Raw genomic sequence first — 72,089 nt, 5'->3', positions numbered from 1 at the left:
TGTCAAGCAGTATGTTGGCATTACCGAAAATAATCTCCATCCAGTCTAATAGACTCTCTCCGAGAAGTTAAAAATGGTTAAGGATTTTAATAATTATGTCATGACTGCCTTTGTGAATTAATACATATCCAGCTAATTAGCATTATTAATTTACAACCAGGCTGCTCAGATCCCCAGCTCTAAGTAGACTGAAACTTTTTAATAAGACTGGAATATAGTACTTCATTTATGTAGTTGGGCAGCTTTGGGGACTTGATTCCTCAGCATAGATTACATTCCAACAGAATCGGCTATAAATGTTTAAGTCTAAGTCACCAGCCACCCTGTTCAAGAAATGCTTGGCTAAGGTCCACTGAGAGCAAAGTAACTCTCCCTTAGGGATATGGGTCTGTTGTTTTCTTATTAGCGCTGCTCCGCTCCCCATGTTAGTATTGACGTCTGAGATGGTGCACACCTCCCAGTGACACATGCAGGTTGATGGGACTCACCTCCCAGTGAGTCCCTGATGCTTACAAGGCAGAATCGATGCTGGGAACTCAGACCCGGACTGGTCGTGAGAAGCAGGGGGAATCCTGTCTGTCATTCTTCCCCAGTCACTGTTCCTTTTTTGGGGGGGGGGGTCACCAGACTCCATAAGTGGACACGGACTGGGTCAATCAATCCAATTTTCCCCTCGATTTTAAAATCCCTGAGACATAAATAGGCTGAATGGTTGCAGTCTTGAAAAGGAGAATGTAAGCACTCCATGTAAGTCAGATGGAGGATGTTAGATTAAACGGTTATGAAAAATATGTTTTTTTTTTCTCTGCAGGACCGTAAGCTCATAGCTCACAGCAAGGAACCTGATAAATGATTAAACCTGAAGAGGCCGATGCCTTTCTCATCCCCACCATGAAAAGGCTTGATGTATTTGTAGACTTGGACAAAAGTCTTTTCAGAGCTCTAGTATGTTAGAGGGCCGTCTGCATAACATAAGCCTCCAGGTCATGGAGTCACTCTCAGCGCTGAATGAAAGGCAGGTTAAATTGCACGTTTCTATAGCAATTAATACTTGGTGTTTTGTGTTCTCTTTTAGTCTGACATCGCTGTGAATGCATTAAGATTGTCAGAGGAGCCCATCCTCATGTAGAACATGGGTAAAAATAAGTTGTCTGCCGGTGAGAAATTGAAAGGGTACGGAATCAATATCAGCGTGGCAGACGTCCAGCATTAACACGCCTAGAGACTGCAGGAAGCAGACGCACCTGCCTGCAGCATGTCTGGGGTCAAGTCGGCTTAGGTGCCACTTATTTAAAAGCATCACTGCAGAGCTGCAGGGTAGAAACAGAACCTAATCATCAGGGCTTAAGCAAAGAGAAAAAAAAACATTTCTAGTCTGAAATTGCGTTTTATTTTCGATATTATGTTCTTGTTTACTGCTGATATGATCAACTAAATCCTTCAAAGGGATGAAGTTTCTAAGGGTATGGCATCCTAATCCAAGCCAAAATCCTGTGCATCAAAGACATCTATCTATCTATCTATCTATCTATCTATCTATCTATCTATCTATCTATCTATCTATCTATCTATCTATCTATCTATCTATCTATCTATCTATCTATCTGTCCGTCCGTCCGTCCGTCCGTCCGTCCGTCCTATTCTGGAACTGAAAGTCGTGTTCATTTGATTTTAATGTGGCGACTCGGTGACCTTCCTCCTGTGCCGACCCTGTTAAAAAAAACATGACCAAGCAACGTGGACAAGTGACAGTCGGAGTGTGATGCTGGTCAGGAGGCCCAGAAGACATTTTCCGCAGCTCAAATACGAGATGATGCAGCACTTCTCATCTGGGAAGTCAGATTAGTTTCTCATGAAAGTATTTATGACCTCTGTTATTAGGCGAGCGGGGGAAATTAATTGCTGGGGCGAGCTTGCCGCAAAGCCCAGTTACGCGCACGGTTTGCTCCGTGCGAAAAGGGAATATTTAATGAATTGTAAGAACCACAAACCTCATAGTCAACAGCGTAATGGATGTTGGTGTGGGGGGGGGGGGGGGGTAAGCAGTGCGTGACCAGAGATTTGGGGAATGCAAGGCCAGTTTCTGACTCCAAGAACTGCCAGAAACTAAAAAAAAAGGACAGCAAGCATACAGGCCCAATATAACTTAATCCCACTAAAAAGAGAGACTGCCAGATCTGTGACATAATGGCACAGAAAAACATATTACCAGCCATAACAGTTTTCTATCAGGGTTAAGACTGTTCTGGTGTCAGTGAGAAATGTGCAAAATGGATCCTTTAAGGCAAATTCATTAAGCCAGGTGTCAAAATATATAAATGATTAAATTTCCCAGGTTTCCAAATCAACATTGAGATAGTGTCTTTTGCAAAACATAGCCAATTTAGAACATCTATTAGTAATTGTGCAAATGGATAGCAGAGCCTGAAAAGGGCGTGTCTAGGAGTTCTGGAATGCCTTTCTGGCACTCTGGACATGTAGCATAACTGTTGATTTGCTTGTTTCACTGAGAGCATAACGCCAGAGTATGGATGTGTTAGAGGCCTGCATTAAATCAAAACCAAAATCAAAACAGAAAGGATTCCTGTTTGTTTAGCTGTATAACCGTAAATCTTTGACAAAATGAGGTTTCAGGAAGACGTAAACCTAGACGGTGCTTGTTGTGCTGATTGTATATGTCATGCTAGACCACGATCTAGAAACAGCAGGGTTGTCGACTTGCGTAAGAATCTGTAAAATCCCATATTTACGATGTAATATCGCTGGGCTCTAGGTTGCTTCTCTTGATTTGATTACGAAAAAAAAACACCTACTGGAATAGATCCAACTGAGAAATTCAAAATTGTTATACTGCCTGAATTTTGATTAAAATCTTAAAGCACTATTGACTCATCACCCGTTTAACTGAAGCTAGCTTTTCTTACAGGAGGAAGAAGTTTGTTATAATTTCTTCTTGTTATACCAGCAAAAGTTTGACTACCAGTGAGTGTTTTAAGCATACTGACACCCACATCAGTACTCAGTGTTTCTAATTTTGACTAATGAAACAAAGCTTCCGCATCTATAATTATTGTCCCTTAGCAAGCGTGTCTGATGGCCGGGCTTTTGGTCCGTCCTCTGCAGTCCTGCTCTCTGCAGGAGGGGAAAGACATTAGATTGGTAGATCATTTGACACTAATCTTCCTTCTTAATATTTTCTCTACTGCACTGGTAATATTTTCTTGTTTTTTTTTAAGCTATTTCAGTGCAGCAGACGGAGGTAAATTTTAGTAAAATTGAAAGTACAGATGACCAACCTTTTCCAACCTTTTGTAAAACACTGAGGCAGTATAAAAGATATACATAAAAAAAACTGTCAAAATCCAAACTCATTGTTTAGATGTTTCAGACCTTGGATGTTGAAAATGTACTGGGTCCCCCAGCAGGAGTCAGGGAGTTGGCTTCTGCGTCAGCGTGGGAGAGATGGAGTATGAAGGTTGGCTACAGAGCGGTTGGGTGTGGGGGGACATGAAGAGAGATTCTGACATGGAGAGAAAGACAAACCTGCTCCTCCTTCGACTCTCAAAGCCGCATCCCGCGTGCTCCGGGTCAGAGTTCAGGATAGGAGAGATATAGTTCCTGCCTGCCTACGCTGGGGCACTTTTAATAAGTGTGAAGGTTCCCACAAATCCTATAAATCATAATAAATGCATTTCATCAACAGCAACAGGGAAACGGGTGGTACGCTGTCCTTATTAGTTTCGGAGAGGCAAGGAAGCGAAAGAGCTCAGAAGTAATTATTTCAACCTGGTCTCGGGTTGATTATTTCATAGTTCAAAGCACCGATGAGGTGTGAGCAGATGTTGTTCACTACAGCATCTTCTGCCAGCCGCTTACTTGGCCCTGGAGGCAGAATTGGACGTGCTGCCGGAGGACATTTTCCCTTCCCCACACACACACACACACACACACACACACACACACACACTCTGAACCATCACATACCTGAAACGTAATGGTTTAATAAAACTTGCTGGAACATTCCAAAACAAGCAGAAAGTAGAACCCTAACTGTCAGTTAGCCAGCATTTCATTTGCCTTCTTCAGCTTACAGTGTGACTTACTCTGTAAGCTAACTGGACATACTCTGCAAGCTTCATACTTTATTAACCAGTTTGGTGAAGCAAATCGGAGGACAGGACAAACCTCAGTCTCAGATTCGGCCGTTTCCTGTTTCCTCTTTTGAAACTGTCAAGATCAAGAAACACGACAGTTCTGTCAGACAGATTTAAGCTGATTTGAAAGGTGCCCAACAGAAGTTTACAGGTTTAAAATTAAGCTGTCATTGGACACAGCTGCAAGTTGTTTTAAAATCGCAAATCACCGATCCCCGCCAAAAGTCAGAGAACTGTTAAATGAAAAAAGATACTTATTTTCACTGCTCAGTTAGAATTTCAGAGGGAGTTTTCGTATAAGTCTACCCCAATCAAAATTCCTTGCAAATATCAGCAAATATGTTTTTCTTGTTGGATTGCAAGTTATTCCTTGTGCTTCACAGCTGTAGCCTGAATTCCTGAACCCTTTGATAAATGCATCAACACATTAAAATCAATTAGCTAAACTCCTCTGGATGACCCAGTCTTGCTCATGCTGTATACAAAATGCCTGAAGTGCACAAAATACTCATTGTTAGTTAAGGCCAAATTTACACTATTTCAGGCCTAAGGAAGAGGACCCCCAGGGGACAGATGGAGCTGTTCATGGTGTATCCATCAAAGCTTGATGAACGTTCTCAGACAAGGCGCTCTACTGTTGTACTGTCATCAGCTTCACTTAATCTTCGAGAGCTGAAATGCTAGTTCTGCAGGCTTCCTCCATTTTGGATGCAGTAATACGGGACTGCAATTGCAACACAATGTGAAGTAGGCCGTACATATGTATGCATGCATGTATGCATATAACACACATATATGTATACAGACAGTATATATATATATATATATATATATATATATATATATATATATATATATATATGCTATACACACACACACACACATATAGAACTTGGAAAAGCAAAACACGCAAAAGGGTTTTAAGTTTGACGTAATGAAATCACAATTACAAACGAACCTACAAACGTGTGTCAAATTAATCTGAATGCCAATGAGCTTTGGAAAGACCCGAAGAGTCGTGTCTGAATTTCCAGTGTATCTGTCACAAAAACTGCTAAATCATTTAATGTGTCAGTCACAAAGATTGCAACAGTATATCCCAAATGGGGGGGGGGGGGGGGGGGGGATTTTAATGGCGGAGGGGAACACTGGTCACAGGTCAAAGCACACTAACATAGACAGACACTTGCTAAACACCACAGAGATGTCGCCTCAAAACTGAACTGAATCAGCACTTCTGTGAGTCAGTCTCAACAAGAGCTGCACTTCGTAAGCGTCATAAAGCCGGGATTTATGACTGGGCTGCAGTTTGGATACCTCTTATAATCAAAGCCAGGGCACAAAGATGCATAACCTAGTGTAAGTCGTACAAAACCATTACCCTTGAGTAATAGAAAGAGCAATATGGTAATATGGGTCATCTTTCACTCTTTTTTCTGAATTTGGGTGGCTTTACTTTTGAGGAAAGCCAGTGGATGCTGTCAATCCGCAATGTGTTTTAGGACCCCGTCATGTAGGAATCATCAGGGACAATTTATTGCTCAGCTTGGTCGTATAACAGCCAAGGATTATGAGCTCATTTTACAAGACCAGGTGCACCTTACTATACTAGCGTCGTTCTTTCAAAATGATAACACCCCCCGATACACCCTACTAAACAAATTCAAGAGGACGTCCATGGATGCCGGTATAAAGTCCGACGCCTCCCGTGGTGTCCCAGATCTCAAGATCTAAGAATCGATGGATCACCGTATGCGATCTTTTGGAAAGCAGACCATAGTCCTCCTCCTTCGACCCACAGACAATCGGAAGTTTTTCTTCATGAAGAAAAGTTTAATAGCTTAATATCCCACTACTTACAGTTCAAGTCTTACATGCCAAATTCTTTCCATGCGAAATATCCTTGATAGTCCTTCTTAGGTGTTTCATAATATATTTTAACAGTTTTACCCCCCCCTCCATCTTTCTTGTCATTCCTAAAGTACACTTTGGGCAATTTAAAGACACCAATATTATAACTTAGAGACACAGATTTTTCGGCTACGCGAGGAAACCAGAGAACAAGGAGTAAATTCAGGGGAAAAAGAGGAAGATGTAAGAAGGGTACACACACAGAGCCAGATTCAAACCCTTACAATTCTTCTCATAGGATTTATCATAACAAATATGAAATGCAACATAAACATAATTGTGGAGGTGAAAAATGTAACCGTCTCAAGCAAATGACAAAGTCATGTAGAGCGTTTCAACTATCCATTATTTCTTCAGATTACCAGCACATTTCTTTGTGTTTGCTGCGGGAACAAACACATCTGCTTCTTAATTAACGTGTGATCGCTTGATTACACTAATTTACAGCTATGTGAAAACAGGCTGATGAACACAAATGTGAAATCCCCCTCAAATATCATTTTTTTTCTGAAACTTGATATCTATTTAAATGAAGGTACGATTCTGAATAACATCCACAGGAATTGAACGGGAGATTAAATATTGATGTGCATCCTCAAATTAGTGTGACAAAGGATGAACATGCTGACTGTAGATTCATTTGACTTTGCGATATTTGTTTACTTGAATGTAGTCAGCGACAGGACATGAGCCTTAATTCATACGTGACCTTATTAAATTGTGATAACATGCTGCATTGATCAAAATAAGCTGGGTCAGTCATTAGATGTTTAAAAAAGTCATCCTTCCCAGGGTCAGCAATCAGGCTCCCAGGATCCTCTTTGTTCAGTGAGATGTTCCTCTGCAGCAGAGCCCAAGTGGCCTCTGTGAGGGTGCGACAGTGGAAATTCACAGCCTGACGTCATCTCTCACCAGACAATTTCACGGCATCTTCCACCGGGTGTTTAGTTAACAGAACGTCGACCCCACATCACGTGACTTGAGAATTATTCAGCTCTGTCATGGTTGCTGCTGCTTTTACTGTAGAGAGGATCGTGAATAGCGAATTTGCATCTTGAAATTGCTGATGGCGCGTGATTGAGCGTGGGACTCTCTGCCCGATGCCTGCCAGACGTGCCATCCTGAGTGTTCATCTTCCCTTTCCTATATAACCTCTAGGCCCGCCTCCCACGACAAGCCATTAGGAGACTGATGTAAGGTTGGATGGATGGAGATAATAATGGAATCTATTATAAAATGCATGTGCGGTCTCTAGGCGCAGTGCCTGTGCATGTTATCGCAGAGATATTTGCTTAAGGTTTCTTTCGGTTCATATGCTGCTAGTGCGCTCTGTGTTACGGTAGGTAGTGTTGTGGCCCCAAGCAAGTGTTGAGAGGCTGGTGTCGGCTTTGTGCCAGAGCTCAGGAGCTCGCCCGCCTCCCCCCCCCCCCCACCCAAATCTGAGTAGGTTTCCTCCAGCTACTCTGGTTTCCTTCCATACACTGGGCAGGTCAGGTGAATTGCTTTCAATGTGTGACTCTGTTTGTGTGTGTGTGTTTGTATGTGGATTATGTTTATATTAAAAGTACCCCACAATGTGATAAAAACTTGTTATTTTGATGTTGTGGGAACCATTTGCAGGTCTCCACAAAGATCTGTGAATGCAATGAAAAAACTAAAAATGCCAAAAGCCTTTTGTCTGGTTACTTACGGTTAAGGTTAGAGCTGGGTAGGGCTTAAGGTCATCATGTTGTGTGTGTCCAGGTATACCATACCTGTTTGGGACCAAATGTCCCCACAACGTGATGAAAACCCATTTTTTTTGCCTTATGGGGACTGGTTTCCTGAAAAAACTCTTGTATTTTGCTTGATTACTTAAGGTTATGGTTAGGGCTGGGTGGGGGTGAAGGTTGTCATAGTTAGCATTAGCATTTTTCCTATAGAAATGAAAGAACGGTCCCCAAAATGATATGATTATACGACTGTGTGGTGTGTGTGTTTGAATTATCCATAATGAGCTGGCATTCTGTCCAAAGTGATGAACCTATCCTATTCTCCATGTATTCTCCCTGTGAGCCTATGACCAAACTGGATATCACTGGGTATGTGTATACACACATAGATACACGCACACACACACAAATCTTTGTGGGGACTCTCCATTTCTACGGGGAAAACTCCAATCCAACATGACGACCTTAACCCCTACCCAGCGCTAACCTTACCCATAAGTAACCAAATAAAATATGAGACTTTTGGGATTTTCAGTTTATTTATTGCAGAATAAAACTGAGGTGAACTTTGTGGAGAAACACACACACACGCACACACTTATATATCCACCTTTTGGTAGACATTAACAGTCTGGCTCACATCATCCACTACATATCTTAAGTGAATCACCAAATGGCTGAACCATTTAGATATGTCAAAATAGTAAGTTTAGCAAATAGAAACATAAACCTAGGAATTAAAAAAACGGTCTGTAATTATTATAGAAATCATATGTTTTTTTTTTTTTTTCGTTTGTTTCTGGGTAGTGGGTAACCAACTAGTCAACCTGGTTAGTCCCTCTGATGGGTTATATGTAGATACTGCAGGTTGTCTGGGGGAAATTTCCAGAAAGCCTGGGGTACTAACATCCAGTCCTGTCACATCAGCAGCTACATTCCTCTGAGGTCAGACTCCGGCTTGGCGAGATCCCCCCCCTCCCCTATCCCCTCCATTCCCCCCATCCTCCTTGACATTCCCAGCCCATCAGCTCCCCCGACTCTCCCGATCTTTGACCCCGATACCACCACTTTTCCAGATTTAGTGTCTGGCTGGATTCAGCTTTAATGGCTGGATTTGGAGTAAAAAGCTATTTTATAGGTGATATTTACGATCCCCGGCACTAAAACAAACAAAAAAAAGTGCGCAGTTCGAGATTAGGTTAAAAGATACGTGTTCAGTGTCCACTTTGAAAGCAACTTTTAAAGGACAATTAAATTTTATGCATCTAAAAGAAGATCGATATCCAGGTATAAACAAGGTGCAATGAATCTTTAAGTGCCACTAATATCAATTCAAAGGTTGACCTCGACTGAGACAGAGACAGGGATTATATATGGCAGTCGTTAAAACTTTAAAGTCTTAATGAATTAATTACATATATGGTGTTACTTAAATAGTTTCAGTGGTGTTATCTGCTCCCAGTGACATGTCCCCTGGTGTTCAGGCAGACTAAGCCGATCGATACTATACACCTCAGTAAGATGCACTGCAGAATTAACGCAGAGTAAGCAGCAGATGCAGGGGGACGTTAGTCTGTATTTCAGAAGGATATCTGCCTCTTACTACAGTGCCGTCTAAGGGACTTGATTAGAATGCATCTCACTTTTATACATGGCACTGATTCGGAAAACTGCGTCCATCTCTCTGTGCATTATCTCGGCATATCGGGATTTTTGGCATTTTCTGCTCTTGCAGGCTTAACGTCATCCACAATATGACCCCGAAGGACACTAGGACAGGGCAAGCTTTCCCCCTGAATGAAAGCTGGCCATTACAGGTCCCAAATGTAGTACTTTTAGCAAGAATCCGCCATTTAATTAAAAAAAAAGAAAAGAAAAAACTTGCTACAGTAAGTTGTCAGTTGCTAAGTTGTCAGTTGCTAAGTTGTCAGTTGCCATTGTTTCCCGCAATATGGATGCCGTCGCAGAGCCGCAGTTTTCCTTCTCTGCAGATATCAAAAGCTTCTTTTTCGCCCTTTTTAGTTTTTGCTGCATGTCTTTGCAGCTACCATCATCCTTTCATCTGTGCAGTCAGGAATGAATGATAGGATCAGAACGGACAAAAGATCTCTGACCAGCTGCAAGCTGCACCTAGTCAGTCACGACAACGTGGCAGCGTTTGCAGATTTTCCTGCTTTGTCTAGATTGTGTCAATCATTCATTTACTTTTAGGCTATATTTGTACAATTCCTTGTCTCCTTGTTCTAACAGACTTTTTCCAACGGCTTTGTAGTGTTTCCAAAGTGCTGTCAAAAAATTACCACTGCAAAGATGTTTTTAGTGTTTTGCCTAATGTAATTAAGGAATAATGCTGAATAATATCTAGAAAATCACGAGAAGACTTTAAACCAGAACAGCTCAGCACAGCACGTCAAACAGAGCCGCCAAGTCAACGTTGTGACAAACTGACAGTGTGATAACATCTGTAAAAAAAATAAAAAGTTTTATGTTTAACAACACAGAAAAAGGGAATTCCAAAACAATACCAGTGCGATTGTAGGAACGGGTTCTCAACGGCCTTTTAAGTGCCGCACATTGACCCAATCAGGACTACCTACATCATGGGTAATTAGTGGAAATTAGTCCTGTTGTAAAAATGAGGAACACCCAGGAGAGACATCTGTATCACTCTGCCTTCTGACTTGAAATCATGTTTATTCGCGGTATCATTTTTGTTTCTTCTTCTTGTTTTTCCCAGAATGCAACTGGAACTCTTTTTCTTTCTTTCGGCTAAGCCTTCAGACGCAAAGGATCAGTAGGGAAATTTGATAGAACACGGGCCCCGGAGCAAGGGCCTCAGTGCTGAGAGTGGCTCCCAGAGGGGCCCGGTAATTGGGCCTGGCGAACAGGTCGGCAGCCAGACACAGCAGGTCCCTTGTTCCCGCCGCAACGCGGCCCATTGTCTGTGCAACAGAGAAGGACGATTTTATTCAGGAAGTGGGGCCGGGGTGGAGGGGGAGGCCGGGGGGGCGACAGGCCTTTAATTGTGGCCAGGGTAATTGAATATAATGCAGAGTAATTGCAGGTATGCCCTCGTTGGGGATGGAGGTGGGCCACGACACAATGGCTAAGTGTCCTGCTGAAAGAATTGCATTTGTCCAATTGAGGAAACGGTCTTTCAGGATATCAGTGCCAATGAGAACAATATATACCTCCTAGTTCACCGTATACCTATGGGACAGCTATCAATGATGGTACCTTTAGAGACATATTTAAGGCTGAGATGACTTTCTAAATACCAGGAAACTGAAGGGCAAATTTCCAAAACGCACAGTATGCAAGACACATTATCTAAAAAAAAAAAATTATGTGGACAGTTGAATTTCTCTAAGTTTTGCAAGCTTACTAAAAGTGCTTATTTGGACTACATGAAGTTTGGGTTAGATTTGGTTCCGGATACGGTAACATATGATGAGGGAACCTGACTTTAGGACTCATCTCAGAAACGACAAAAAAATGGACTTTTGGAAAATAAGCTACTTGAACTCAACACCAAATCAATTTCCCCCAAATTGACACCAAAGACCTGAATTAACTATAACTATAATGTTAACTAAATGGGTCATTGTGACAACAGCCAACACATTTTTAAACAGAGGATAATAGAACCTTTATAGATTGTTTGTATATGTCTGCCTCTTTGTTCTCATTCACCATCCTCCAGCGCAGATTAGTGATTGACTTGCTTGCTGTAGAAGAAAGAATGAATTCTTCACCAAGGCATATTCCAGCATTCATGGATGTAGTGGGCGGGGTCAGGGATAAGGGGCTGGTGGGTGTTTTGTAACCGGAGGGCATTTTTATATGTCATTTATTTTTCTGGTCTTAAAAGAACCGCAGAGGAATCTGGCGCGGAACAAAAGCCCAAATGTCTCGCCACAAACGTGTCGGTGATGAAGGGTCATGCAGGTAGGCCAGGGCGGAGAAGGATGGACCAGAAGCTGTAGCTGTAACGTTGCACGGCACGCTCTGAAATGTCACACCATATGTTTGTACCCTTAGCTCTCACAGGTAATAATAATAAGTTCCATATCAGAAAGCATGCGACTCTTGACCTTAAGGCCACACAGCGCAAGCAAATTGATTCAAGCCTGTTTCTTTGGCTTTTACTGTATTACACACCATATTTCAGGCAACACAGCTGAATAAATAAGTGTTTACGTGGCATTTGACAGATTGCTGTATACTGTGTTAGATTACATTCAATCACACCTGGCCCTTTGCAGTGTAATACACAAGCAAGGCCAATTGCTACAAATCACCAAACTAAATAATGGCTGCTGCATTATCCCCGCATTGCGGAAAAATCACCTGCCCCCTTGTTTGATTTTCAGCATTTTTACGCTGGATTTGGTCAGATGCTTTGTGGATTGCAGTATCTCAAAAGTAGCTGAGAACAAAAAAAAAAAGCATACGCTCAATATATATTGCTTTTGGCCTCGTTTTTGGTATTCAGCATGAACGTACAAAACACCTCCACCCAATTAAAGGGACGATCGGCTGTTTTAATAGTTAGGTTAACAATCAGGCCTGATTTTGGCCGCCCCTTTAAAAAAATAAAATCTATAAAACTCTGACCTATATCGGTGGGAAGGTGCCAGTAGCAGCTGGACCGAAAACTGCATCATGCTTCAGTTAAATAAACAAACAAATAAACAGACACTGGGTAGAAAGTTTGTTGATGTTCATCCATCTGGGAAGCGTTACCAAGCCGTTTCTAAAGTTCTGAGGGCAGCGGTAAATCTGTCCAGGAGTGGCAGAGACTGGCGTTCTAGACCATCCAGGAGGCTTAAAATCCGGGAACAAACCAGGAGCTCACAGGCTTCTGTGCCTCTACAGAGGTCAGTACAGTATTTATGACTCACACGTCAGAAAACCCTGAGCTAGAACAAATTACTCAGCAGAGTAATAAGACCAAAACCCACTGCTTTCTAAGAATATAAATGCTGGCCATCTGTAATGTCCCCCAGAACAATACTCTATACACAGATTCACCAGAAGTGGGACTTCTGGACTGAGCTAAACCCTGTTATGTCTGATGAAAACCAAAGTCACATCAAGCAGTATGAATATACCATTGGCCGCTTAGGTCAGAGTGGGGGTGGCAGAGGTTTGTGATGCTTAAATGCTGCAGGACTTGGACGTCTCCTAAATCGCTGCTGGGGCAATGAATGCGACTCCGCAGCTGAGAATTCCGCAGTCGGATATCAGGCGTCCTGTCTACCGAAGCGACACTAAGCTATGCGCCAGGACATAATCCAGGCCCAAGCTGAGTCTGCATCAGAAATGTTGAGGAACAAAGGAAATTCAAGTCCGGGACTGGCTTAGTCTTCCTGTAGCGCTGAGCGAGGTGCTGGAGATCTAGAGCAAGTCGTTCATACTCACAAACCCACAAGTGCCAATCAGTTCTGCATGAAGAACTGTGAGAAAATTCCTCCGCCAAGCTCTGACAGGATAATCTATAACTACAGGATACGTTGGATGTCAGACATTGGCAGGAAAGGGGGCTACACGATTCACTTCGGCAGGGACGGATCGGGACACGGGGCGGGGAGAATGGGCCAGGGGATGTGGAGCTTTTAATTATCAGGGAGTTCCACAAATGCAGGGGTGAAAAATGAACCAAAGATTCTGCTTTGGGATTTGAGGAAGACACAAAATGGAGGGGGTGGGTTTTGGGGAAAGTGTAACTTATCCTGGACCATTGGATTGTGGGAGCCGCTATATACTGTAGATATTTGTTATTAATTTCAAAGGAAATTGCAGGTTTACAGTAGCACAATATACACATTTAGACATGAATAAGCAGTAAGAATAAGTAATTGATAACAACAAACAGAAATAGTATAAAGCAGGGGGTATCAAACTCCACTATCTGGGGGGCCGGGGCCCTGCGCAGTTTTGGGTGTCCCCTCATTTATCACACCTGATGCTAATTACCACACAGCTCTTGGGCTGAATCATTTGTGGTGAAACAGGGAAAGAACTAAGCTACACAGGACTCCGCCCCCCCAGGACTGGAGCTGGACTCAGGCAAAGTAGAATATTATTAAAGACAGTACTGGTCAAGGACCATGTGGCACCCATAGCAGGCTTGACCACCAGCACCCCCACCCCCTGTCTGAGATAAAGTGAAATAGTCTGGCTAAGTAGGCGTTTCCTCAGAAGATAGTGCCCTAGGAGGCCGCCTATGTCACTTGCTAGGTTGACCGGCAATGGATCAAGGGTAATAGGGGAATGAAAGCTGGTCATATATTTTCCCCTCCCTCAGATGTTCATGTGATGGAAAAACAAGTGATCGCCATTTTGAAAGGGGCGTTTCCTTTTGGAAGTTGCGCGCTAAACGTTGTGCGGATCTTCACCGAATACCAAATTTCATGTTACTTGAATATCAAATTTCTTGTTCCCCTGTCTGATAATCGGATCTGATAACATACAGAATCAAAAAGACATCAGATACAGGGTGATTAATTTTCTCCCCATGGTTACTTCCTGCCGTACATGAAACAATTCATCGCTCCTGGCATTCAAAATTTCTAACGTAACTTGTTCCGAGAAATGATAAAGTAAAAATAGCTGCCAGTTTTTTTTTCCCCATGCAAGAATTTTCGAGTGTTAAACATTTGACACGGTGAAGCAGATAAAAGACCATCGCGTTTCATGAAAGCTGAACACATTTTTGGGATTAAAATGCATTCTAAAGAGTCATCGCAGGGTCCTTTATGCCATTACTGGGAAAATGCGTAGCCTTTGTCGAACCAGCAACTCCGCAGCACTCATGCGCTCCTACTTAAATCTTTTCGCCAGGTTGGTGCGTTGAAGGACTATGCAAATGATATTCTTCTGTTGCCAAATTGCGCCTATTGTACTGTACAATTCAGGAAGCAAAAAAAATAAAAAATAAGCACTTGGAAGGGCTCTCGTGTCAAAACTGGTACTGGAATTAGCATTTGGCTCTAGCACTAGACAATACCTTCATGGTTCCTGTAAGTATTATAAGTGTCACATTTAAAACACACTATTTTGGCCAAAGACAGCAGAGATGTGCACCTTGGGAGGTTCTATATAGACCTGCACCTTTGTAGATGTACGTTTTGAAACAAATTGCTGCTCAGTGAACTGCTCTATGTGACATAGGCATTAAAAAGATTTAAGTGGGAATTTATTAAAGGTTGGTTTTTAACAAGGGGGAGGAGACCCAAACACCTCAGAACCATCTCTCTAAAGACTCTGTTTTATACCTTCCACACATCCTGAATGATCATAGGTCAGTGCTAAGTACCCATAATTCAATTAACGGTCAATAGGCTGCGCACGGCTTCGCCCTGGTCTGGGACTCCCCCACCGCCTCTAACCCTCCACCCCGTGTCAGTGGTTCTGCAACATGAGGTTGCCATTTGGTACTTTTCTACAATCAAAGGTCGCCCCAGTAGCCAGATTGGTTTCTGTGAGACTCACCCTGCGATGAATGAGATGATTGACGGCGTCTGTGAGTGGCGTAGCGGGCAGCTGGCAGAGCGCAGGAAGCTGTTTTAAGAGTGCGGCCCTTTTTTCCAAGCGCTGGCGGAGTTAGAACCATCCAGCCCTCGAGCTAAGGGACACATCGGTCACAGGTGTCCGCGGGTGTTTTTTAACACTTTTTTTTTACTCATTACCCCTGGAGTTTTCCATTTTGCAGAGGAGGGTGGAAGGGCTGCGAAAGAGAGTCCTTTGGGGAACTACTTTAGGTGAGTATTTAGGGAGAGGTAGCACACTGTGTTAAGTAAGAACTGGCCTTTTTATGATGTCATCCCAGGAAGTACTTACCTGCACCTGTACACTATCGCCAGCATTAACAGCAACGGTGGCACAAACGTGCGATATTTGTATTGAGAATCTAGTTCCCAAGCTTAGCTTATTCAGGTGGATATTTAGAATTTGAAAAAATTTAAACGCTAACGCTTGACTTAAAGCAGTCATTATAATTCATTATATTTACCTTCATAGTGCATTATAATGCATTCATAAGGTATTATCAAGATGGCTATAACTATTTATAAAAAGGCATAACACATTATAGCTATACTTATTATACATTATAAGTACTTTATGATGCTATCACCTATAATGTGCTATAAATACCTTCATAATGCATTATAATGGCTTATACTGACCATTTTAATATATTATGGAGGTATATATAGTACATCATAGATGAGAGCCTCATAATGTATGATGTGTTATGCCTTTTTATAAATAGTTATAGCCATCTTCATAATACCTTATGAATGCATTATAATGACTGCTTTAAGTAAAGTGTTACCTTTGAAACGCTGTATTCTGTTCCAATGTGCAACATCAGGTCCTATTTCGGGATTTACCTTCAGGTTAACTCTTCGTTTACTAGTTAAGGTTTTTCCTTAACTAGCTGAAGTGGAGATCCTGCTATCAGCTGGGTCTCAGAAACCCACAGCGGCTCAGGAAGAGAAAACTTCAGGCGGCCGCGGATCTTTGAACCTAGAGCTGGAGCGGGACTTGCCTCATTAGTGAGTGTGGCTCTATGCCGTGGAGAGTCTGAGTGTGAGCATATTACTTTAAAATGGCAAGATATAACACTGTTATTGTTTATGGTGTTGGACGGCTGCCTCTGTCCTGATCAGCGTGTTGGGAAGGGCAGCCATAAAAGTCAATTGAGTCGAACCAACTGATCATACTTTATGTGAACGGCCTTACATAGCCGATGTGCTTTGTTAAGCAATGATAATGATGCACTTTGCTAGAACAGCAAAGAATCTTCTAAAACTGGAACCTAGAACTTTATAATTGCTGCTGAGGGTTTACAGTCAGAACGGTAAGGTTTGGGCATGCCATCTAGAGTGGGAGAATAAAGAGAACTTTATTTTATATCGCGAGTAATTATGAACAGATGACTGAATATGTTTGTCACATGACTTCACCTTGCAAATAACGTGCCCATTTCCTCCCATGTGTTAAATTATACTTTACAGTTAAAAGAGCCCCCGTCTCTTTTGTTATTCATTTGTGTGCCACTCATTCCCTTCACTTCATAATCACAACTGGCATGCACATTTCCAAAACTCACTCAGCGCATTTTCTGTCGTTTTAGGAGGAGAGCACCAATGAACTAAAGTCAGGCTTCCTCATCATATGTTACAGCACTGGGAGCCAAGGCCCGCTCAGTCCCCATGTAATGCAATGAGGAACTTTTTGTTAAATTTGCCAGAACCATAGAAATGGTACCTACTTACAAACCATATAGAGTGAAATGTGTGAAATTTGCTCTTCAGTTTTCATGATCAGACCTTGTGGACTGCAACAACTAAGACATAATTACCCAGCAAGGCAGAATCTGCGGCTTAAGAAGTGAGCTAATATGATCATCACAAAACACAGTAAATGGTAAAAGGCGCTAATCTAGAACTCAGGGGTTTCTGCCGACATTGCTTGGACTGTGCACTACATCTTGTCACACCTGTAAGTGCTTCACCTCCATGCTGGGTCGAGTCCGGTGCATCCGAGAACCATTTGTCATCGTTCAAGTGGCCTGGGAAAACCGGAGCGCAACGAGACGACAGTAATGGAGAACATATGGGTCCTAAGCGAAAATAACGAGAAAAAGACTGTAAGAATAAATAGAGAGAAAAATAAATCACGGAAAGCGCTGAACACTGAACAACAGATAGCCCAAAGAATTTTCGATGTTTATTTCCATAAACTCCGAAACAGACGGTTTACCGGATTCGTAAACAGGTTACGGCTGTTCGGCTCCATGACTTCGCCGCACCGCTGCCAAGAATTAACTCCTCAGTAGAGGTAACATTTCAAACAAGCTTCTCTAGCGCTTTGTTGGTTCCCGTCTGCCTTGCAAACAAAAAGCCTCCCAAATGCATGTCTGTTTATTTACAGAAAAGCAGCTTTTAAAGGGCGGCATTCTTTTAATTTCGCCAGATAAACTCGATGTGGTCGAGAACGTCAAATTGGGAACGCGAGAGGCTGTGTTTTTGGGTGATAGTTTACGTTCCACATCCTTTAAGCTGTCAGGTTTTTAAAAATAACCTCTCTATTCTCTCTCACTAATTGCAGAATAATTACCATCGTGGGAACGGAGTCCCACTTATACAAAGCCTTATGTTACAGCTGACGGGAAGGATATACACTAACTGACTCTGCATAATTCTGTTATCATAAAGTATTTATACTCTTGTTGTGATTTTGGTTGGTCTGTTTGCATAAAAGAGTGTGCCAAATGAATAATTGAAAAATCATAGCCCAGTGCAGCGCTAATCTTTAGGGGAAAAAAATAATTTAAGTTTAATTAAATATTCCCAAGTCATTATATGTAAGAGGTGCTCCATAAATTCAAAACAAAACAAAAAATGCTAGCATTTCCTGTAATTTTTTACAGAATTCCCTAATCTAATCTAAGTTTGTAAGTTTAAAGAAACAAAAATGCTCAGCAAAGTTGACTTAAAATGTACAAAGGAAATTTAAATTAAACTTAAATTGCCAACTAAAAATAAAAAACAGGTCACCCTATTTTCAGCAGGGTGACACTGGAATGAAACCGAAGGGGTTAAGGACTGATTCTATTTGACGCATTTTAATCTGTTATAAAAGTCATATTCTGAAAGTCTTTAAAGAAAGCTTCAGTATTAGCTTGAAGGTAATTGGCAAAGGCTATAAGTGTATCACTCATCGCGTTACTTATATTCTCGTCCTGTGTCACTTTCTGACAGTCCAGGAGATGCAGTGGTTGCATGTTCCCTGACTGTTACAAATAACAGATAAAAACTGTTTTCTTTTTTCTTTTTCCCCGTCTCCCTGACAGCGTTGATGACAAAACAGGGCAGTGATGTTTCTGCAGGCCACTGAAGAATTGAGTCCATCTGGAATATCTCTCTGGGTACCTCTGCTCGCCTCCTGTCGTTACCACGCCCGGCAAAGAGCGGAACCGTGGCCCCTTCGTTTTGCACAACCAGACATCAGTCCCCTACATTCGCTTGAGTCAAGGCTAAAACCACTGCGCCTCCTACAGGCAGCCCCAAGCATCACATGCACGCCAATGGCCATGAGTGAGAAGCAAGTCAAGCCGTCCCGTTAATCAGGCATGTCGCCAAACTCGAAACATTAACCGCAGATGTAGGAATCCCAGTAAGTGGCCGGGATGCACACTTCCCAAGGAAGGGATGCGTATCGCTGTTCCTCTACGTCGCCTGCATTGGCTGCATTGTCGAAAATGATGGCGCCACATTTGCTGCCATTTACGAATCTTCAGCTGCGAGTGATTAATCTCACGCACGCCATGCTGTTCTGCGGCAGCCGTCCTCTTTCCTGAATGACACAACTGTGGTGGAACAAACGTCGCCCGCCCCCCCCAGCACCCTCCCCAACATGCCTTGTCCTTATCTCCGTCATTACGGAAGCAGGATCCAAAGTCACACAAAGAGCTTATTGAACACAAAATGACACGGCAGAAGAAAAGCAAGCGCAGACTGTCCCCCCGCTCATTAGGAGAGGAGATAAAGGAAGAAAAAAGTGCCAAATTAATCCCTTATCTCTACAAGTTTAATGTAGCGGGAGGATTATTGATGTTTGAATGTGCAACTGTAACTCATTCCTGAGAAGCCCAGACTGTTATTTCTGGCTAGATCTCCTTTTTGATCATTTTTAATTAATTATACACTTATATTCGTATTGCTGTGAAAATATCTTACAGGTAAATTCAGATGCCCTTCAAAAAAAGTCTAGATAACAGCATCCATCTGGTGTCCAATCGCTCCTCCAGTACAAGGTTGCAGAGCAGATCAGCCGAAATTACGGCTCTTTTGTGATGCATTTGACATAAATTCCCTTTGTATCACCGTGACACTTGGCGAGAGAAACGGAAAAACAAAAATTCCCGGTTTCACTTATGGTAGCGCTGAGCTGGTAGATTATCAGTGATGTTGTGACGCGTTGTGACACTTCTGTCACCGAAGTGAATCTGTCACTCTCAAGTGCCCTTCAAAGGTGACACTGTGAGCATGAGCTCGTACATAAAGGCTCAGTGATGTCACAAAATTAAATATCAAACTGCATCTGGTTGTGTGAAATGTCCATCTAGAACCTTAGTTATCGAAAAGATACAGATTTGAAATATCTAGGAATTCATTTCCTATGTACAGTTGTCTACAAAGCAGTTCATAAAGGTTTATCAATGTGATCATCAGCTAATGTGTGATGTATATGTGATGTTGACTGTGTGTATGGGGTGTGTTGGTTAAGCAGAATGTTGTCGACACAAAGCAAAAGTGCAAGTTTGTCAGTACTTGAAAGAGACCAGAGCTGCTTGGCGAGACTTGGACATCCGATATATAAATTAACATCAGGTTTTATTACTCAAGATAGAAAAAGTCAGAAAATTAATGCAAATGTTTTTCTTTTCATTCTTCATTGCGGATATTTTTTTCTCTCTCTCAGAAAGCCATTACGTGAAAATTTGAAATATTCTGATTGTTTACAATTTTAATGGTTAATATTCTTAACTCCATAATTCTGAGTATTTATCTCAGAAAAAGTATTTGCTAAAGAGAAGAACTGGCGCCTCTTTTAATGCCTTAAACGGGTTTACATTGATCCGTTTTGTATGCTTTGTGGCCATAATTACTGATATTTCCAGAAAATTTACTCAGAATTTTATGCACATAACACCTCATATTTGACTACAACTTTCCCTGAATCTATGTAAAGCTCCCCTTTGCCTTCTGGATTTAATTATTGTCCAATCTGGCTTATAGTGTTAGATATCGACTCAAACTCTAATCTACTATTATGCAAGCTGTATTTTTTATTAACTTATTTTTCAATTTGTTCACGCGAGGATGGTGTTTTATATGCTATTTTATGAATATATAAATGGTCCCAGAGCAGAATGTAATGTATTGGGGGTTTTTTTTCCATCTTTTTCATGATGTCTGTTGTTCATGTTCATCTCCATCAGCTTTGTCTTACTTATAAGCTGGGAAGGTTCTGGATGATGGAGTTAGACACACGTATCATGCACATGGCGACTGACAAAATCTAGCGACGGGTCACGTTTGTGTTCTACTGGAAAGAGAAACAAACAAATTTCCTTCGTACACGCCCAGACTCCGGCTGACTGACAGGTAAGTCAACTTCAAAGGTCTAGGTGTGCCATCTTTCTTTTGTCTTCACCTTTCTGTCTTCTTTCGTTCCTTTTGCCATGAAAAGTGCAGTGTGTACAGCTGCAATAAAAAGACTAAAGAGTCATAAAGCAAGTTTTGTGTTTGTGTATTATTCTCAAAAACGCATAAGGCCTTACAGAAGTAGGCCGCTCCACACACCGGTACATCAACAAAAGCATAATTAATTTACAGTTTCAGGATTATTATGACAATGTGTTGGCTTATGATCGACTGTCAAAACAAGGCAGCTTCATGAAGCACGGTAATTTGTAAAATTCTAAATGGGAATATTGAGTCTTGTGACTTGCAAGCAAGTTTCTCGCAAACTCTCAATGACGGTTTCCCAAAGGAATGCCGGAGATCCTCTGCAAACCGAAAGAAACATCATTCTCTTCAGGTCGCTACGAAATTGCTTCAAGAAAGTAGAATCTTGACTTAGGAAAAAGTTGATGATGACAAACTGGTAGCTATTAGCATCAGCTCTCGGATTCCCCACGGAAAACGCTCGGGGGCATGTGCTTGCGTGTGCGCGATGGAGCGAATGCTCGGTAAGAATGGCGGGAAGCCTTCCGGAAGCCATAGTAGGGTTAAGGAGAGTAACCTTGACCACACGGGTACCCTTTAGCTCTCTGCTAACCCCACCAATGACGGCCGGCTTTGGTGATTGATTACCGAGGAAACTTTTCTCAGCTTACAGATGCGTGACAACCTCGGAGGCTGGATAAAAAAAAATAGAAATAAAAAGAACGTTAAAAAAACAAGCCTTCTCACTAATCCTTAACACGCTAGTCTTCAGCTTATGAAAGGGTGCGGATCGAATGTTGTGTCATTTGCTCAGGGCTCAAATTACAACATGCGATCATGCGAGCAAAATGTTTACATCTTCCGTTTGAAAATACAGCTTAACACAAGTCAGAAAAAATACACCGACACACACACACACACACGATTGGAGCGTGTGTGCCAAGCCCAGCCCCAAGGAATGTTCAAAACAGCCCCTTGCAAGGTGCCTTGCCTGTCAGACACCCATCGCAGTCTCCTCAGCTCTTTGAAGACTCTATTGACGCTAAATGAAGTGAATCCACTTGCCCGAAAACGCGAGAAAGCACCCAGGCGACGTCTCCACCGGCCTCAGCGTTGGCACGAAAGCGCGGGGGGGGGGAAGGTGCGCGTCATGCCCAACTGGCAGTATGCGGTTTCTGTGGGTGCACAGAAGAGTGCAAAGACAAACAAACAAACAGCAGGCCCTCCCACGACTCCGCACGGACGTTTGCCGGATTCCGTTTGGATGACGAGAAGGATTGCGAGCACCCTGTCATCACCTGTGTTACAAAAAGGGAAAACCTGCTCATGCAGTGATGGGATTTTAATTCTCCAAAAGAAGGAAAAAAGGAGAAACGAAGATGACGTGGATCCAAAGTTAACCATTGATAAGAAATGATGAACACAGTAGCCATTTGAAATTTTAGCATGATCATTATCGGAGCAATTCTAGGATGTGACCACTAGTGGAAATCAGCTAGAAACGTGGGATTCACATTCCCATAGGATTCACATTCACAGGATAAATTGCTAAATGGATTTGGAAAAATAACTTTCCATGGGGGCAAAAAAGTAGCGGAAACATCCCAAATAGGGTCTTCATTCACCTCTGACCATCATTATAATTCTCAATATCTATTCATTTCCCCCGTTACTTTCATCCAAACGTTCAGTTCTCCAGTATCTTGAGCAGCATATTTTCTCTGCAGGCGTGGGGGCTGATTACTCACCATTGGCCTCGCAGAGTTAGCCTTGGCTAGCTCCAGTGCTAGCACACTCCTTTGGCAGCCTGTCCGCCAGAGCGCTGCTAAATTGGGTCTGTGTGCTGCCAAGACTGGGGGCCACGTCCAAGAGAAACACCGCTGCTCTGATTGACTCCTTTGGACTGTCCCATACGCCAGTGCTGGCCCTGATTAACTCAAGGTGTGTTATGGATTAATTAAGGCCCACAATACATCTCAATAATCATATATAGTATCATTTTCCTCGGCTAATTATGTGAACATTGTATAATTTATGCACCTCCACAGTCTGTCTTGATTCATTTAAAAGATCCTTTTGAAAACATTAGTTCCCTCCAGTAAATCTCAGCGAAGTATTTCAGTTCCTGACAAGAGTCTGTGCATGTCTGAGTGTCCCGACCAAAGGAGAAGAGAAATGAGAATGACAGTTCAAAGCTACTTTTCTTCACATAGCAGATAGTACCTTCGTAGCATTTGGACTGAAAGGTTGGAGACATCCAAGAGGATAACAAATAAAAGCAAGACCTAGTTTGTGGGGGGCGGCAGGGGCTGGGGGGGGGGGAGACATCTGTCTGTCAACGATTTCCATTCGGTGTCTCCAGGATCGACAGGAAGCTCATTGCAGAGCAACCAACCAAACAAAAAGATCGGGCCGGTCCGTCCCTGCAGCCCCAGGTGACCGTAGTGACACACGTAACCAGACACCACATGACGCGTAAATATCCTCCTCCATCTCCTTGAAAAACAACTAGTCAGATTGATACTTGATTAGAACCCCCATTTTCTTCCCAGCTTCCAGTAAGTGCTGGCCACTAATGCTCTATTCCTTCCTATCTTGAACACCATGCTTTTTCACTTCAGCAGACACTCCCACACAAAAGGTTTCATAATTCAGGGCAGCTTAGCTTCCAAAGAGTCCTGCACACCAGCGCTCCTCTCTAAGACCGTCATGGATCCAGGGAAACAAAAAAAAATTGTAACTTTAAAATAAATCCTAACTTTACTTAAAGCTGTCTTGTATAATGCATTGCAGATACCTTCTTAATGCATTATAAAGGTCAGTATAAGAAAGCATTACAGCATCTTCTATTTAGAGTTATACGGCATTATAGTGTTGATTATAACACTTTATAAGCTCCAATGAAGCTCTCATCGATAATGCACTATAGATACCTTTATAATGCAGTATAATGGTCAGTATTAAAAATTTAAAAAGCATTACAGCATCTTCTACTGACAGTCACAAGTTATTACAGTGCTTATTATAATACTTTATTTCATGCGCTCATCTATAATGCATTATAGATACCTTCATAAGTTTTACCAAAGGTCCTCACCATATCGCTAGCCAGCAGTTTCGTCATTAATTTATTTGGTCTGACACCCTCGTCTGGTGGGAGTTGCATGATTATTGCATCCCAGGTCATCAGAGCGATACTCTCTCCAGGCCCAGACCTCAGTGCCGGCTTCCGGGAAGCGATGGAGCCCATTTTGGCATAAACAAGAACTTCACAACACTTTGGGGATTTAAGCAGATAATTGACTTGACAAAGGTCCATCCCACGGCTCCGCGGAGTAAGAACCTGATATCGGGCGGCGAGGATCAGAGGGGAGACGCTAAGACTGGGACCGCAGATGTGCTGAATTCCTCGGGACGTGGAGTTTTTGATTATGGAGCGCATGGTGAACGGCGAAGAAGGCCGACTTTGAGCCCCGCGTGCTGTGTTTCCTGCACGCAGCTCACGCAAGCTTCACATGAGAAGAATGCATGAGAGCATCGCATGAAACATCGCGTCACCCTGTGAACCACAGACGGCCAAGCAGCACGCTGTTTCAGGACGTCATTCCAGAAAGGGTGGTCTTCATTTGTAAGCGACTGACACTTCACAACTAAAAAGTCACTATAAAACAAAGGCAATAGTCTCTGGTTCCTGGATCTTGAAGGAAAACACGAGACGGTCAAACAGACGGTCAGCTTTCATTGTTTTAAATACACATACAACGTTAAAGACACCAAAAACTGAAAAGATATTTTAATTGAAGGGTTAAGCTTATTTGGTAATTTTTTAAAATAATAACATACAGCGAAAACCAAGCAACTTAATTACTTTAAAATTTGAGCCTTATGTACTTTACCATGTTTTCTTTCAACAATACTATACAGATAAGAAATACAGGAAGTACCTAAGATCATGAGTGATGCAGTGGATAGCGTTGCTGCCTCACAGGAAGAAGGTTGCAGGTTCTTTCTGTGTGGAGTTCACACCCCCTCCCCGTGATCGCGTGGGTTTTCTCCGGGGGCTCTTGGTTTTGTCCCACAGTCCAAAAGCGTACAGGTTAGGTTGATTGGTGAGTCTAAATTGGCCCTGTAGTAGTGTGAGTGTGGGCGCCCTGCGGTGTGTAGGCGACTGCCCAGGGTTGGTTCAACCTGCCCCCATTGTTCCCGGGATAGGCTCCAGTCCCCCCCCGCGACCCCAGTTGGGATTGAGCGGTTTCAGAAAATGTATGGACTTTACATCAAGTCAAGCTGAACTGTCTGTTAAGAACGACAAGGATTGGCTGTTTAACTTTTAGCCAGAAGTCATTTTTATACTGACAGTCAAACTTATCTACTAAACTTTGTCGACAGTTGCTTCTATACTGTGGATTTTTGGATGTGCAATAGTTTTACAATATAAGTCAGACTCGTTTTTTTTTTTTTTTTCCTTTAAGCTTGCATTTGATCAGAAAATCTGCCAGACGATATCTAATGCCTTGAAATGCGGAGCGTCTCCGGGGCCTTAAGGCGAGAAGCCCCCCCACCCCACCCCCCCCACCCATGCGCCTCGTGATAAACCATCTCGCTCATCAGGAGGACCCGCCGGAGATGCCGTTCTGCAGATGGACCCGGCTGATCGGTAATAACCATAAAAGCCCATAATCTATGACAAATTTTTCAAGGAGGATTTAAAAGTGCGAGTCGGAGAGATAGTAGGAAAGCAAGTGGTTCATTGTTTTTCTTTTTTTTTTTTACAGAGTGATACCTTGGGCTCCGCATCCAAAGCTCCTGACAGGAGAAACACGAGGCAGGCAATTGGATTTAAAAAGTACATGTTTCTTGGCACAGAGAGGTATCTACAGAAGAGATAACTAATCCTCACAGGGGGGAGCTCATTTTTTTTCTTCTTCCTCTAATCCTCCCCCCAAAAATAAAACCAAACTTAAAAGCAAATGGCCCATGATAAAAGTTTGCTTTCAGATTAAAAACAATCTACCACTGAGGTGAATTCATCCATGGTGGGGTCCCTATAGGCACATGCAGCTAAAAGCTTCCCCCCCCCTCCATAAAAGCATGCTGGTAGCTGCCTGTGTGTCCCCGGCACCTCGCCCCACCCCCTCCCGGATCCCCTCACCTTCGTCTGTCACGTCGCCACAGACTGCTAAAACTAACAGAGCCTGCCGATGTTTACCATCAGAGAGGCCAAATGGTCCGTTTATTACCCAGGGCCTTTGGGGGGATTGGGGGGGGGTGGGGGGGGGGGGGGTTGAGCTGGGCAACAGTCTATCACTTCAAAATGAGCTGTTACGGGGCGATAGCTCTCAGGTGAGACCGCTGGGCCAAATGCAACGGCTCCCAGATGCCAGCCACAACAGCACTTTGGTACCCGTGCTAGATATTTACACCTATTGGCTTAATTCCTTCAATGTCGTTCCAAACCCCATTGGAAGGAATTCATTATTCCAGCCACACACATGCTCAAGCAGTCAGAGTAACCTTACCTGGTAACAGATCTCGGGTATTACACTTAAGCTCCCGCTTAGGTATTATTTTAATGCTAATATCGCTTGGTAAATTGCAGTTATACTCCCAAGGACCGAGTTGGACAGAAAAGCCACGATATTTCCTACATGGACGCTCTTAAAGCTGCGGGATCGATTTTTTTTTTTTAGCCGAGCTTGTTTAATATGGGATAAAGTGGAGCGGCGTGCATTAAGCCGTGGTCTAATCTAAGCGAAGTTTCAGGACAGCCAGTGCCAGTCTGCTACTTTAATGATGTCTGAACCCATGATTGATTTCAGGCATCTGTTTGGACACCCCCACCAGCCCGAAATGCTTTGCCTTCTGTCAGCTGGGCTCGTGAAACGTTTTCTTAATATTGCATGAAACGCAACAGAATTTAAAAAAAAAACAAAACACCCAGAATAATGCAGAAGATACATTATGTGCTTAGCTGCTGTTTGCTATAAGCTACACGATAAAAGTAAATGATTATCTGGAGATACTGGCACAGAAGAAATAATATCATTATCGGTAAACACGATTAGAATCTGACTCTCATTTCTGTGTCTCAGTGTCATTGTGTTCTCAGATTTTGGGAACAACAGGAGGAAATATGTGCAGATAAAGTGGATCAGCAATGAATAAAAAGTCAATTTTCCTGCTAAATAAGCAAAGGAGCTACAAAGCAATGATGCTGAGTTGTCTGCAAATATTTACTATTTGGGCTTGGACTGGGGTAAGAGAAGTAGTGCACCAGGCGAGGGGGCAGGGGGTGCAATTAATGCCATTAAATGGTGTCCCCCTCCCCACATTTGGCCCGCCTAGCAAAACATTTCCTTTTTAAAAACCTGTCATTCACCCCCAGTTAAGAGTACCCACTCATGAAAGGCCACTAGAGGTCAAGGGTCAAAAGCTAACTGCTGCACTCCGGGATGGAAGGAACTTTGTTAACAGGTCATTAAAAATGCTTGTTTTTTCAGCGGGGTGGGTCAAATGATGGAGTACAAACGTTAACCCTCCCGTCGCCGTAATTGTTAGCAGGGCAATCAATTTGTCAAATGGCAAGGGGCAGCGAGGAGACTTGCGACAGGCTAAAGAGTGAAGCGCATGTCAGCGATGCATCATTCGGTACAAATGGGTTTTATCATTTTTTATGCTCTGTCTCTTTAAATATCAGTGGCAAAGTCTGTACATCAACAAAGGTCCATGTGAATATCCACTAGAACCTTGATTCAAGATTCGAGATTTTTTATTTGCATTTTGTACATATTCGCACTATTCTGTCAGCTACATACAACGTCTAACAGTGCATTGAAAAAGGTTGGTGTTATCATCGTTTAGTCGACTTGACAATGGTACTGCGAACTTCAGGGCATCGCTGTAGAAACTCAAGTTTTGCAGATTTGTTGACTGTGACCTTTCGGTTTACGCATGTTGGAGAAAATTAAGTCCTTGCCTTGCTTAGCATTGCAAGAAATGGGCACTTGCATGAGAAACCAGCTCCTGACTCCCACCCTAGTACCCTACATATCTTACTTGGCATACTGAAGGCACGACCAAGTTGCACATATATGGTATAACTAAAACCGACTTGAAGAAGAAAGCAGTTACTGAGATCAAACTTTGGCTTGCCGTTGGATTTATCATTGCAGCTGATAGCATCAAGAGCTGAAAACCACTGTGCTTATAAGGTTAGTTTACAGGGCGGCTGATTAGAAGCACATTAAGCCTGTTCAGATGTAGCATTTGCTCCACAACCTCCCAAGTTTTCCCAAGCCCACCCAGATACTGTATTTATTTTTCAAACCGCCACACCGGTTTGCTGGATCAACTCTGAAATGTAACTGACTTTTATTTGCATGTGAACATTTGCGATAAAGGCGTTTTTGTGTTTCTGTCCTCCTTGGTTAAAGGTCACCTTTGTTAAACACGTGTGTATTACCTTCGTGTTCACTTTGTATGTCACCAGAGCAAACGCCATCATTGTGCTTTAATTTTGACTTGAAATGGCTCAAATTAAATAAAAATCCATTTAAATTAATGGGCAAGCTCAGAAAATGGCTTGTGTCACTTCTAAAAACATTTTTTAAGTTTTTTGAGTTTAAAAAGCATATAGGGGGCGGCATGGTGGTGCAGTGGTTAGCACTGTTGCCTCACACCTCTGGGACCCGGGTTCGAGGTTCCGCCTGGGTTACATGTGTGTGGAGTTTGCATGTTCTCCCCATGTCGTCGTGGGGTTTCCTCCGGGTACTCCGGTTTCCCCCCACAGTCCAAACACATGCTGAGGCTAATTGGAGTTGCTAAATTGCCCGTAGGAGTGCATGTGTGAGTGTATGGTGTGTGAGTGTGCCCTGCGATGGGCTGGCCCCCCCGTCCTGGGTTGTTCCCTGCCTCGTGCCCATTGCTTCCGGGATAGGCTCCGGACCCCCCGCCAGTAGGATAAGCGGTTAATGGAAAATGGATGGATGGATGGAAAAGCATATAATTTGGAAATAAAAAGAAGAAGCAAAACCCAGTGCCCCCCCCTGCCCGACCTCATTTTGACTCAGGAGGCCCATCAGTCAATGGTACAAAGCGAGTGAGTTCTGGCGAGGGCCGGGGGGTGATGGCGGCCGTCTACCGGCCAGTTGTCTGTAACCAGCCCATCGCCACAGGTAAGGAGACCGAAAGGTAGATGGCGGAGAGTGGCGGCCATTAGCCTCAGAGTCGCATAAACCTGCTGCAAAAAATCCCACCGATGCTGATAAATTATTAATGCGGCACTAAAATAAACATGAAGTGTCACAGCTACAACAAAGCAAATGTAAACATACGTCTTTAGGTACTTTTTTAACGAATAATCATCAAAATGTAGCATCAGCGATTTCCATAAACAACAGCTATGGAGTAAATCAACACTGTAAAATAAGGTATATATTTTTACGAGGTAATAATCTGACCCAACAATGGAATATAATGAATGAAGACTTGCTTCTGCCTGTACGGAATATATAAATTGGTTATTATCCATATTCCCAGGAGTGTCCCGGACCTACAACATGTGAGTTCAAACACCTCCCCTCCCATTCTGAAGTATTACACCAATTCACTTAAATTGCTATTAAAATGTGTTTCCAGAGAGACCTTTGTCAGGATTATCTGAGGTGGCAGGCCTTACTCACCAGCCCATAATTGTAGTGGCAGGTGGGCCGCTGGAATAAGGCTTCTTCTGTCTCCGGCCAGGAGGATCGCCAAAATGGGGCAATTACGGGCACCCCGCGTCACACTCGATGTTGTTATGTCACTAGCGGGCTGAGCTGGAGACACGCTCGGCCTTCTGGGAAGCGAGAAGTGATTTACGGGGTTTTCAGCTCGCCGCACACCTCGCGCTACGGTCACAGAACGTCGTGTTTCTCTGCGAGAGCCGGGTCACTCCTGTGAATTCAGGTCAACTACCAGTAACGGCTCCTGCCTCTCCCTTGGCTTCGGCACTTTTTTAAATGGAGGGTCTCGTAATTAACACTGTGTGGATCTTTGGATGGAATCGAGGTGACCTTTCAACATTAACATTTATCAAAGCATGGGCTCACAATTAAACTCTCGTCTGAGCATGCGGATGATCCTCCGCCCTTTCAGAAGACTGGCGGCGCAGGGCCTCCATGGATGGCCTCAATATCCGCTCCACGAGATTTGAATCCATGTGGAATTTGCACGTTCTTGCCGTGTTTCTGTGTGCTTATTCCATGCGTCATGTGATCCGCCCACGAGCCAATCACATGCTCTTCAGGGCAAACTGGGTGACTGTAATTTTCTCGATGTGTCGGTATGTGTTTGCGTGTTTGTGTGTCTAATTCATAACCCTTGCCTTTAAAGGGTAGGTTCTGGGTCACGGTGACTGTAAAAGCATCTGCTGAGAATGTTTGTTTTGTTATTTTCCAGTTTTTTACTATTACCCTGACTGCCAGATAGAAGAACTGACTTTTTGCTGTCGTTAGGGCGCCACAAACACTGGCGGAAGGCAAAGATTGCCTGGTGTGAGAGAAGCTTCAGAAGGTATTGGAGAAGGGATGCTTTGCTCTGGGTGACAGGGAGGGGGACAAAGGCGGGGAAAGAGTGGGCGTGAATGGAGACCCTGTCACCCTGCTTGTGAACTCCCTTTATGACTCAGTCAGCACGGGGGTCCCGACCTACAACGTCTCTGATAAAAAATATGGTGCCAACCGGGGCTGCTGCTTTCGGCTGTGGGGCTTGCCCAGGGAGGGAGAGGGACGGCGGGCGATGCAGAACGAAGTGGCTGGTGGGGTTCAAGCAGAACGGGGGTTTGAGTGTAGAGAAGATGGAGAAGCGGAGGAGCGTGGGAGGCGGGGAGAGGTGGAGCGAGGAGTAAAAGAGAGAAAGAGATAAAGAAAAGCCACGTCTGTGCCTGTGAGTGTGGGTGTGGAGGGGAGCGCTGGGGGGGGGGGGCACTTGGGGGGGGGGGGGCACTGGGCTTTCGGAACTGCTGAAGGTGAACAGGAAGCAGAAGTCGCCAGAGAATCTCGTCCTGCTAGACGGCAGTGTGTTCCCGACTCCTCCAGCGAATGGTTTGGACTGGTGCCAGTGTTATGTTTCTTTACACCTCCGTCGATGATGGAGAGTGACTTCCCTACAGTCCCTTCTCTCCTTCCGTAAGAAATAAACAAAGAGGAAGCCATCGTTTACACCGCACCGTTATATTCTACAGAAAAAATATTATCTAAGACATCTGTTACTGACAAGATTTCATACAACCACTCCGCATACCTTTCTTGTGCCTTAAAGCAGCAAGTCCACATATGTCTGACACAGGGAAATTAAGACTTGCTTGAAGTCCTGTTATATGAAGGAAATATTTATGAGCTCCCACAGGAGATAAAGCACGTTTGTTTACCTTGCCGGGTGACGTTACACTGGACTTGACCGAAACGATGACGGAGAGAGAGTCGGAGAGATCAAAGCGGACCCGAGGGCTGTTTTTGTGAGTCACAGGTTATCGAGATGCTGCTTTAGCACAACCGTGTCCTCTGGTGAGTTGGGGGGGGGGGGGGAGAGGCACGCAAACATGTTTTATGGCCCAATAAAATCACAGAGGAGGTCAAGCATTCCTCAGGCTCACTTCTCTTTATGACAACGTCTGCTCAGACCCCTTGCTGACACGGTTAAGCAAGCTTTCGGGTGACTGGGGAGGCACAGCAAGCTAGCTGACTTTAGTTTCGGCATAGAAAAGCACAGCTGGTCCCCCCCCCCCCCAGTCCCCCACCTCCACAAGGTTACCGATGAGAGTGGGAATCCGAAATCTCGTCCGCTGAGCCTTTGGCTTGAAGATGGCCATCATCCTCCCACAATACAATCCTTATCAGCAAAGTGGGGTCTTTCTCTCGTTTCCATTTTGTCCTTACAAAACACCTCTGTGATTTCGCACATCCTTCAGACCGCAGAGGAAAGTTCACAATGGAGCCTCATAAGTGGATCTGTCAACGCTGCAATAATTCTCACTAACCGAGTACCGCCGGTGATAGCTCGCTAAACAATAGCGATGATAATAACGCCGTCAGTCTGGAGCGGCACACCGGTGACCCAACCGGTTATTCACATCAGACACATCTACAGAGGGCTCGTTTGACGGCCCAGTCAGGCCTTGGCACCCAGCATGCCGTGCGGCCTCAGCGCATTGGGCCGAAATTGGGAGACCTGAACTGCGGCTTTGTCATTCCCAGGGCCCAAAGGCACGTCTGTCCCTTTCGCTTTTCACCACTCTGTCCTTTCACTGCGTCCTAACCGCTGGATGACATGACATAAGCCACTTCACAGGCTTCGCTGTTTTGATGCCTCTGGTGGCTCTCCTTCCCAGAATTCCATGCTGTTGTGAGTTGCCGTTAGCTGTGATGTGACTGCATCTCAAAGGAGGCATTTTAAGAAGAGGTGCCCGCTTGCAGATGTACGACCTTCCCCATTTATTCGCATCTGGATCGTTTTGTCCTGATTTTAAGTAACTTCATCACCTAAATGACTGACTTAGTGACTTTCATTTCCGTCTTGTCAGTTCCATGTGCAGTATTCGTAAAAAACATGTTTTCATTTTCTTATATTTCTTACAGATCTAGTAGAATGCTTATAAAGGCAGAAAAAAAACAGATTATATTTTCTTTTTTTTCTTGCAGTCCCGTTTGCTATCAGTTTTTTTTTTTGTTTTGGCATGAAATGACAGTCCGCACTGAGAAAATGCTGATGAGCGCATTCGGCTGAACTGCGACAGTTAGGGCTAAGAGGAGGAAAACAAACACAACTGGACTCATCTGAACGAACGAGCGATTCAGAGGACGACCGTTGGCGTGATGAGCCTCGCCCAGGGATGATGAGGGAAACAGAAAGGGTGATTCGGAGAAGCATTTTCTCCCAAAACTGCGATACCTTGTTTCACATACATGTATCGTGTAAAAGTCTCAGGCAGATTTTTAAATTATATTTATATGATTTTCATGTTGCTGGGAAATATATTATATTGGTGAAAGTGTGTCAGCTTAGGCATTTCAAGACCTTTCCTAAACTCACCTCAGTATTTTTGCACTAACCATCCAATATGACCGTTTATTTCTTGACTTGACCAGTAGCATACCATGTTTGGCTAATCAGTACATCATCAATTGATTTAATTACGCTGAAAAATTATGTGAGCTGGTAGTGAAATGTAACAAATACATGGAACGGCTGGGGTGCCCCTGAGGAGAAGGTCTGGGAACAGAAGCCTGTTCTTCTTGCCATCCAACAACACAGCAGTAACATTTTGGAGAACAGATGAAATTCTTCTATTTTTTTCTATTGTGTCACTATTCATTTGCACATATTCTAGTGTTAAATTCTATTTTTTCTAAGTAAATATACACGGACTACCAGAAAAAAATAGCTTTAAACATTTTCTTTGACTGCTGGGAAGCTCAGACTTTACCAGCAACTCAATCAGTGGAATCAATATTCGGTGCGCGTTTCTTCCTCGCCTAAGTATGTATATCCTCCAAAATCCTTGAAAAACATCATTATTTATATTTATTGCATTTCTATCTACCTTGTCTTTTTTATTTCACCTACAGCTGATTTTATCTCTCCGTAGGAGGCTACTGGGTACTCTTGGTATTCATGCACTTTTTATGTGTAAGAACAGCAGTGGGGGGGTGGGGGGGGGGGGGGTTTGCATTGACCCCAAATGTCAGATCAGCACCAGAATCGGGGGCCCCAGGCTACGCTTAAGTCAGAGCTGAAGGATTGGCTCAAAATCATGGCATGAGCATCTGCTCACCAGGTTTACAGTCAGTTTGGGGAACAAGCTAAATAGACATAGATTGGATTGAATTTAGCAACCAATGGAGAATGTTGATGAATATGCTTCATGAATAATTTAATGTTGACTGTAATATTTATAGTAATGACTAATATATGATCAGGTCTGAAATTATGTCCAGTGGGGGGGCAGGGGGGGGGGGGGGATTGAGAGGTCACCTCAGGTCGAAGATCACAGGTTTGAGTCTGCTAACCCAGCTGTAGCACAAGACCCCGCTAGAGTGAGACACTGCTTCCCACAGTCGCTACAAGCCCCTTAAACACTTGCAGGCCTGTGGCGAAGGGGGCTCCCACCTTACATGTCCGTGCCTAAAGATGGATTGACCATCAGCATCTCTGCCACGTCTGATCAATCTGTGCTGACCACCCGTGTTTGGACAGGTGCGTGTGGTTTCGACGTCAGTCCATAGGGGCTCGGGGCCGTGGTGAGTGTCCGTGCTGCCTGGGAGCACACGGCTTCTTTTATTTCAGCCGCAGTACACTTTAGTCCAGTTTTTTCTTACATCGGTATAGTGTGGATTAAAACCGCTGGAAGAATTCAGGGTCGTCTCGCCTGAGAAATATTGCCTATCTTGCCTTGTGATACGTATCAGCTTTAGCTTTCCTCGCGTTCCAGCCAGGGTTAGCTCTGCCGGTTATCAAATAGAGGAGAGCGTAGCTCTTCAGTGGGCGTCTGGCGAGAGCGGTCCCCCTCCCCCCCCCACCCACGGCCCTGACAGACGGTAGGCAGGTGCGCACACATTCACGGCTGTTAAGTAGAGAAACCGCAGTCTGGCGGGTAACCCCCCCCCCCCCCCCCCCCCCCCCGTCCCTCTGTACACTCTGTTAGCACTCCTGGGTCTGCAAGTGTGTGCTGCCCCTACAAACCCCACCCCTCCAACCTACCACCTCAGCGACGTGTTAACCACCAAACAACATTTGTTCATTGGCCCAAGCCAAGCAGGACACCAATTTCTATACCCAAAAAAAGAGCGTGACTCGGACACACATCTCTGCCGGAACCGGGCCATTTGACGCCTCTCCACTACAATGTTCTGCACTTTACCAGACACGGCACACCCCCCCCCCACCTCAAACCCCCACCTCCTCCACAGGCTCTCTCCCTCTCCACAAGCTGACTCACATCCACATGTTAATGGATGGGAGCTCGATGCCTCTGAGGCTACAGGGAGTCATCTGTCTCGAAGAAGACACCTTCAGACCAATCGCAGACAGGCACAGGGGAAAACACGGGCCCTAAAAATAACGACCGTGTGCCTGGGAAAAGACCAGAAACATCTAGAACCTTCTCCGAACCGAGACAGTCGGACAAATTCCTTGACAACCTAATTTTCTTTAGTTTTTTTTATAGATCTGACTCCCCACTAAGCAAACCCATCCTCTGTTCTGCTCTGTTTTACAGACGTGGAAAATTCACAGTAAAAAGACTTCCTGCTCGCTTCTCAGAAATCCTCCTCATTGTCTTGAAGGCAAATAGCCAGAGGCTAATACAGCTGAGGGCTAATGGAAGCTTTCTGGCAGATGTTTCTGAGCTTATTCATTCAGGCATGACGGTTGCCGAGCTTCTCTCCCCAATACGGCGTCTGCCACTCCCTCGCACTGGTTCCTTAATATTTCCCCCTACCTTCCAGAAAGAGTGGTTCGTGCGTGTGTGTGTGTGTGTGTGTGTGTGTGTGTGCGAGTCAAGGGGGGAGGCGGGCAGGGAAAGGTCCATTTCCACCTGACCTCTCTCAGCTTAGCAGTGCACTCCTAGAGCGAGGCACAGGAGAACAGTGTTGCAAGACCGTCGCCTGTCGTGTTAAAAATCCCCCTGGAATTTTAATCCCCTCGCCACCCCACTGCACACTTTAATAATACAAATAATAATCTTTCCCTTTAGGGGATTGTGTTACCTCACTCCGGGTAAAACACACACGGCAGGGAGGGGGAAGCGGGACTCCACTCAGCCTGTGCTGAAGTCACTCCGGTCGCCGCGGGGACGACGCATCGCTCCCGGTGACGAGAAATGCCTCGGTAAAGCCGAACGCTGCCGCATCTCGAAATACTCAGCCGTGTCCAAATGTGCATGAGAAAAAAGAAAGAAAGAAGGAATGTATAGCGTACACAGAAAATCCGGATGCGTCCGAACAGATTTATGACTCCTGATTGATAACATGGATTATTATAGTGGTTCTCAACTGGATTGACCTCAGTATAGTAAGTCACAAGCCAGATTCACTGTAAGAATTGGAAAGTTGTTGATTATTTTCTACATCGAACTTTTATCTGAAGGCATTTACATTAGAGGGAAGGGTTACAATATAAGTGTATTCCTTGGGGTTGGAACCCATGATCACTTGTGGAACTGCAGGAGCTTTTCTGAACCACACTCCCAGCGACGCCAGTGAAATCAAACCCACCAGCTGAGAAACTTCATGACTATAACAAACCGGCCGATGTCTCGGCCCTCAGACTGTTCAAGCCCGGCATTCACCAGGAATCACGGCCTTCCAGTACAGGCTAGTCCACTTCAGACAAAGAGTGACCAGCGCAAACCGAATCAAAATTCCCAAGTCACACGGCGCTTAACAAGAAGCAGTATAGCCATGGGCCTGTACTGGAATCGGCGACAAGTCTTCCCCACTCTGCCTGCTCCACTGACCTCCACCACGAAGACAGAAAAGTCCTTCCTGCCGTCTTCCTGGTGGCAGCCAAGCCGTCGCCCTCCTGAGCAAGAACATCAACAACCTGGCATTTAGTTTCCTGAGGGATGGGGCTATTGCCATGGCTGCCGGTACATGAGGAGGTGGCGGGATGACAGAAATGGGAGGTTAGGAAAAAATGAAGGTGCCTGTTTATGGTAGAAGATGACAGGGGCATCGACAGCACTAACAGCTAAAAGACTGAAGTGAACAGCTCGACTACACATGGGCCGCACAAACAGACACATAGGAGAATTATATCCTTAAGTCATGTTTACTTTCTACCTGCGGGGTGAATATTAATTTAAAACAAGCTCATTTTTACGATCTGAAGGGTCAGGCTCCTCATCTGAGATAGATACAGACCGAGCAGTGCTATAAAAGGGACCGGGTCTCGACCCGCCACCATACCGCGTCTCTCCTCTGGGCCGGCGGGAGGCTGGACCAGCAACATTGCTGGGATTTTGCGGTCTGAAGCCTCTGGTGAGAAAAAATAAAAAACGCGTTAAGGCACCCAGCGCTTGCCTAGAGATTTCCAGATTGATGCTCTCGAGATCCTTCCAGAAGGAACATCGTTTGTGTAGCGACCTGCACACAATGTGTGTAATACTCATTCACAGGATAGGGATCATTACCTGCAGTCTGCCAGACATGGAAATCTTATCCAGTGGTTTCATGCCTATTATTTATTACACTGAGACACATGTATCACTTCATGGGCAAAATCAAGCACAAGGACTCAAACTTTTTCTTTTATTTTTCCAAGTCTATCCCGTATCCTCCTAGGGCAGAACGTCAGAGGGCCCCCACCAGCTTATTAACGTGCAGCGACGGAGGAGCAGATGGCCGAGGAGACCGGGAGGGCCGCTCAGCAGATGTTTACCTCTGCTTGGGCGTGTGGCGGCTGACGCTGGCCTTCCCTCTTCTCTTTGGATGTGCCAGTTTGGGAGGAGAGGCTGAGTCATGTTGGAGCATCGCCGGACTCACCGGCCGCTCCCTGAACTGACCCAGGCTTTCTCAGCTTCTCACGTCAAGGCTGCCTTTCATGCATCCTAATTTACCTTCTCATTTTTGGGTTTCTCAAGAACAGGGCTGCCGAACTTGTCCATAGGTGGGAAGTTGGCCCCCCATCCTGGGTTCTTCCCTGCCTTGCGCCCGCAGCCTCCAACATAGGCTCCGGACCCCCTGTAACCCTGCACAGGACAAATGGGCATAGTAGATGAATAGAACACATAAGTTTTCCTTTAAGACAAACACAGTCAAAATATATGGAATATAGTGGCATTGCTTTTAATTTGATCTAAGAGGAACAGACATTTGAATAAACACATTTTCAAGTGCCCATTTATTCCCTGTAAGCAGTTAACTGGTTAGTTAATGGTTATCTGTGATCATTTAAGACGTGTAAAGGGTATGAACCAGGCTTCCTGTTCCTTGAGAGAGCTTTGGACGTGTAATTTTAATAAAACCGTCACGCAGATCTGTTTGCCGTGCATAAAAAAGTGATTTATTACATTGTATATATGTGAAGAGCTTAGTTTGTTTTAAGAGCTGATCGCAGCCTCTCTATAGAGCGCACCAGCTTATTAGCATGTGTGTGTGTGTGTGTGTGTGTGTGTGTTTTTTCCAAGGCGAAATGTAAACATTGTGAGTCCCATTAATGTGCTTCTCCTGACTGAGTCCTGGTGCCACGGGGAGTGCAAATGAGCCGAGGTTCTCCGAACGATGTTGCACTCGCTTTGCAAACGGGGGAACAACACTAAGCAGGTGGCGACCTCCGAACATATACGGCTCACTCAGGTGAAATCGAGGCACAGGAAATCCATGCGGAAGCCTTTTGAGCTTTTCAAATGAATTATTACGTTTAACCGGCTCCCCTCGTTTCGTGCAAAGGTCAAACTCGCCGGCGACGACAGCGAGCGCGGGAGCTACCGTAACTCGCGCGTTAGCTGTAACCTGAGTTCAGAGGTATGCAGCTTGTGATCTAAGCGGCTCATCACCGCCGCACCCACTCAGCCCAAGACGCATTATAATTTGACTCAAACCTTTCTCACTTTCCTGTCAGGCAAGATTTATTTGCAAAACTTCTGACAAAGCCGGCAATAAAAGAAAGTCTGGTGCTAAGCAAGCTTTAGAAGAAAATAACAGGTAGAAGTGGACCATCAGACCCTTCCCCTGAGCTGTATATTATTAGATGACTTGTATGTACATGCAGACAAACTCCGTCCTTGTGCCTCACTGAAAGGCTTCCTCATGCATAGTTAGATAATTGACCCTAATACGCTCGAATTATGCATTTATACGGTAACAGGGAGGATTTCTCGGCCTGCTGACCAAATTCAGACCCCGTGGCCAATGGGATGGGCAATAGGAACATTGGATGCAATGAAAGCCAGTGGAATTGTGGGATGGGTCCTATGACATCATGAGAGTGGGCGGGGCATCATCCACGCCCCACACTTTTGAGAAGCCTCCATTCCTAAGGGTCCGACCCGGTGTCCTTTTAAAAGTTATGGGGTAGAAGATTGAGGTGTGGTACCGGGAAATTCCGTCGACGCCACAACACAGAGACCGTGAGAAAACAATGCAGCATCCTTACAGACAAAACGGCGGAATGCAAAGAAAGAAATAAAGGAGAGAGTCTCTCTCTCTAGCCGCCATGTCGTTCCCACACTAGGCTTAAAAAACGTGGCTATAAAAAGGTTAAGTGCGGCAGTCCGCTCGTTCAATGTTCCAATGAGAAGTTCAGGAGATCTTCTGGAGTCTGGGGAATATCTGCTGCAAAGGATCATGTGGCATCTTGCTTGTTAAAATACGGCACTGAATACGCTTTGTTTGACCGGCCTTATGTATTTATTCAGAGCTACAACTTTACCCATTTATACAGTAGAAACAGTATGTGATTAGTGCATTACTCAATGATATGACTTTCTGGAGCCTGAACTGGCAACCCTCTGGTAATGAATATATATTCTTAATCGCTGTACCAGCTACTGGGCAGACTTTGTAAACCTTATATGAAAAATATGTGAAAAAATAAAACTGGATATATATAGCTAAGTACACAAAACAATAAGTATATGTAGATATAAATATCATGAGTATTTTAATGAATTGAGGATATCTGGTTATGTGATTATAGAGATAAATAATTATTAGTTTCGCAGCAATGCGGCCTGTGTGCTTAAGTGAACTGGAATTTTCCCAGCATTTCGGAAGGTGCACGGGGCCAGTTAGATAGGTCTCATGTGACTGTCCTGGAGGGGGGGGGAATGAATGAACACCCCCTCAGGGTGGTAGTAGGTAGATAACGGGTTGTGGACGTGTTTGCCCCGCAACAATGAAATTCTCCTTGGTAAACATGGCGTGATGGATCGGTGGATAATGAAGAGGTGATGGATTCTGCTTGGTGAGTGTATCCCGAGCCGAGGGGGGTAGGGTGGAGCTGGGGGGGATGGAGGGGGGGGGCTCCTGTGAGTGTCAGAGGCCCACCCACTCCGCCAGTGAGTCCAGAGACACCTTAATCACGGTATGATGGGTACAAGCAATTATGGGCCCTTCCACAATTCTCAATGGGGTCTGAGATAAAAAACCTCAGGAAAAAAAATTAGCCGTTTTATCAGATTCTTCACTTAAAATCATAGCGAAGCGAAATATTCCAGCCAAGCCCCTGAGCGCGACTGCAGCCTCGTGAAATGAATGAGTAAATGCTTCCATAGATCCATATAAATAATTTCCACGCATCTTCGGTACTTAGGGCCACGCTTCAAATGAAATTAATAAATAAGTAGGATTTGTAATATAAACAGATGTTTAAAGATGTTTAAATCTGCAACCTGAAAACAGATGGCTTGAGACTGGACTACGCTGGGATAACTATATGGGGTAATGGTAATTATGGTAATTAAAGTTACCTGCACACTAAACGGACTAATTAATCGGGCTTCTCAAGTCCACCAACTCAATTTCATTTCATAATTATATATATATATATATATATATATATATATATATATACACTCTGATTGACAGCTCAGTTAAATCACTCTGCTGATCCAGTTAGTCTTCTGGGCGTATTTTCAGGTAGGGCCGTCGCTGAGCCTTCCTGATTGGTTGCTGGACAGATACAGACAGTCCATTTATCCTGAAGACACAGTGTGCCAGTACAGCCGGCACGTTTAACTATACTGAAATTTGGGATTTATTCGGCAGAGGGAGGCTTTTGGTGAGCGCGCACGGCAGGCACCTTCCAAACGGCAGCAAAGATAGAAAACGGAGTTTCCTTTACTTGTTGGCATATTTATTCGTTACTTGCTGATTCTGTGCGGAATCTCTCATTTGGCAGGAGGAATGCAGTCAGCAGGACCTGGGTTTGCAGGAATTCTGCTGCTGGGAGAAGGGATTCCTTTCCGAGCACAGGCTCCCAGACGGGAGGCTGGAGCAGGGTGAACTGCTGAGAAGTAGCGGCGAGCTCTGGCCAAACTCAGCCCCACCTCCCCTGCCCTCCTATGCTGTATATCCGTCCGTCTCGTGTGTGGGTGTGTGTGCGTGAGAGTGAGCGTATGTGTGTCCTTTCCGAACAGTGGCTCGCCTAGTTAAAGGCTGTATCCGCCCACGAACGCACGCCTCCTGAACTTCCGCCGTGACCCTATCTCTTCTTCAGGCTTTCGATTAAAGAAACAAATTGCCGGATTAGCGGTTTTGGAAGGAGCCCGATATTCCGGGATGGAACTTTCGCCGCGGTGTCCTAGCAACATGAGCGTGGAGTTGTTGCCGGGAGGTTGGGGCTTCGCTGCGGATTGGGCTCTCGCCGCGTTACCCGACGACACAAGAAGGGCCCAAGCACAGACGGAAAACTCAGAGTGTGTGAATCAGCCACGATTCAGCACGGCCCAGAATGCACCTCAGCTTCAAGCCTGAGCCTCCTTAATTCACAACGAGGTCCTTCGCTTCTGCACCTACCTCCCAATGACGGCCCCATCCCTTAAAACAGTTCCAATGGTTATGTATGCCCCCCTGGCTGTATATGTCAGGACTCTGCATACTTTCCCAGCAGCCGCATGGGTCCTGCCCTGCACCTTCCTGGGATAGTTCCCAGGCATTATATGAGTATTTTTTTTATCTGTATGGGGGATGTAATTAACCTATGGATCTTAAAGAACTGTGGGATTCTGGGTAAATTCATAGTTGAGTGGTGGGGATGGGGGGGGTTGGTGGAGGGATGTGATGTGTGGGAGCGTTACATTAGTTCTGTCAGGAGAGAGTCACATGACCCCAAAGGGAACGGATGAGGTCACCAGCCCCAGTGCACCTGGTTAACCCAGCCTGCTCCTTTAGTTTCTCCGAGCCTCTGTGGCCGGGCGCCGGTCTCGTCATTGCGGGCCACTTCGGTCACACGGCCTCCCTCATTTCTAATAAAAGCGAAAAACCAACGGCAGAAACGTGACCTTTGTCCATATCTTTTAATGAAATGCGTCGCGTAATTTTAGCGGCCTTTCCCGGGCCAGGCTACTGGCGTGCCCTCCCCAGCGAGAGGGGCCTCGCCGTCGGCTTTTCAGCTGCAGCTTGGCATTAAGAGAATGGGTCTTGGAATGGCATCAAAAGAATCTCTATTCGAGCAACGTACCGCTGGCACCGATTCACATACAAACTGTCGTAATCAGATGTCCACGGCCGTCTGGTGAACGCATTAGCCAGCCGCAAGATGGAAGTGCTACTAATCGCGTTTAGATACGCTTACAGTCCCATACATTACGCCTGGGTGGGGGGGGAGGGGTGCGGAAACAGCATTGAGCTCATTAGCTATTACCATTATTACTGAGCGATGTATTTTGATTTTTTTCCTTTTCGCACCGGATGACATATGAAGTAATGCGGATCTCATTAAAGCGAAATTATGGGACGTCGTCTGGGATGGTGAAACGTTTAAGTTCAGCGGCGTTCCGAGCGGTAGCACGGCCATGAAACGTCAAGCACGGGCAGAGAGTTTCCCGCAAGGCGCGAGCAGTGTGAGATGGGCCCAGCGTAGCGTTACGAGCGGTAACTGGGGATTGAGCGCTCGCAGGAAATACCCCAAGCTCCCCTGCGGGTTCGAATTCTATTTATTTAGATGGCTGCCACATCGAGGTGACAGTATGGCTTTAGTGAGAAACAGACACCCACGCTTCGCACACCCGGGAGAGTAGCTGCCGCTGCTAGATCTGCTCAGCCTCAGCTCACTCCTCCGGGAAGGCGACTCTTGCCACGTCCTCCTGACTTTCCAGCACCTTCTCCCTATCACAGGTAAACGCGCCGCAATCTGACCCCGCATGACGGCAGCGTCATACCAGCTCGTGTCTCCTGCCTCACAGGATTTCTGCTCTTCCTAGAGTGGTGACACGGTCTCTTGGAGCGAGACCCACCCCACAGCTGGGGGGGGGGGGGGGGCAGAGAACATTCCGGAAGGCTCCTTATTAGTTAACCCAACCGTGGTAAAAGGAGGGAGGCAGCATGGTAAAAGATTAACAAGCGGGGGAAGTGGGTGAGGAGGAGGAATGGAGGGAGGCTTGGAATTCTCAGGCGCCAAAATGAAACCTCAGCACCGAGATGGAACTCTGAGTCTCCTCAAGTTCCCCATCATTATTGGAGTTTGGGGGGTGGAGGTGTCCTGTCACGGGTGATACATACCAGCGGAGGTCGCAGGCTGACATGACTGACTCATAACACCCAGTTCTACTCTGGCGACTCAGTTGGACGCTGTTGTCTGCTGCCGGCCGTTTGACTCGCTTTCGCTTACACCCCCGAGATCCAGCTCACGCCAGCCGTCTACCTGCTGCTCGGTGGCGCCCGTGGAACTCCCTGCGAGATGGTCGAGGCTGGGCTGCGGGATGGAGGGGAGGGGGGTCACCTGCCTGTCACCCTCCTACCACTGCACAAGCTCCACGCCGCTTATCGTGACCCCGTAACCCTCCCTGCTTCTGACAGACTCAGACAAAACAATTCTCATTTCTTCTCCCCCATTACAGTCCGTTCTCAGACATCGCAGTCCACTTCCTCATGCTTTCAATACCCTCGTCCTCATAGAGATTTATGTTACTTACACTTATTTGTTTAGTACATCATTCAAGGCGTTCACGTGTTGAACATTTAAACGGCTGCATATTTTCTTAAGAAAAGTACCTTGTTCTGGGGATCTGTTCTTTAATCGCCTCGGAATGCTCTCGGTTTCCCACACAGCTGATGATGATTCTGTCTGCGTTTGTTAAACTAAACCTGACATAATATGACACACAGGATGTAGGATTTACAGCAATCTTCTTACATCGATTCATTTCTTACCGACTTTTTTTTCCCCCTGCATCACTTTGAGCCAATCGCATTAGTGCTCACCTTTAACGTTATTTATTTTTTTAAGCGCGGCAGAGTCGCATGCACTTCAACCCAAAATGCCAGAAAAACAAACCCGCAGCATGTGCTGGAAAATATTCATCAGGACTGGTGACCACCTTCCTCAGGCGGCCAGGCCGAATTGCTCAAGTGTCGCCTCCCATCGTCGTCAGGGCGACAACTAAGACAGCACAAATTACCGGAGTTAGCAATGTGCCGCGTATTCGATTCCTCCTTCTATCTCCTTCTCTCCCCCATTTTCCAGATCAGGCCTTCCCATCCGCCTCTTTCCCCGTTTTGAATCTGCTCGCAGCACTAGAAAAGATTTCTTTCTCTCAATACGCACACAAAAGAAGACACAAGTTGACAGTAAAAAAGCGGGAGGAAAATGAGGACAAAAACGGTAACAGCGGACTCTGGGGTTTGTGGGCACTTTATCAATAAGAGACAGGCGCTGAAAGAGAAATTGTATGGACTTTTTAATCTGTTTGTGGGGGCGTGCGTGCGTGTGTGGTCGCTCACACAGAACCTCAAGTACTTACAAGGGGGTTTGGGGAGGTAATTATTTTCCTTCTCTGTCCCACCAGGCGAAGTTATCATTGGAATTCAAATTCTGGAAGTATTTGGTTTGACTTCCAGTTACTTACTGATTGACTGTGCGAATTCCCCAGGTTTAAAATGGTGCCTTAATTATGGAGGAAGTCTGCACAGTTAAGCCAGCCACGTACAGACGTCAAGATGAAGCCTGAAAATAAAATAACTTAGGTAAGGCCAGATCAAGCTGTGTTTGGACTACAGAACAGCTATTTTTAATGCTTGGGAAACACTTGCCCGATTTCAGAAGATGTTGAATGAATGTGAACCGTTTGCTGAGTTCTAGCGTAACGAATACCAGTGTGTCTTTGTTAAACTGTCCCGTCATTTTTCGTGCTCATCAGAAAAGTGGTTAGGTTTGGAATAGATTCGATTATCGGACTTTTTCATCAAATGGCTTAAAAAAAAAAAACATCTGGATTTAAACCAAGAAGGGGAAATAAAGAAGTAATTTCAAACTGGGAGCTGGGTTTGCACTCCATACTAAACCAGGCCCCAAGCGCTTTGAATCTTGAACCAGGCTATTTTTATCCCACTGCATTGAAGTTGTCTAACTGAAACACAGCATTTCTCGCTAGATCCAGAGGGTTATTGTTGAAAACATGCTTGACAGTGTCGGTAGGCATACAAAAAGGACAAATTGTACACCTGCTATTTCAGGAGAAGCTTAAAGGAATTGATTTGTTAAGGATGTATGCGGGGATGTTGAACACAGGCCACAAGGCTCCCCTGACGTCAATGAGCAGCTTAGTTATTTATGTGCGTCCGTGTCTCCTGTGTCGCTCTTTGTGTTTTAATCTCCTTTTCTAATAATACGGACTATAGAATATTTTCAGATTTTCGCGGAGTCGACGCTGGCAAGGTCTGAAGCTGCTCCCTTCTGCTGAGTTTGTCTCCCCCGGTGCTGCTGTCACCCCAACAGAAAGCATTCGCTAGCGAACTCCCCCCCCCCATGTGATGCATCATTCTGTCACTGCTGTCGGAGGTGCATCCCTGCTCCACCCTTCCCCTCTCCACTCCATCTCTCGTCGGTGTCTCCCCCCCCCCCACATGCTGCTTTGTTGTCCCTTCCTCTTCCAAACAAATAATGTGTGCTTCCGCTTCCCTCTTTCAGATCCAAAGTGCTGATTGCAATGTGAAGCCTTCGGTTATGCTTTATGTCAGTCACACAATAAAAGGGGATGCGATTGCACTATGGAATTACGTTAAATACTCACTGAATCGTTACATGAACGGTCTTTTGTTCAAAATAAACAATGGAATGCCTGGGAGTTTAAAGTATTTACATATGCTGCTGAATTACTCCTTACACTATGCATTAAGCTAATCCTAAACCGCCTGACCTTTGCTAAGGTCATTAATGCTACAATTCAATTAAATTAATACAATAGCTTTACCAAGTCCTTTGTGTTGCTTGTACAGGAATAATGTACTCAATTGTATTACATGGATTTAAAAAACTGAAAGCTGCTGAATTGCACACAAAAGTCATATATCTTTGAGTCTTTTTCTATGACTCCTTATCTTCCAACTGCTTATTAAGAGGCGTGGGGGGTGGGGGGGGGGTCTCTGAGACATCATAGAGCAGTGTTTCTCATCCCGGTCCTCAGGGACCCCCCAGAGGGCCCACATTTTTGAACCCTCCTCTGTCCACAGTGGACCGTCTGGAAGGCGAAAAACGGGGACTATGTGGGAGTCCCCAGGGACCAGGTTGGGAAACATGGTTATAGATGAAATACCCTAGGTGGTATGCCAGTCTGTTGGAGGGCAAACACACTATGGGCAATTTATAGAGCCTAAATCAGTGGTCACCTCCACTTCACGGGAACTGAGCCATACGAAGGGCTACCAGTTCGATACACTCTTCTTAAATAACAAATTTGCTCAGTTTACCTTTAGTTATATATTATTATAATTAAAGATGCTATATAAATGCAAATATGAGTAAAGAAGAATAGCAACAGGATAAAATAAAATTTTAGACGCTGCTAACTGCTGAGCTGTGCTATTTTTAGAACAGGTCCGTGGGCAACTCATCTGGTCCTTGGGGCATCCTGGTGCCCGCGGGCACTATCTTGGTGACCCCTGCCCTAAATCGACTGACTGCAGGGAGAGACCAATGCAGACTCGACACACATAGCAGTGGTAAAATTCAAATATAAGGTGTGTTTGTGTGTGTGTAGCTCAGCACGTTAGCCTGCTATTCCCGTGAGCTGAAGGCTGGTGATTTAAATCCCAAGGCTAGCAGAGAGATCTTACCGTTGGGCCGTTGAGCGAGGCCCTTAACCCCCAGTCGCTTCAAGGACTGTCTGACCCTGTCTTGTCAATTGTACGATGCTTTGGATAAAAGTCTCTGCTACATATGTCAAAATGTGATGCAAAGTAACCCTCAAGTAGGCAGTAGATCATCTCATATATTCATGTGCATCTTAACCTCAGATACTTGAGGTTAACTTGAAGACTTTCTGTGTGGTTTTGCTTATTAAGAACAAATTAGAAGGGTGTGCAGAAGAAACGTCTATTCCTGAAAAAATTTTCCCATATGTGACATAGTTGAGTGTGTGCGCATCCAAACACTATTAAACTACTTCAAGTTAAGTACTTTAACTTAATGTACTTGGTGAACTGCAAAGGTGATATGTACTTACTAAAGAAAGACAATACAACTTAACATACAAAGTTTAGTTTTAACGTCATGACGATTACAACAATCCGACCCCAGTGCAAGTTCTTAGCTATGATTTCCGTAATTTTAAGCTCGTGGGAGTTTTACTTTCACAAAAATGTTCTGAGGGCCGAAAGAACAATGATTGGTTCAGAGAGTTAACCAGTCAAATTGTAGAGGAGGCAGGACTAAGACATCTGATTGGTTGGTCCCACCTGCTCTAGTCGCTTGGACCTACCTCCTCTACAGTTTGATTGGTTCTCTCTCTGAAGCAATCATTGTTCCTTCTGCCCTCAGAACATTTTTTTGTAAGTCAAACTCTGAGCTAATTAAGCCAACGGGAAACTCCTTATATTGCTGAATGGATGGTGATGGAAGGGAAATGACAAAAGGAAATAATAGCCAATCGACCGAACCCCACATTTCTTGTACTTTTAATGCATTTTTATGTCCATCTTTTTTGAGTTTTTTATTGACAATCACATACTGGAATATAGCTTAGTAAGGTTCCTCAAAATTGTGAGGTTTATATGCTTAAAATCCTTGGCATTGCTGAGATGTTCTAATGATAAACAAATGTCACCATAATCGCTCGTTTTCCGTCATCCACATAATAAGCTGTCAAAATTTCACACCCTGTTTACAATTATTACAGTTGTTTGCATTGTGGTGGGTATTAAACACCATAGGCCTGTTTTGTAATTCAGTTCAAATTTGAAACCATAATTATTTTAACGTATTTTATGAAATATTCTTACTTTTTAATGCGTCATGCATATTTTTTCTTTCTTTCTATTATTTTTAAGAGCCAGCAGTGTGAGCCAGAGAATAAGCCTTCCATCTGACCTCTATTAAATCCAAATTTTTGGCAGGCGGTTAGCTCGGGCTATCGACAAGTGGCAGAAAGCATTTAAATCACCAGATCTGCGCTATTAAAACGCGCTATTTATGTAACGCGTGAGCACAGGCCTGACTTATAGATTAATAATGGGAGGACACCAAGGATATGGGAGACATTTAGCCTCAAAAATCAAGGTATCCGTTGCTGGGTAATTGGAGGGACAGAACTTAGAATGAAATGGAATGTGACAATGCGATAGATAAGCAGCAACAAACAGCAGACAATAGGCTCACAAACATAAATCTGCAGCAAATCCTTTATAAGGATGCGATGGTCCCACACCCTGGTCTACCTTCTCACGCAAGTAAAAAATTAAACTTCAAAGTCGAAAGCAGGGTCACAGTTCACTGGAAACAAGCATACAGAACCCTTAATCATTCCTCGCCTCTGTATCATTTTGATGTCATAATTATTGTTTTTGATTCATCATTTGTCATGACCTCATCGCCGGAGTGGCAGCGCAAGGTGCTACAAGAAAATCCAGTCTTACTCCTAACCCCCCCCGCGGGATGGACGTTCTCGTGATGCTAATGATCTCCAACGGCTATCTGCAGCCGGCCCAACAGAACAACGCCACAATCCCGTGACTCGACTTCACTGCTGTCCGCACTGTAAACAAGGATTTCTATAAGGCGATCTTCAAAAGATTTCGACGGTCCCTGACATGGGTCAGTGTTGCTACAGATCAGCTGGGAGTCAAAAGGAGTCAAAACAAATAATCATCTAATTCCATGTCGTTACACTTTTCTGTCAGCTGCTTTACAAAAGATAATAATAATAATAATAATAATACTAATAAAATCCGAAGCCAAAATGTGCCTGTAGCCAGCTCTCCATGTCTGTTTGGTGAGTCGGCATGTTTTTCAAACAGGCAAATGTTTATCGTCGAAGAGAAGGACAAATGTAAATTGTTTGACCAGTTGAAAGGTAAAAAGGACTTAATGAGATTTCATATATCACCCCTTTGGAGAACAGACTCTGTGATTAACCAAGCGTTTCTTTGTTTTGATAAACACAAACTTAACAAGCTCTGGGTCGCAAGATGAGCTTGAGGCGATGTGACTTTTAATTGACATACTAGGGAAGAAAAAAATGCTTCACAGCACAAGTTCAGGGCTCTTCAAGGTTATTTATGAATTACCAGTGGGAAACAGAATCATATGTTTCTAATTTATTTTTTTAGTTTCGAGCTACAGCATAATAAAATAGTTATATAAAAACAATTTTACTTAATTTTAAAGACCTTTAAAATGACTAACTTAACAAGTAATGCGGTCCCAAACGTTTCTGTGACACGTTCAACAATTAAAACTCTTTGTGGAGCAATCGAAAGGACAACGCCCATTCCTGTGACATGTGTGTATTGTGAAAAAGCTATTTGTTATGCAAAACGGGATTTTACCGTTCATGGAAGTCCTAGTGTGTTGAAACTGTCGTGCAATTATTCCATGTTTGCCGGAAGAATGTGCGACTTCACTCTGCAGGTATTTCTGCGAAGACACCCCCCTGGTATACATAAGGATTATCAGATTTTGATTTATTTAAAAGGAAATATTTGTGGGATGAATGAAAACTCGGATGACCTGAAGAGTCAAAAGGAGCACGAGAATGTACTTCGTGTCGACGTGCGGTCCATTCTGAACACCACCATTTTCCCCGCCTCAATTAACCTTGGCTGATCTTTTATTCCGTTTATTTCTTTAAAAAGCACTTCGAGCCGCAGATGTCTTTATTCTCACCTCCGCAGTTCGGGTGCGACAGGTCAGGTGGATGTCTGTCTCTGTGAAGAAGCTGAGGAATAAAGGCGCACCTCGCTATTTTAAAACTTTTTTTTTTTTATGTCCGTTGCGCTTTGAAAACGTGGTCGTTGTGCCATTGTGTCGATCACTTTATACTGAGCGGAGAAAAGACTTTCGAGTTATGTAACTGGAATGCAAACAAATACACATATAGCAAGAGAACTCCCAACAGGTGGGGGAATATAAGAGGGGCCAACCGTATCATTAGCCAATAATTTGTTTTGAATTGGTGAGTGATAAGGGAGGGGGCCAATCAGCTTTCAGCTGGGGCAAGTGTCCCTGTGGCCCCGCCCCTTTATTTACCTCTGCACACAATACAGTATATTAGAGTCAGCAGTTAGACTAGCTACATGACTTTGGACTATGGGGGAAACATGTGTGCAAAGGCAACCCACCCATGGAGAAAATATACACATCTCCCAACCCAGAGGTATAACAGAGCTACCCACGGGAGCCCCCATGCCGGGCGACATTCAGCATATAACTTCATTATTACCCTTTTCCTTACATGTTCACGTCACAAGAAATGTCACAAAAAACGGCGGCAAAAGATAAAAAGGTGAGTTTTCATCAATGCGATTCTTATTATCAAATATGTGGGCCAAGGTTGCCACCTACCCCCCCCCCCTCCAGTCTGCCTGTCTGTACTCCGCAGTTCGAAAATGCTAATCAAAAAGGTCTCCAAAACGAAAAAGGTCACATTGGTACACTGCAATTCCTCTCCCCGCCTTTGAGAGGGCGCCGTTTATTAGAGGGGCTTTTTCCTCACCTTCTCTGCATCCCATAATGGTCTGCACCTTGTCAAAACAACGTATTAATCTCCAGGTCCCTTCCATCCAATCCCAGACGACCCCCCCACCCACCCTCCGATTCTGACAGTCTTCCTGTTAAAGGCGTGACCCACTGCTGTTGCGTCTGACAGGACCCTCGAAGGAAGACCACCGGGAGTGAGAAACAGACAGTGATTCGCCCTCCTTTTCACAATCTCCTCTCTCTGCTCGTCTCTTTCCCCTCCTGTCTTACGAGCTGTTTCACTAACACTAAGACAACGGTGCCAATAGAGACGTTGGCCATCAACCGCTCAAATTGACATGTAATAGCAAAAGTAAATCCTGCGCAATATCGCGGCGAGGTCAAAGGCGTAAAACCCCGGCGCTAAACTGACAGCATCATCGAGGACACGTTACCCTCGACCCAGGGCCGAGATGGTCGTGTGTACGGAGGCGTGGCAGAAAATGAGAATACGTGTTGGGGGCAGATTTAATAACATGCTTTAGCCTATGAAGGCCTGCATGGCCTTTGCAGTGACACTGAGGACATTAAATGCAGAGATGCTAACAACTCAAACCAAGTGCTGGGCCAAAGCTAAATAAAATAAGAGAAATAAAACTCAGCTCACACAGAAGATCAGTTGGTGCACAGTTAGCATCGGTGGTGTAAAAATCCACCCGCTCATCATGAATATAAATACAAAGTGTTTGGTGAAGACTCTCACTCTGCCACACATGTAACACTATCCAAACAGAGGTTTAAAAGAGCTCAGAGGTACATGCTTTTTGCTGTACTACAATCACATGGTTACAAATTTAACATAAATAAATGTTGATACAGCGTGGTATTAAACCATGTGCTGTATATTTAATATCCAACGGGCCCCACAGATGCCGCGCGTCTGTCGGATTACTGTGTCTCGCAATTTTTATCCTGATTCTCATCTTTGAAGAAGTGTTTCCATCTTTACTGTAGTTCAAAACTTTCCTTATGAGGAACTAGTCACATTCTGTCTGGAAATCTTCAAAGAACGAAATTAATTTATAAAATTGGACAATTAATATGTAAAATTAGAACGCTAAGAACAGTTGATCTCTTTAAAGGGAAAGCACCTGTCAGAACCTTAGTTGATTAATCTACCCTATTCATGTACTAATTGCTATAGCGTTAATAAGAATAATTTGGCTCTAGGGTTGGCGTAAGTCTACAATTAATTAATGTGTCTAATTTGTGCTTTAAATGTATGAGTTATTCCCTGTTTGTCTGTGAGTCCATGTACGAGTGTCTTGTGTATTTCTGTTTAAGTGGAGGCAAACTATACTGTATATATATATATTTAATTGAAAAATGAAAGAAAAGGAGTAATGTAAAATTTGAAAGGATTCGGAGACTGGTTTTCTGTGTTAAAATGTCTGGCACACCTTCTGAGGAGTAGAGAGCACACTCCCCTCTCTGGAAAGTGTTATTGTAATGAATCGGGCCGACGTAGCGCCTTCGGGGGGGGGTGGAGGCGGAGAGGAGGGTGGCTTTTTAGACGGCCCTATTCGTCATTCTCTCACCTTCCCAGACAGGCGAGGAAGGCCAGACCTGCAGCGGCCCAGCTCCTCTTAGCGACGGCTCAGTCCAGGCCGCATACGTCGGCCTGCGTGACACGGAACACCTTGCCTAAATCCCCCGCCCCCATCGCTCTTTCACTACACACCCACACACCACCTTCCCCCAACCTGGGACATGAGAATGAGGCTTCTCAGCTGGGTAGTTCCACAAAAAAATCCCCTGTGTTTAACACGAAGCCGGAAACCTGAGGTCAGAGTCGGGGCTCAGTCAGGATTAATTAGGGCTGCTATGATATGTCCTAAAATGAAATTAATGATATGTATTCGCTAAACAACGTGTCACAAACATAGCCGGTGTCCTGTCGTTGTCTTTTCGGATTCAGGATCCCCACACTCACTCCTAACCACACGATACACCGATGCACAGGCTGTTCATTCGTAAGGCTTCACGTGAACGCAGCCACGGAGATCCCCAGGAAGCCAGAACCCCCCAATGTGTGAAATAAACAGCCCCCCGCACTACAACCACACAGAGTGAGGCAGCATATTCTCAGACCTTAAAGTGTTAAATCTTATTTTTTTCTCCACATTGCCACTCTAACAGGCATTGAAAAGTCTCCCCTCCCGCCCACAAAACGCTGCCCAGAATGTTACAGCCAGCCCTGCCCCCCCACCAAAAAAAAACCCTCCCCCGAATGTTTAAGCCTTGTCGACCCCACCCATCACTTTGCTTAATCCATCCATCCAAGCGTTCTGTTTAAACCTGAAATATCTTCCTGCAATATCAGCGTTACTGGGAACGTCAGAGTCTTCCACTGCCAGGTGTGTTTAAGGAAGTCCTGACACCCACGTGGGAAAACAAAGGCTGCTGTTCGGGGGCGTGCTGCACAGTGCCGAGGGTGTTTGTCTCTGCTCGTAAGGTAAAGTTATAGTTTTTTTAATATTTAATATCACCATTTGGAATTTCCTAAACCAAAAGAAAAAACATCTGCAGGGTAAAGGTTTCATTGCCCTTTTCCAGACATGCAGACAAATGTAATACTATTTGAGTTATAATTTACAGTTGTCATTTCGTGCCAAAACTTTTTTGTTTTTTTTAGATATGAACTCTTGCTACAAGTATCTTTGTGGGTTTTTTTGTTTGTTTTTAGTTGCAGTAAAGTCACACTGATGTTTCTCCCTTTTTCTGGAAAGCAAAAAAAATTAAAAAATAATACAGTTAAAAAAAAAAATTTATAGCCAAGGCTAACAAACCGTCTCTGATATCCAGTTGTGTTTTTATATAAAATACGCCCAAAATGTGATTCATAAGCTGATGGAAACTACTTCCCACTGTTCCAGGGGGACCAAACTCATTAAACGTGCGGTCGGGATCGAGCACAGCATTCCCTGGATCTCAGGGTCCATCTCGGCACTAGTGGTCGTTAGCTGACGGCAGTGCTTTCTGGTATATGATGCATGACGCCCCGCCAGTCCGGGCTTTCGATTAGGATGGGTCACCGTGTTGGGAGATAATTCCGCACGTTCTTAAAATTACAAGCGAAGAACAGCGTCCTAAGCGGCCGGTAAAGGGCGACGCTGCCGAGTATTTTAACGAAACTCTGAGTGGCTAATTCGAAAGCCTTTTGGACACCCTGGCCGAACACACACCGCAGAGAGAAAGACGTTTCCAGAAGTGTGCTGATGACTTCTTGCGGTGTCCTGTCAGAGACGGACTTTTAAAGGGGATGTGTATGGTCTTGTTTACCCTGAAGAAAAGACAGAAGAGGTCTTGTTTTGAACCAGGAAGGACAAGCAAAGATTAAGAATGCAGAAAGGTAGTGTGCGGTCGACAGTCCGGTATGGGGCTGACGTCTGCACCTGCCCCCCCAACCCAATGCCAGGGCAGATCTGTCTAGTTCCCCGCCGTCCCGAATCCTTCCCGTCAGGCCTAGACCCAGCCTGATGCCTGCATCGTAGATGGCAATTACCAACTGACAACGTGCATGGTGGCAATGGGCCGGCAGGGTGTAGCTACAGCGTAGGCGTACAGCCATGTCTCTGCTGTCGACCACGCCCACAAAGCCCAGGACTGCGATGGCCTCCATTGTCACGGACCCACGGGTCCGACATCAGCCTCTCGTGTAACTGCCTTCACCCTGATGGAAACTGAAACTGCTGTATAGTGTATCTGGGAAATCTTTTCTTGAGATAAACATCAGCATATTATATTTCAAATACTGTGATGAAGTGGTTGTAAATTTGGCAGGTTCTTTTCACACCTAAATTGGCCCATTGACAATATATACTTCTTAAGATGAAGTAGAGTGAAATTCGTAAACTTTATGGCGACCGGTCGCTGTTTTAAGTTAAATTTCCATCCATCCATTTTCCAAACCGCTTATCCTATTGGGTCGCGGGGGGTCCGGAGCCTATCCCGGAAGCAATGGGCACGAGGCAGGGAACAACCCAGGATGGGGGGCCATCCATCGCAGGGCACACTCACACACCATTCACTCACACATGCACACCTACGGGCAATTTAGTAACTCCAGTTAGTCTCAGCATGTTTTTGGACTGTGGGGGGAAACCGGAGTACCCGGAGGAAACCCCACAACGACATGGGGAGAACATGCAAACTCCACACACATGTGGCCCAGACGAAGACTCGAAACCGGGTCCCAGAGGTGTGAGGCAACAGTGCCAACCACTGCACCACCATGCCGCCCTTAAGTTAAATTTGCCTTATTTTATTTTTCTATTATTTACTATTGCTACGTGCCTGTAACTGTCTTCAGATGTTTTCCAGGTCTTCCTTATTCTCATTATTATCTATTACCATTTCTGCTGGCTGCCCGTCACCTCCGTGGAATGTTGTCTGATAATCGAGGGGGAGTGTTCTGGGGTATCTGCGTGCGTCTGTGTGTGGGGGGCGGGGGGTATGCATTCTGTCCACACCTGCCTCTGGGACTAGGAATTGCTTTTCGGCAAACCCGGCTTGTTTCTCACCGCCAGCCTAATATAAAGGCGCAATAACAAACAGCCAAAAATAGCTACGCGTCTCGCTGATTACATGTGGATAAATGGTCGCGAAGCTCCGTTTGCCTTCAGTCACATGTCCAGTTGTCCTTGAGGCTCAGGAAGGAATGTCCTTCATTTCATTCCTGCAGCGTTAATAGTGGGAATGGTATATAGCTGTGCATCAAGTACACAGTTTAATATCATAACTACTGACTAAACATGCATTTCAATGCCAGCAGTGCCTCTTAATGATTATCGAGTGTTGAGCATCGAGCCGCAATAAAAATGTCATCCAACAGTACCATTTTTATTCATTTAAATTACAAAATGTATTTCATACTTCTTATTTAAATATTTTCCGTGTCCATTTTGCCTGTCGCCGTACTGCTATGTCTGATGAGATCTTACGTGGTCAATCCATCTTGAATTTGCAGACGGTGTTCCCTAAATCACTTAGGGACTGTAAGTAAATTCTCATCACGGGATAGAGAGCGGAAGTTTCCGGAAGATGCACTTTGACATGGTTGACACTGGATGTCCTCTAGACTGTTTTTACCCCTGTGCTGATACATGTGTTTCAGAATCACAGGCATCGCAGGTCTGGCCCACAACCTCTGGCCTTTTTTCCCCCAATAAATATTGACATTCTGAGAAGAAAAAAGTCAGTGAAATGCATTATCTGTAGAATTTTATTTTAAGGACTGTGCACTCAGCAAGTGAGCAGCGATCACTTCAGTGATGTCAGACCTGGTCATTTCGGTCGTCGCTTGCAGCTTTTGTGCTGCGATATTATAAATGATGCCACTTCTGCCGGCATATGGGGACCTTGACAGAAATAAATAGCCGCTTCGACACAAACAGCTCGTCCGCTTTATTTCTGGGTTAATTATCGCTCACTTTCTACACGGCCAAAGACGCGCTCAGTGGGTATTCAAGGCAAAGGGGCAAGCAGGCCCAGTTTCTTAAGCTCCTGAAGGCTGGCATATGTTACTCATACCATATGTAGCCAATACAAGGTCCCCTTAAGATGATTATTGGCTTAGCAGCAAAGAAGGAGGCTTCCTGGTATCAGGACGCCACTGGCATTTAAAGGAGGGATGTATACGGGGGGCTGAGCCAGAGTGACAAGCTGAAAGCTGATTGGCTGCCGGCAAGCGCCTTTCCCTGTCAATCACCGGCTCCAAACACACAACCGGCTAATGATAAGGTTGGCCCCTGAATAGGAAGTGTGGCCTCTGTTATGCCTTGCACCAATCTCCATATTTATAAGGCATGCAGCTTTGCTGCGTTGTCTTGACACTACAGCCATGACCGCTATAATCAGTGGCACAGGGTCAGTCAGTATGGTGATGCCAAGACGAGGGGGTTGAAGGTGTGGCCCATGGTGCCATTAAAGATAGATGATTGAAACACGTGCTGCCCCAATCATCTGTATTCACGTGGCCTCCTGCGTACGGCGGCCCGACGGCGCTAAATTACACCCAAGTCCCTCCTTTGCGGCTGAATGATGGCTGCTGTGATGACCAGTGACAGTGAGTAATGGACAGAGAGCCGACAATCTCCAAAGCAGCACTTATCAGCGGAGAGAACACCTTGTCCCCAAACCTTCAACCTTGTCTACGTCATGCTGTCCTTCCCGCTCATCTAGATTAATGTGCGGAAATGACGCTACTGGGACATTATTTTAGAAACGGTCGGCAAATCTTCACAAAATCTTGCCATAGATTTTGTTCACCTGCCAAAAAAATGTATTAGGCAGGATGTCCTGTGAATTTTTACAGTGTGTACATACAGTCTCACGCAAACCCTTGTTGTCACTGGTAATCAGTCACCAACCAATGCTGACATATATACTTCTGTATAAGAAGACTCTAAATATATGTTATAGGTTAGTGACGGTAAATTACAGGTGGAGGTTTGGTAAGCCCCGATACTAAGGCAGACAAACAGCCCCACGTATAAAAACACATGCAGTCCCTCACAGAACAGGCAAGATCACCCCGGTTACATTAGTTCCCAAAACAAAGCTGGAAGATTATGACCGAAAAGTGCTAACCCAATTCATTAGGGTTTTATGACAAGTTGTTATCTACACTCAGTCATATTCTCGAGCCCTTGTTTCAATAAATGTCCTCGTTAGGTCATAATTACCCAATTTCACTGCAAGAATTAGCTTCACTTAGGAAAAATAAGGTTGACTGCTCGTTTTAGCGCACGCAGGGGCGCTGCCACAAGCCCCACATATTATCCGAGGCAATTGCAGTTTTATTTTTCTCATTTGGGGCAAAACAATTATCTGCCCAATAAAGTGTAATTGATTCCTTGATGAGGGCTGGCACAGAGGCATGCAGATGACAGGACCCGCAGGGACGGGGGACGCATGACACTTTGGTTGCCGTGGCGCCCGCTGCAGAGATCTGGCACCAGCGCATGCGATCACTCAAATATCACTTTTAATGTAGCTTCCAGACTGGATGACCACGCCGGACGGCGACAGACAGGCTCCGCCCACGCCGCCCTCCCATGATTCGCTGAAGCCTCCGACAGCCATGTGCCGTTAATGAGCTCTAGACACCCAGCGAAGCCACCGAATTGGAAGGCATTATGCAAACCAGCATGCTTGCTGGGATTGCGAGGCCTCTGCTGTCCTCTGTGGATTCTTCTAGAATTGGTGGGTTTACCTAGACTGCTGGATTGATAAACCTTCACGGTGGGCGGTGATTAAATAATATTTGCCAGCTATTCTCCCAGAAGCGCTCTTGCTGTTGTACTCTTGAACAAAGATATCAGCCATCCCCAGGTTACCCCCCACTCCCCACTGCACAATTGAATGCCTCTGGTTCACTAAACTGTACCGCATTATACCTACATTCTTTTTGTCTGCCCCATGGTACATTGTACGCATACTGTACATATGCTGGTATTGTGTATTATAATGCAGCATTTACGCATCGGTACAGTTGTATATTGTTCCACTGTTGTTTTATGTACAGCTTTATGTGCAGTACACTGTTGCACAGATGTTTTTCATACAGTTCTGATTTATTTAATGTCCTGCACTGCGAATAGGACCTCGTGACCCAAGACTTTCACTCACTAGTTCACCTGCTTTAGTGATGTGACAATAGAAGTGGCATGATTCGATTAAAGGTAGTCACGTGATGTGTCTATTTGCACCCGTCGTCCTGCGCCAGTGCCACATCACCGCGGATGTGACCCGACTGATCCACCGCGCCTAATCTCCGAACTGTACCGCAGCAGACCTGCCGACAGATGGCTGGGTGGTTGGTTGGGTTTATCAGTGAGTGTTTTGCACAGCTTCATTAAACCGCTTCGCAGAGATGGGGGAGACGGGTGCTGGGGAGGGACGTTTGATAGAAACCAGAAAGCGTCCGAATATGCATTTAAAAACAGAAGGGGGGGTAGAAACTAATCCCACGAGTGAAAAGTGAAATTATGGTTTTAGTTCTACCCAGAAAATCTAAAGAAATCAATGTTTAACTTCACCAATGAAAAGCTTAAACCATCCACTAATTACTGGATGCTTTAATTAAATCAGTGACTTCAATCAAATTTATTTTACCCAAGCTTACTATTCTAACTTGGCACAGACTCAGAGCGTGCCGTCGTTACTGGCTATGTTACTGGAATGAACTGCTCCATTCATTAATATCTGCACATCACTTTCAATTTCAAAATGCTTTTATTTATTTGGTTGTTTTATTTATTTAATTGATCAACCATAAATATACCAGCATTTCAAATTATGGCCGTTAGGGTTTTTAGTTCCCATGATGCTGTGCTGCATATTCAGGCGGAGTATAGATGGATGATTTTCAAAATAAATGTCTTAGCATTTCTAAAAATTTTTGTCCAGAATTGCATCACTGTGTCTGTATAGTTTTTACCGGAGCAGATCAATTATACTAATTACAAGCCGCGGAACGCGGGGAACTGTGGAGACAAGCCTCGCTTCTTCGTGATGTGGGGGAAAAGAGGCCAGTTACTTTCTGAAATTTCAGCTCAGCTAGTCTGGAATTACTTTTATTATGTCTTAAAATGTGGAAACTCGTGAGATAATGAATTACCCTCACATAGCTAGGTGCTCTGCCTCCATATGTTCTAAGCAGGCGTAACCGAGGACCCAGCTGACAAAAGCGAGACTTATCGCTCTGTAATAAATGCGCAAAGTCGCAGCGTCTGTATGGGCGCACAGCTTGCGTGAAATCACTGTGCCCTGGCCTGCTCCCGCTAACGTCCCCTTCTTGGTGGGAGACGTGTCCCAGCTCAACAGGCAAGGACCTGGCTTTTAGCAAGGGGTCAGTCCTCCGCGGGGGTGGCCAGACGCCTGACCCCTGTGTCCCTCAGTCCTCCCTTCCCCCCTGTGACCCTGTCCCCCTCCAGCCACACGCCACCATGGCAACAGCACAGCAAGCATAAGATGCTGTCGGGGGAAAAAAAGGCTGAGACTATGGGTATCCGCTCCGTCCTTGTCTCCCTCGCTCGTCCCCTCCATTCTTGCCCATGGCTCGATTTCCAGCTTCCCAACAGGAACTGACGTCTTCTCACTTCCTGTTTCTCGTTAAAAGGGATCTATAAACACCGCAAATGTTGGGGGCCCTGCTTAAAAAAAAAAAATAATCCTTGGGGAGGGATTAATATGGTAACTGTGAATATTTATTTGCAGCTGAGGGTTATTAATTATAGCCCAATTACATTAGATTGGATTCAAATTTGTCGTCACTGTGCTGCGTACAACAACAGAAACCTGGGCTTACCGAGGTGGAAATAAAATACAAATACTATTACTATTAATAATAATACTTATAAATACAATTAAATTTTACATTACATATTATTTGACATTTAATTAAGTACATATTATTCAATTATTATAATAAATTCTAATTGTGCGCAAAATTATACAGGAGGTTGTCTGAAATGTGCAGAAATGTATTTGTATGTTGTCAATGTTCATAATAAGAAATAAAGATGCATGATACTATCAGAATGCTGGCATCATCACAGTAAGAGACGCAGGACTAACTGCGTCCCATTCACATTCAGGGAACCCATTTGGCTTCCTAATTCGGCCAAATTGGGCAAATATGCCCTCCATTAAACGTCAGTATTAAAATCGGATCAGACGGTCGGCCGGATGCATAAAGAGGAGGAAATCGCAAGGAGAGAAGCAAGGCAGGATGCGTCCGCATCGCGTGGGACTGGTGGTGGTGATCAAAGCTGGGAGGAGAGGAAGAGGCAGAGGGGAATGGCAGGAAGGTGGGCGGGGCAGAACGCGGGTGCTTTGGTGGGGGGATCAAAGGGAGGATGAGAAGGAGGAGAGGTGTGGAGAGAGGAGAGGTGTGAAGTCTTCAGGGAGTCCATCGGCTCCGACTCCCGCAAAGTTTCCCCGGCTACCTTCTGCAATCTTTTTAATTGCTTTCCAGGAATGAAACTAAATTAATTTGGTGCATTTTTCTTTAAGAAGACAGGGATGCGAGGAGTTGGGGAAAGGGTACCGGCGTGACATCGCCATCATGTGCCAGGTCAAAGGTCAGCCAGGAAGGGGGTGAACGTTTGTGGTTTGAAAGTGATACGGGGAGATGGGAAGGGGAAGGGGTTGGGGGGTCCGGCAGAGCTGGGCGAAGATGATGCATGAGAGTCAGGATTGGACTGGCAGGGGATGGAAAATAAAAATACGAGATGAAAGATAAGGAAAGTGATCTGGCAAAGAAGAAAGGGTGAAATGAAAGGATTAGCAGAGCCTTGGATGGAGCGTTATGAAAACCTTCATAATCGCTCCAAGCCTGCACTTTAGAAATCCCCTAAAAATGCTTCTTTAAATTAATTTGTTACATTTTCTTCTGCATAGAAACATATGTCTGTGACATCTAAACGTATGTTTAGAGCCAATTTTGCAGCAAAAAAAGAATAAAATTTAAAAAAAAAAATGTCCCTTGCAATCTTTCTGCAACACAGCGCTGTTTACACAACAAGTGGGGAATGTACCCATCTGTTTCGTGTCATTATTTACGGTGTTATAAACAGGGACGTGCAAGCTGGGACTGTGTAAACACATGGGGGGGGGGGCACGGCGCGGGCTAGTGCCAGCCAGGCCTGCATGCTTTCCTAACATTTGCCTGGGCGAAAATATAATCGTGAGGTGCATCGTTGGCAAACCAGTTTGTGTCTCCCCGAGAATGGGTCTGCAAAAGATGTGCTTTTCGATCAATTTTTTTACAGGGTTGTAACTTTCTTTAGAGCTTCAGTGCTGAGGGCAAACGGCGTAGAAGAGAGTTCTTTACTGGGGGGGGGCACAATGTAATCATTTAAATAGAAAGGTATATTTATTGGCAGGATGACTGAAGCCAAATTAAATATTGTCCAGCCCGGTTTCCGTGCCCTTGCTGAGTGTGTTATTGGATTTAACTGGTGTTTGAACTGGCATGGTTTCTCTCAGGTAACTATCCTTCACTGCTGTCTGTATAACTGTGACTGTACCCAGAGCGGAAACACAAAGCAAACATTTGTCAGGCTTTTGCTACATTTTTTTTTCAGGATGCACCTTAATTATTTGCTTTTCACTTTTCCTTAACAGTCCTCCAGTCTCAGTTCTCCACTCCATTTTTAGTATTATTATTATTATTATTATTTTGAACTAGCAGTGTCTTTTCTGCCCATTTGCAATGCTGATTCTCATGCTATTTCTGGTGTATTTAATTATTCCGCGCACCTCTGAGACGACCGCGCTGGGAAAAGGGGCACTTTACAGAAACGAACCAAATTAAAATGACATAAAAGCACGTCGCTTTCTATTATAAACAGTCAGGCAAACAGTTAAGAAGCGAGAGGTATTCTGGGAACTGAAAGTGCCGAAATTAAAAATACTTGATTTGAGCATGAGATCTCAAGGGCGCAGCGTATGCAAAGTTAAGCGTCTTCCTATATTTTAGCGCCGTCAGTGGTGCTGCGGACGCAGCTTGCGGGGATACCTGCCACAAGAGACGCAGAGGATCTCAGCTGTTACGTTACTGTCTTTGTTACTAACCGCAATAGATTTCATTCACAAATTTACCTGAAACATATGGAATCTAGGTATTGGATAGATCAGCTGCTTTCCTACCGTGTAGGCAGTACTCTGTTATGATACATTTTCTTTTACTTGTTTAAATGTTTAACGAACGCCTGTAGATGGACACCTTGCAGTCCAACGTACATTTTACTGCAGGACATACACCTCAAATAATGAAGAAAAAGCTTACTTATTTTAGTTATAAGATTTTTTTCATAATTTAACTCATGACCTTCATACATGCTATTATGCCTGCAATGGTTTTTTTATATATAAAAATAAATAAATTTATATTTATTCAGCAACTTTTGAGCATTTGACAAGACAAATTGATGTAACTAAACCAAAATCCTTCTCGATTGTTTGAGTGATTTTAAGGAAAATGTGCTCGCTTGCCTCACCAAGCAGGTGTATTTGGGCAGCTTTGGCAGTCAACGCAAAAAAAAAAAAAAAGTATCCCTGAATGTCACATGATTTCCTGCTACTACTCGGGTTCTGCAGAAGGTTGTGTGCGATGGATGCATAAGCACTGTTGCTAGGATACAGTCCCTTGGCAATGATGGAGCACAAAGTTTAGGGGGGAAAAAAAATCAACGAATGAATCGGCAGCGTAACTGAAAATGTTACCTACAGTAATGTCACAGCCAGGCTGATATGGGTATATGTATGATGCAGTCAGATTGCTGTATGATTTTAAAAGTTTTGAAACAGATATAATGTGATATCAGCATAGGACGTGATTTCCATGCAAACCTGCTTTGCTGCTGTCGCATGGGCTGCAGCATATTTCTGATTATGCATGTCTGTGCACATCCAGTCTGACTGTCTGACTTTATGTCTTTAACTTAGTGAGACAGAAGGACACTATTCCCTCAACTTAAGAAAAGTTTATTTGGAACAAAACACTATATAAACATGAACAGAAATATCCAAAAAGGTTTGTTAACATGGTACTTAAAGACCGTGTTATTAGTAATTCACAAATGCATTCATAATACTTTATAATGTATCCATAAAGCACTGTAAACATGCCTATAAATATTTATAAAAAGGCATAACACATTATAGCCGTGTTTATTATGCATTATGAATGTTTTTCACGTGTTTATAAATACTGAAAAACGCGGGCTTAAATAAAGTGTTACCAAAAGTTTTAATAGTTTATTATGTGTCTTTGCACCCTAGCATTGAAGCAAATGTTCCTTAGGTAGGTTCAGACTCTAATTGTCACCCGAAAGAGGCAGATTCTCATGCTGAGGTGGTCTGGAGAGATGTGGAACAGGCCATTTGCTGGTTAGTCTGCTGAAGGCAGAAGGAAACGTGCAGGGAACAGACCTGACTCATCTATCAGCCAGAAACCACTAAGCTAAGGCAGGGGCCGGGCTGGGCTACGGCAGAAGGGGCTGCCAATGAATGCGGGGACGAGTTCCCACACTGGCTACATATTTCATATGTCCTTTATGGGGGGGGGGGGGGGGTTGTGTAATTATGATTACAACATGTGAAACAGACTAAATACAGCGCTCAACTAGGGTTGAAACCTCCCCTCTCAGTCAGCTTGTATAACCAGTATCCCAAAGCATTATTCAGTACGTTTACGTGAACACTAAGAAAATCCCATTATTGCGTTAGTCCGACTAAAACCGGACTTTTAAAGTACATGTAAACATGTTAGTCCTACTGAAATCGTACTAAATCACATTTCTTTTAGTCTGACTAAGACACTCAGATAATGCAATTGGGAGTCGATCGGCTCCTGCATGTATACGTTCAATCGGACTCCAACTGGCCTAGACACTCTGCACATGCTGCAAATTTTATAATTCTAATGATTATTCATATTCAAGATTATCTAGTATATGTTTTAAAATAAGTTTTCCCCTCTGCTGTGTGTTAGGTGCTGTTATCAATGATAATGGTCGTTAACTCAAAATGAGAAGTGCATGAAGGCTCAGTTGTGGCAGTAAATTTTTCTAGCAGACCCTTTATCCATTTTTCGATGTAAGTCCCTGAGAGTCCAGACTATTGGGCATTCAGGACTTGCTCTGGAACCCAGCTGTGAAATCACTCTGCCAAAGCTGGGATTTGAACCAGTGACCTTCTGATCACGTGTGTGTGTGTACTTAACCCACAAAGCACAGGTGGAAATTTCCAGTCCAGAAAGTAAAAATCCAGACCAAGATTTTGTTTCAACCAACCAATTAAGAGTTCTGTAAATGTGACTCGACTGCTTGGTTGAAACAAATTCTTGGTCTGGATTTTTACTTTCCGGACCAGAAATTTCTACCTCGGCCTCAGAGCCACACCTGCATCCTGCATAATGTTTTGTGCTTAGTGGCCATTGGTCACTTCCAGTTTAATGGCAAAAAAGGGGAATGTCGATTGGAGGACGGAGAAAAACTGGAAGGTGGAGAGTTTTACCATCGACAATCACAATGAGGACATTGTTACTCTCTCGTGTATTAATGGACATAATAAGTAGCTTCTACAAATAGTGGAGTATTACATTAAAGTATGTATGACATCAAAGCGTGTTTTACTGAGATGTTTCCTGTTACACACTAACGGCTTCAAAGGGGCAGCTTTCTCCCCTGAATACTCTGTTTCTTAGACACCTTCCTTGTTGGCGATGCAGTAATGTAATTCAGTCTCTTCTCGGCGTCAGAGTGGCCGCTTTTACGTAAAGTGATTGTATTTTTTTACCCCTCCTCTGCCAAGTGTAAATTGGATCTCAGTTTAGCCTGGGTCTGCTGATGCAGGGCGTCCACAGGAATGGCGTTTAACAAGCGGCCCGTTCCACCTCACCCCACCCCGGACGCGTTTCCTAATCTCCCATACGGAGCCAGGTCAGGGCAGAATTCTCTGGGCACACTGGCGGAGAGTCATCTCTGATTGGCCAGCTGGCCTGGGAGGGAAAGAGACAGCCAATCACCATGTCCCATATGGGATTGTGGGAGGGGTTAGATTGCACGATCTGCCACAAGCCGCACGTCAAATCAAACACCAATAAACACTTCAAGGAAATATTGTCGCGAAATACAAAACAACTTTTAAAATGTCTGATGGAAAAAAAAGCATTTCCTAGGCTAAAAATTCCCCTTGCGAGCTGAGTAATAATACATTCCTGTTTCAGGCGAGAGAACCCACAAGTGATTGTATTCTCACGCCGCTCTCGGGAGTGAATTAGACACGAAATGCGAAAGGCTCCACTGGCACACATTGTCTCTCTGAGTGGCACACAATTTGCCCCCCCCCCCTCCCCCACCTCTTGGCACGCCACTGTGTCCAGGGAGGAAAATGCAGGAAGACTCCCGTTTGACACGGTACTGCAGACGCTCATGAAAGTTAAGGTCTGTGACTCTGTTTGGAAGGTTGTTGATTCGAATCTCATCCTCAGCAGAAGAGTCACGTGCATGTTGGGCTCTGGAGCGTGACCCTTACCTCACCCCCGAAACGCTGACCCTGCAGTCAGAGAGGCACAGAAAACCTGCCCTGGTTCAGGGGAGGAGCACTTATCAAGGGCCCTTGGATGGGGGCCCAAGGTGGCATTTTTTCAGGGGGGCCAAAATTTCAAAGTATACCCCTGTTCTGAACAGTATATATATAAGTCTTTATTTGTGTCCAAGAAAAGAAGAATACCAATGTACACGTAGTTATACTTGTACAAACGGCAAGTGAAGAAGTATTTCATCTCAAATATGAAACATCTAATGGGTGTTAGAGCTGGTCAATGTGAAAGACCAGGTCATTGCCTTCACACACTCTCCGGAGAGCCTTCTGGCTTTAAGGACCGAACCCCACGTTTGTGGCCATGTGTTTAGCGTGTGTGTAGCTAGCTGGTTCACCAATCGAGTCGAGCTCCGATCCTGCACATATAACTTGGTGGCGGCTGACCGGGGAGTCTTTGTGCCACTGGGGAGTCTCAGTGCCACTGGAGAGTCTAAGCGCAGTCAGGGAGTCTCAGTGTCACTGGGGAGTCTCCGTGCCACCATGGAGTCTCAGTGCCCGCTTCCGAACGCCTCTCCTCCAGCTTCTGGCCAATGAGATGACAGTTAAGCCACGCTGAGGGCGGAGCCTCGTTTTCAGCCTGTTGACGATTCGCATACTGGGCCAACTGTGCATTGTAACCTTCCTGTGCATTGTTTTGTGGCATAGAGGTAAGCATTCCAGCAAGGATCCAGAACACAGCATGAAGTACATTCAATGTCCTTGACTCTTGTAGCTAAAAACGAATACCATGATTTTACACATGAAACACCAGGTTGAGTCATTTACAGTTGATTAAGCCACTTGTCTTCCAAGTGCTCATCCATCAGAGGGTCGAATGATCCTAGACCTTCATGTTTACGAGGCACCTGGTACGAGGCAGGACAACACCCTACATGAGGAGCCATATTGCTGTAGGACGCACACTCACACACTAATTAAACACTAAGGGTGATTCACAGACACCAGTTCACTTATACTAGTGTTTTCTATTTATAAGCTGTTAGAACATGCGACACACCAGCTGTACGCAACCAGCCAATGGTGGGGGGGGGGGGACAAATCAAGCCTATCCAATGAACTCGAAAAAAGACAATAACTAACGAACAAAAGACAACATGGTCATATTTTATGATGACTAATTGCCAGATCTGTATTCAGATTTGCGAAGAATGAGGCCGTTTCACAGAACATAGGCTGGAAAGGAGAGGTTTCCTCTCTGAAACATACTCAGCGGCTCGGGGGTCGTGGGGGAGCACCACGTCCACGACCATTAAGCATTCAGAGGCGACACTCATCTGATTATGGGAGATCGGAAGGACACAGTCGATGGATGCCATCGATCGAGGTTTTCCGTGGTGTGGGACCGATCATAGCATTTTGAAGTTACTTGCAGTCCCCTTTAATCGGCATGAATCCCTGAATCGTGTCCCTGCGTAATCCTATCAGAGTTTGCAGGCCCAGTCTGTACACACTCTGGCACTTACTCACGGGGAGTGTTTTTTTTGTTATTTTTTTATCTGTGTCGGAGGCAGATGCGCGACTCTCCTGTGGAAAAGATGGGAAAACGGGATCAGATCCCTCTCCGCTTGTGTGCCGGGCCCCGTACTCTCCTCCCTGCCTTGTCTCCGTATGCTGTGGGGCCCAAGCGTGTTAATTGCTCCGGCAGAGAAAACACACAGATGGCTAATCTGGCCTTTGTTCTCCCACCCCTCTCCCACCCCCCCCCAACCCCCACACACACACACACACACACAAACACACACACACAAACAGAGCCCATTTCAGGTCGGTGTTAATTACCTCATTCTGAAATTTTTAATCCTGTTTAGCGACATTCTCGGAGTCCTGAATAGCCTTTTTTTTTATCTCCTTTGTTTTTGGGGTTGGTGTGGGGGGGGGGGGGGGGTAGCATGGGGGGGGGGGGGGGGGGGGTTAGGGCTGCAGAGAAGAAGCTCTCTGTCCAGCGGCGATTGGGAGGGGGGGCCAGGATGGTGGGGGCAGGGACCGTTAAGGACTGTGATTTTCCAGTTAATGAAGTTCCAGGACAAGGGAAGTCCGGCACACCATGGATGAGTCAAACCCCACCAGCGACTCCTCGCCCTTCATTTCTAGCACTTTTTCGGGCTTGGGCAGGCGTCCCGCGTCGCCTTCCCACTCTATCAGTCACAGCACGCGAGGCAGACCGGGCCAAACGGCTCTTTGTGCCACCATCTCCCTCTCTCTCTCTCGCTCGCTGCTGGAGCAGCTTAACAGCATCACAGCACCCAAAATCCACAGTTCCTCTTTATCCTCTCTTATCACACCGGCTGAAGCTGGCCTGGCTTGTCTTGTATCCTCCTGTCATACCTCTGGTGTTTTTTTTTTCTTGTCCTCAGCATGAGAGTGTTCTCTCCCCCCCCCCCCCAGAGGAGGAACACCTGTCTGTAAGGTAATAGGAAGACCCACATGGGGCAGGAGAGAGTCTGGGAGATGAGGGAGAATGGAGAATGGATTCCAAGGCGAAACAATGCCGGGCACCTCGCGCTCGTCTATCCACGGTACAGTTTTAAGCTTGACAAATGAATCCACTTACCAGTTGTCCCCCCCCCACCCTTCTGCCTTTTCTTTTCTCATAATATTGCTGGTCTCCTTCTTCTGTTGTGGCAAACTAAGGATCAAATGGGATTGCGAGTCCGTGCGCTTCAGATTTTGACACACCGAACATCAAACGTGACCACCATTCTTTGAAGGCGAATCCCTGAAAAAGGGAAATGGCCCGTCTGTCCTTGGGGGGGGGGGGAGGGGGGCAATGCAAGCTTTGTTTGGGAGGAAGAAGTCTAGGAACCATACCGCTGGCCAAACTGTTTCTCGTACAGCAAAAATGGTTCCAATGAATACCTAACAGTCTAGGCAAACAAACCCTGCTATTCGTTTTTCGCTAGTAGACATTTTAACTCTTTTACCCATTTATATATCTGAATGACACCAAAGGAATTCAAGTGCCCTGCCCATGGCGCCCATTGACATTCTAGAACTTTCAGCGTTTTATTGTCATGGATACATAGCGCCAGGAAATCCTGACTTACGTGCTTCTTTCAGTCTATAGTGCCAAAATACAAGACAATAATAAAGCACAATAAACAAGCAACAATGCGTAACAGCACCGTAGACAAAGGCACAAGTGCAGATCTTATTACTGCATCACAAGTGGGCCAGGCAGTGCTTAAGAACGCCTTGGATAACAATGCGGTGAAGCACAATGAAATGACATTCTACACAACGGTCACACCGGGACATCTCTGCAGTCACACGGTGCTTTACGGACAGTAAACTCCTACCATATGTTATGTGGAAAAAGCCACTTCCAGAAGGGTGACAACAGATGCACAGAGTTTTAAATTATCTTATGGGTATTTTGCGAAAAATTCGGTTTTAACGACCAGGAACAAACCTCAAAATCCTCTGTAAGAAACATTAAGTGTCTGTTTCATACTCTTTGCACGTTTTATATGATCACGGGTCTATGACAATTAACCATTAATCAATTACGAGTTAATTAACAACAAAGGTCTTATAGGTGAGACATGATCTTGGGATTTTACCCTACACCCTTCTGTTCCGCCCTTTCAGATTCTTACAGTATGCATCAGGTTATTTTTAAAAACCCGAACATTTAATATTAGAAACGAGTCTCAGAACGGGTTTGTCAGCTCACAAACAAATATTAGGTTTCGTGTTGCAATAGCGTGCTTTCCGCTGAAATATTTCCCATGGTGCCCCGGAAGCTGTCGGTGGTGCTGAGGGCCAATCTGATGAGGCGGTCTCGCGGAGACATGCCCGTGCCAATGATACACGAACCCCCCTCCCCATCTTCCGGACCGCATGGGCAGAGACGCTTGGAAATCAATAGGTCACAGCTCCCTGCTCGGGCAGACGGACTTTGACGGCCACCATCGATGCTGATCTGCCAGAAACGCTTTGCAGGGGTGATTTCTCAGTTGGGAAATTAAAAAGAGGTTGGAAAAAGAATGTAGTAGGGATGAATTCCATTAAAGGGATCATCTTAAATATAATTCTGTTCTATTTCTAAATCTGGAGTATGTTTAAGCCTGTATGCCCGTGAACAGAAGGTCACTGGTTTAAATCCCGGGGCTAGCAGACCGATGCTGCTGTTTTGGTCATCGCGCAATGCCCTTAACCCCCAACTCCAGGAGCGCTGCACGCTGTCCTGTGACCCCCGAGCTTACTCCCTCTGATCTGTATGTCTCACAGGGAGCAAGATGGGTTAGGGGAAAAGAAACCCCCCCCCCCCCCCCCCCCCCCCACCGGAATGAATAAAGAATTCTATTCTATTCTCAACCCCTGGCCCATAGAATGCTGGGAGTTTGTCATGAGGGTGAGAACTGGGTTTGGCAGTAGAGTTTTTTTCGAGGCTGAGATTATAAATAAACTCTGACCTGTGACGTTGCCATAAAGGGCAATCCCCGTTTTTTTAGACTTCCCTTTGTTTGTCATACAACGTAAATCAGCAGTTAAGGCGTGATGAAAGGGACATTTCGGGGGGGAGGGGGTCACGACCCAAGTCATTCACAGCGCATCTGTTTCGGCTGGCCGACCTTAAACTCTCACATTCTCCACATCTCTCACCACCAGAAATCACTCGGCCTTAGGGCTCGTAAAACCGAGGCTGCAGGTGCATGTGGATGGTTTAAGGTCTGGTCCATCCTGATCTGATTTAAAGCATCGGTTTTAATTCGGGCCATGCCAGGAAGAGTGTGGCCAATGGTTGTCAGGCGTGAATCACCCGTCTTGTAGCGATGCCTAACGACAAATGCACTCTGCTGATGAGCCGCGACCCAAAACAGCAGGACCCGTGCAGTGCGGCTTCTGTAATTGAAAGCATTAATCGTGTTTTATATGCTGTTCCCGCTAAGTGCTCCGGTCTCTGTCGGGGGAGGGCGAGGCCCTCCATCATCGCGTCGCGTGGACGAAACTCGGGTGTTCAGCTTCATTCGCGAGGCGTAACGAGATTCCCGTAATGTTCTTACGCGTCGGAGCCCCAGTGTTTATCCCCCAGCGACGTGACTAATGCGGAGTTTACGAGAATCGCAGCGGCGGTGCCGTCCACTGAAAGTAGATCCGGTTTAAGAACGTTGGGGCCCGATGGCAAGCCTCCCTGTCTTTATGGAACCCCGCAGGGAGTCTCGTAGAGTCTTATAATGTTTACGTTTCGATTATGCGGATTAGCTATGAGAATTCACTGAAACGAAAACGGAAAACGCTAAACAATGAACGTTATGGATGCTATAAATTCAACAAGGGCTGCTGGGACATTTTGTTCTGTGTCGATCGTGCTATTTATGCCTAAAGAATGTGTATAATGTATTTAAAATCAAGATCTAATCTTCCAAATAATGTTTACAAATGCCACAGGAGAGTGCATTGCAACGAGCATTCGTTGCATTAAGAGACTGGATACTGGAGTGATTTTATTTGTCTCATTAAGAAATCTGTTTAACCTGATTAACTAAACTGATTAGTTAACCTGATTAACTAAAGCGACCTCAGGCATCAAGCTTCTTAGCTAGCTCTGCTGATTAACGTAATTCTCAAGCGCAAAAAAATAAATAAATAATCTGCATGATCTATAATGGCGAATCGAGGAACATTTCCGTGGAGTTCCCAAGGCACTGTGAGGTAACGATCTCATAAACCTTTCTGGGTCCTGGAGGTCCATGCCAACATCAGCTGGACTTAGATATAAAACCAGCATATCATTATTTTTGGGAACAATGAAGATCGAATTTGCCAGACCTCCAATTCGGTCCAGCTGCATCCTTCCTCAGAAGTGTTCATTAAGTTACTAACAAAGTTACAGTAGATATTCCCTTTAAATTTCTGGTTTCATTTCAGACATGAAGGGCAGAAAAGGAATGGAAGTGGCCATAGCAGTTTGTGTCATGGTTTGTCTATGTTACACCTATGATGCATTGGTAAATTTGTGACGACGACCTGAATCAGAGGCAACTGGCACTGAATCTTCTTTAGACTGAATACTGCTGACTTCACTTTGCTTTCGAGTTTAACCCTTGGAAAAACCCTTGCTGGGTTTATTTTGTCTATGTCTTATTTTGGGTTCTTTGCTCAGGCTTGCCGGGCGTCATCACTGGCCCTGTGGTTCTGTGCGCCCACATTTTGTTTCCGTGTTCATGGTCTCGGGCAGCCAGAGATTCATGGCTAGTGTGCCAAGCAAAAGGCTTCGTATTTTAGGTTTGTTGCGGTTCTCTTGCTTTTGTGTTTCAGTCCTATCTTCTGGTTCCTGGTTTTTCTGGCATTGTGCA

The 72,089-nt window shown here is 44.8% G+C and overlaps 1 long non-coding RNA gene across 1 annotated transcript; it reads right to left on the bottom strand.

Moving 5' to 3' along the window:
- Positions 1 to 21,243: 21,243 nt before the first annotated feature.
- On the bottom strand, positions 21,244 to 50,137 carry LOC125717068 (uncharacterized). Its single transcript, XR_007384469.1, has 5 exons — positions 49,485 to 50,137; positions 37,193 to 37,750; positions 36,969 to 37,037; positions 35,769 to 36,643; positions 21,244 to 22,951 (listed from the first exon to the last, which is right to left on the bottom strand). It is a non-coding gene; the product is annotated as an uncharacterized LOC125717068 (long non-coding RNA).
- Between the last annotated feature and the right edge of the window lie 21,952 nt (positions 50,138 to 72,089).

The sequence above is a fragment of the Brienomyrus brachyistius genome, chromosome 21 (genome assembly GCF_023856365.1).
Source record: "Brienomyrus brachyistius isolate T26 chromosome 21, BBRACH_0.4, whole genome shotgun sequence".
Taxonomy (NCBI): Eukaryota; Metazoa; Chordata; class Actinopteri; order Osteoglossiformes; family Mormyridae; genus Brienomyrus; species Brienomyrus brachyistius.
The sequence above is the reverse complement of the archived record's forward strand: the minus strand, read 5'-3'. Positions and strand labels throughout refer to the sequence as shown.